Genomic DNA, 72,089 nt, shown 5'->3' with positions numbered 1-72,089 from the left:
CAGAATATTCTCAAAAGGGAGGGTTACAGACCGTCATTACAGAAAAGCTATTACAAATCAGACTCGTAACACGCTTCTCCGTACGGGACCTGTTACAGTGGACCGAATCCCACGTAGGTCTCCAGGTCGGGTGAGGACGTGAGATAGAGAGACTTCGTCGTAGGCCTTCGTCTCGCAGTGAGGAGGACGAAGGGTGGGCCTACACACAGTTCAATCAAAATGATTTATCGAATTTTGCAAAGTACGTAGAAAGGCAGCATGCGTTTGAAACAACAATTACCTCTTTCCTGAAACAACCCCCCCCCCCCCCCCCCCCAAACAGTCAGGAACATCTTGATGGGTAGTGTTTGGAGTCCTTGTTTTCATGCTTGAATAGAATAGTCGTTCTACCTTGTTTGCTTGAATAGAACAGGCGTACAGAAGGGTCTAGTTTCCCTTTTTATCTTGTTAGCAACTGCATTTCTTTCAGCTCGGAGCTGTTCAACATCGATCCTGCCATCTGCCACAATTAGGAATATCTGAAAACAGTTAAGAGCCAACCAAAACCAACAATAAATTAGAAGAACATATACACTTGCACTCAGAGATGGCCAAATGGGCGGCACGGCACGGTTAGGGCACGGCCCGTTTAGCCCGTTTAATAGCCGTGCTGTGCCGACACGGCACTAGTGCCTGAGGCCAGGCCCAAGCACGGCACTAAGCCTGCTTAGCCGTGCCGTGCCGGCCCGTTTAGCCCATATAGCCCGTTTAGCCCATATAGCCCGTTTAGCACTACACCACAGAATTTTAGTCAAATATTCACAAACACAGTTAAAACATACTAAAATAGTTAATATTGAATTGTTTAGTGCAATGGCTGACTCATTAAAAACATATTTAGGTAAAAACTCACCCTTATGAGAAAACCCTAGATAAGAAAAAAGATTACAGCACACAGCTAACTAGTTGTGTTTGAATCTAATCATGCATAATCGTGCCTAACCGTGCCTAGGGGCTAATCGTGCCGTGCCCGTGCCAGCCCAGCGTGCCTGATGCTCGGCCCAGGCACGACACTACCTATCGGGCCGTGCCGGCACGGACCCGACACCAGTCGTACCGTGCCGTGCCCAGGCACTACGGGCCGTGCCGTGCTCCGGGCCGGCCCGATTAGCCCGGCTCGGCTGGCCATCTATGCTTGCACTACAATTCAATAATTGTCTGATGTAATGCAAAACAAGGTATATCTCAAAAGAGAGATCCATAAAAAGTACTGGCAATTGATTTCTTAAAATGTACTGCAAGACAATTTTTTAGCATTGGATCTGCATGCCACTCAAGTTGTATGATTGAATGAAAATTCGATGGATAAAAGAACTGTGAATTATCCAAAAGACAAAAGTTAAGTCATATGACACATATTCTTCCAATATTTTATCCTGATCTATGTTCAGTCTTTTGAGTTCTGTTTCTAACTTTTTTTTGCCAAGACAAATATAGAAGACAGGGCAGCCACGCCGACTAGTCACTAAAACCACACCAGGTCATTAAACTATATCTTTTGAATGCATTGGTAGGAGTTTTGCCTTTCAACGACTCAGTTTTAAGGACAATCCGATCCGAAACCTATACAGACCGCGCAAACAACCTAGACAACTGCAACCCCACACACAAAACTCATCAAAAGTCATCGTTGTTGAGCTCACCACAAGTGACGAGCCGCTCCGACTCCGCTAGACGGGTCGTACATGAACAAAGGAACTCAACGACGCCTACACCAAAAACACCGGTACAGAAGGAGGAAGACTTCGGTACGCCGTCATTGTCAAGCCTCAACACACCCCCACACGAGACAACTCCGATTTTTCACCAACGAACTAGCTCCTCAATCCCGCCCCCCGTAATTGCCAAAGCTCCGAAACAATCCAGCCCACGAAGAACGGGGTTTTACCTCATGTCATTGTCGTCGAGTCATATCCCCGGACACAGCTGCTTCGACTTCACGCTACAAAACCCAATCTCCACTCGCATACCAGACGCCGAGAAGCGAAAGAAACAACCGAAGGCGACGTCGTGGCCAAGACGAACTTCAATAGCAACGCCTTCAGGAGAGAGTGATGTCTTGAACCCCACTGTCGCTTGTCCGAGATGAACCGGGCTTTCGCCCAAAAAGACGTTGTTGGAGAATACGACGTCCTCAACAGGGCAAGCGACGCCACGGGTGTCACCATTACCGAGGCTTTCTCCCAAGATGTCCCTCAACACATCGTCAGGCTAAGACCCCGAGAAAAAGCATGCATCCTCCGTCGTCGCCACCGCCTAGACATCCCGCACTTACCCTTCTAGAGGGCATCGACACGCCGGCTGCCGCAACAGCCGTAAAGCTGCGTCGGCCGCCACCCCTCTGACTAGGCACACTATACCGGGCAACACCTTGCCGCGTGCATCACTCTGACGCACGCTAGAGCCGATGCCGGCAGTTGATGTTGGCCTTGGCACATGCGGCCACCAAAGCCATATGTCGTCGTCGCCACCACCCTGCGCTAGCTTCGGCCATCACTGGACCTCCTCCCCTACGCAGACCATAACCGACAGCCCAACATCGCATCGACAGCACGCGCGTGGCCACTGCCATGCGCATTTGTCTCTACCCACACCTGACGCCGCCGCCTTCACGTGCCACCATATCGCTTATGATTGCGGCCTCCTTATTACCAGGTGCAGCCCTCATTAACGCGCGGCCTCCACGCCACGACGCTCGCCTCCACCCGTGCTTAGCTCCTATAGTGTTTGGTTGAGGAGCCAAGTACAACGGAGTCGTTCCATCCCTGATTCTAGTAACGAAGCCGCTCTGTTCTGTGTTTGGTAAGCTGGAACGGAGCGGCTCTGTTTTTTTGTTTGGTTGCAGAGTGAACTGGAACAGAGCGGCTCTATTTTTTTTCGTTGCAGAGGGAGGCGCGTGAGCTGCTGCGCATGGATGGGAGGGCGAGCTGTACGAGCGGGCTGAGAACGGAGCGGCTCCGTCCCATTGATTTTTTGGAGTAAGATGATTCCAAATCTGTAGAGAATATTTCCTAATTAAAGTCACTCCGTTTTAGTTACTTTGTAACCAAACAACAACAAAACTGGGACAGAACGGCTCCGTTCTACTTGGCTCTTCAACCAAACACTGCCTCGCTCCCTCCACGAAGCAAGAGAGATAGGGTTCGGAGCACTACCTCGGTGCCGCTAAAAGCATCCTGGCCTCCCAGAAAGAGTGTCATTAAAATATTAATTTTAGTGCATTCAAACACACCCTTGACTTGACATATTGTAGTGCAATTTGTTCAATTGGTCAACCGAAACGGAACCTTTTATTTTCCCGTCCCGCGTTCTCCCCCACCGTCCCGCGTCCGCCGTGCCTCCCCACCGGCGGCCACCGCTACCGGCCCACCTATCTCCGGCACCCGGCGCTCCTCACCCTCCCTTCTCCACGCGATGGCGATTCGCCGCGGCGGTAGCCAGTCCTACGGCTTCCCGATCTACTGCGCCGCCTGGCTCCCGCTCGCCCACATCCTGAAGCCCGACCGTCCCGCCGCCGAGGCGGACGCGGATGCCCCCTCACCCTCCCCTCCCCCGCCTCCGATGGTTTTGCTCGGGGGCGGCGGTGGGAAGGGACGGAACGGCGTGCCGAACAAGCTCGTGATGGCGGCCCTCGCCGCCGGCGAAGAGGCCGCGCCGGCCCTCTCCCCCGATACGGTGAGCGATCCGTCCTCCAAGATCCCGTGCGGCCGCGTGTCCCGTGCTGATTTGGCGTTCCGTGGTGGTGGGCAGGTGATTGAGGTGAGGACCCAAGAGGAGGTGCCGTACAGAATGGCCGTACACCCGCGCGGCGACGGCGTGTTCTGCGCTTTCCCCAACGGCTGCAAGTATGCACCCTCCTCCCCTTGGATCATATCTTTGGCGTTTCTACCTGCGCGGCGTTTGCTCCTGTAGCCTGGCTGATGTATTGGTTAGCTCTCAATTTTGATACGCACAAATGATCAGAATGTGGTATATTTGTCCGCTTCATTCGTTGCCTAGTCTAGGTAATGGGTGGTATTCGATATAGACTACTCCATCTGCGAAGATAACATGTAATGTAGAATCTTGCTAGCAACAAGTGACATACTGACATGGCCTGAAGCAAAGGTATTTGCGAATTGTCTTGTATATAGCCTAACCCAGGCTATTCAAGAAGATCACTTATCTACTGTTGATTCCTTCTAGTAAAAGGTGGTATCTTGGGCATGCTTGATTATTTCTGTTTCCCTAGTAATTAATAAATCCCTTATGTTCTGCCTTTTGTGGTCTGACGTGAAGCAGACTTCGTTTTTTCTTAGTTGTTAGTATAGATGTGTTTGTGGTTCAAAAAGTATCAACTCTAAAATGTACATTATATTCTCTACCGTTATCTTATACTCTACAAAAGACAATATTGTCTTGTTTTGTATTCCTGTGAACAGTAAATACTTATACTTGGTCAAAAAGTTGAATTTTCATAATTTTAACTCTGAAAACACTCATGTAGGTTGTATCGATGGGAATCACAGGAAGGAGAGGGGCTACAGAACTTGTCTTTGGAGCCAGACCAGGAAGCTTTAGCGGAGCTGAAAGAAGATGGTTTGCAGTTGGCCATATCCTTCAGTCAAGAAGGTTCAATACTTGCCATTGGTGGTGAAGTAAGTTCATATTATGTACTTCTTTTATTGTATTTTACTTTTTTGTAACTCTTGTTGGTAGGTTTAGTACTCCCTATGTTCCAAATTATAAGACTATATACATAGCGTTTACTATGTATCTATATATATCTAAGAGCATAGCAAAAGTTGTCTCTAGAAAGGCTAAAATGTCCTACAATTTTGAATGGAGGGAGTATTAGCTCTTTTTATTTCTTTTCATATTTGACTTTCTCTGAAGGGAAAACTATAGGCACCTAGAGCACCTAGTTTGGAATGTATTCTAAGTTTCTAAATTTCAACTTCATTTGCTCTTTTGAGTCTGGCATCAAAAAATTAAACAAAATGGCTCAGGAAGATATGTTAGCTTAGTAGTTTCTAGGTATACTAAAAATGTATACTACAGACTATGATCATCATAAGCAACAATTTTTTAGTACCACCAACTAATGTAGCCAAACCATGGTTTTTAAAGTGGTATGGTGAGACAAGGCATTGGACCGCCGTCTGGACGCCTAGGCAGCGCCTAGGCGAGGTAGGCGAGCAAGGCGCCTAGGCGTTGGACCGGCACCTGGATGCTTAGGCGACGCCTTTAAAACAGTGAGCCAAACAGTTAGCTTGTTTTGGCAACTTAATGATCATTTGCTACTATAGTATGTATGTATGGGCGATTCTGATAGTGAGTTGTGGTATCTGAAGAGGTGGGTGTATATTGTTATGCTAGGCAAAGGGACTTGTCCCATGGTCAACTTGGTACCGAAATCTTTGGCTAGAAAGTACAGCTAGCACAGTTTTGAATGAACTTGCTTTTAGTTTATGTCTTTAACGTATGTAGATACCAAATAACATTAAGTAGTTCTTGAGATATGCTTTTTATGATATGTTCTTGTTTTATAATTATACATGTTTGCACCATCACCTTAATTTACTGTTAAAAGCAAAGATATGCTAATCGGTTCTGATAAGTTTTATCTGTTGACTTTTTAATAGCCCTTACCTATTGGCAGAACGGTCTTTAAGCACTGATATTTAATCTTGCTTTTACATTATAAAAAGGCAAATCTGGTTTGCCTCCATTGGTTTTTGTCATGGTTCATATGTGATTCTCTTCTTTCTCTTGGAGTTTCTGTTATGGCACTGAAATCTTATGGTTATTGACATGTTCGTTTATTTCTATTCTTTTGTAGGATGGGCATTTAAGAGTCTTCAAGTGGCCGGCTATGGCGCCTGTTCTCACAGAAACTGATACTAAAACATCAATTAAGGATCTTACCATCAGGTAAACAAATTACCATTAAACTCTCTCTTCGCACTTGAATATTGGTTGTGAGATACTGATGGATTTTCTCTGCTTTGGTCCATGCTTTCAGTTCCGATGAGAGGTTTATTGCCGTGAATAGGAGCAGTGGCCCATGCAGAGTGTGGGATTTGCAGTCATCTGAAGTTGTAGCCAGTCTGCCAAGAGAAGCAGTGAGTTCTTTTCTCGGGCGAAATGCATTATTAGAATGATTCCATGTCTTTGTTTCAATAGAGTTTGATCTGTACATTTCCAGGGGGAAATGTTTGGATTCTGCAGATTTTGTAATAAGGCAGACAACAGTCATGTCCTATTTATAACAGCAATGGAAGGTGACATTAAGGTTTACGTTGATCTAGTTACAAACTGAATTAGGCAACAAGCTTAAGGTTTGGCAATACCTGAGTAATATTTTTTTTAGGTGATTATGGAAAAATAGTATCTTGGAATACTACCTCATGGACAAGAACAGGATCAAAGAAAATAACTCGTGAGGCAATTTCAGCGTTTGCGGTGTCGCCCAACGGTGCTCTCCTTGCAATGTGAGATTGGAAATATTCCTTTGGTTTTATTTATAATCATCTTGTAGACATAGCGTGGCTGTATTTTCTTAAAAAAAATTATTTGTCTGCCTTTGGTTTCTAGTGGAACAATCGAAGGAAGCGTGGTCATAGTCGACTCAAAAGACATGCGGACACTTGTAACAGTTAAAAAGGCCCATCTTGGTGTTGTGACTACACTGTCCTTCTCTCAGGATTCAAGGTTAGTATCTTTAACTTCGAGTTGACAAATCTAAAGGGAAAAAAAATGCAATTTCTCAATGTAGTTGCTCTACATCATCCCAGAACATTGCTGTCAACTTCCTTTGACTCTACTGCAAGGGTGACGTACGTTGGTTCCCCGAAGAGTAATGGTATGCTGCACCTTTCAATCATAGATTTGCTTTTTTTTTTTCTCCCAGCCATTCCTTGCAAGCCCTATACTAAAAAACGGATGGTTGTTTACTGACAGGAACAAGTATATGGCCCATCCTACTAGTTATCATTCTTGCAGTTTTAGTGTACTACTGTATGCAGCACAAAGAAGACATTCTGGCGATGTTGCCGCGTTGAGATAGATTTCTGTTGAGCCCCACCGCTCCCCTGACTGATCTACTCTACTGGACATATTAGTAGTGTTGCTTCAGAGATTGGACAAGTTTTGGACTTAGGTCAACTTCATTATTTTCTCAAGGATACAACAATACAGCAAAAGGTGTTGAGCCCTTTCATGTTTGTAGTAGAAAGGGTCATGTACTCAGGTTGTCCAAGTTTTGTAAGTTGATGATGGCCGCAAGTGATAGTCATCTGTGTTTATGTTTAATCATGCCGCACTTGTGAGTTGCAAGGAGATCGTCCCAAGAGTCCAATACAGTGAGTTGCAAGGAGAACAATCTGTGTTTGGATGACCTTTTTTTTGCGTTGGAACTTGCAAATGTCTTGTTGCCCTTGCTAGGTTTGCTGAACTCAATGGTGTCATCTTTGGTTACTATCCCCAAGACCAATACTGCGCGTGTACTCAGCAGTGAAGTGCACTACAGTCAGACGAACCTTCTGAGTTCTGAGTGTCAAAAGGGTCAAAGGCGTGAGGTGTGTTGTGTTGTGTGCATGACCTTAATCCTCAATGAACCTAAAAGAATCGTGAGAGGTACACCGCACACCTAACTTTTTACATATTGTGTTGCGTTGGAAGGTGATTGCCTGCCCATCCCAGAAGGAAGAAGCTTCACCCACAGGCCACAGCGAGCCAGCCATCAGCAGCACAGGCACACACTGCCAGCATCCACATCTCATTTGATGACCAACAGCGACGCAGAACAGCCGTCCGGTCCAAGCAATTGATGCACACTGCCTCGACAGGCGACTGGGCAGAACTACCCTGCCTACTTCAACCTCACACCATTAGCGTTGGAATTTTTAAATGAGGTGTTAGTGCCCTGACAGAGACATGGCAATGCAGGTGAGACGGCCTGTCAGATGGAACTTTGTCCATAATCCTAACCTCTAGACATACCAGGTTTAGTGGGTGTTTGGCACTGCTCTAGACTCTAGGTTTCAGCTTCATCGTGAAGCTGTGATGTATAATATAAATTTAAATTGCTTTAAAAATTATTAATCTAAATACAAAATAAAATTGCTTATCTAAGCTTCTTCTAACTGTATATAACTTCAGCTTAACGATCTTCTGAAGCTCTTCATCGACCTCACCAAATTTTGAAGCTCAAGTAATAGTAAACAGGGCCTTAAAAGGCCATGTTTGATACAGAGAAACTAGATAGGAGTGAAACAAATCTGAGCAACATATAACTTCAGATCATTCATGTACCCATAACGAACATGAGTGATCTCTTAGGCTATGTCGATTGGAGAGGATTAAATACCTTCCTATTCAATTTTGAATAGCCCCTCCAATTCCCTTCGTTCCGCTCCAAAACGAACATGCCCTTACACGTATCTTACACATGTATTCGTGCTGTAAATTTCGCATACAAAACTACTTCCGTCAAGGATTCTTTCTTACTTACAATTCCTGACGCTCCGCAGTGCATGCACAGGCTCACGAGTTATTTACTTGTTACTGCTGACGAAGCGATTATACAAGAAACATGGAAAAGATATCATTTTTTACCTTCTCATGTCTCGTGCCCGGCACACACAAAAACTTGGCAAACCAACACCAACCTTCACTCCTCCAAGCTCCCAGCTCCCAAAGCTGCAAGTTTCACCAGACCACCGATGGCCTCGTCGTCGGCCTCAGTCGGTTCGCTATGACGTCTCGTCGGCGCTGACGCCGGGCGCCGACGGCCCCGGCCTTGGCGGCAAGCGCTGGCAGGTAGCGGCGCCGAACGAGGCGGACCGGTGTACCCCGACCCCGGCCATCTCCAGCGCGTCCGAGAGCTTGAGGAGCCGCCTGATCTTGCCGAGCCCCGTCACGTCGTCCTCGCCGTCGCGGAAGCTGCTCGACGCCGGCGCACGCAGCGGGACGTCCGGCCACGCCCGCCGCGGCAGCGCCGCCATGGACGACGCGGCCCGCCTGACGGCCCGGTCAGGAAAGCCGCCGCCGCGCGCGGGGTCCTGTGTTTGAACGCCACCGATGACGGCGCCAGCAGCAGGGTTACCCTCTTCCCGGCGCCCGGACGTTCCCGGTGCGGGGTTGGGGTTAGCGGCGGCGGCGGCGACCTGCACGGGCGCGCGGCAGAGCGGGCAGTTGACGTGGGCGCGGAGCCAGGTGTCGATGCAGGCGCGGTGGAAGGCGTGGGCGCAGCGCGGCAGCAGGCGCAGCGTCTCGCCGTGGCGGAACTCCGCGAGGCACACCGCGCAGCTGCCGCCGCCGTCGGAGCTGGCGCCGGCGCCGCGCTTCTTGGCGTCGTACACGACCGCGGCGATCGCCGAGATGGCGCGCTCGTCGAGGCCCTTGGTGCGTATGTACCACACGTGGTGCACGCCGCCGCCGGCGGCCTCCTCGTCCTCCCCCTCGCCGGCCTGCTGCGCCACCGCGCCAGCCAGAACCTGGCCCCCTCCCGTCTCGGCGTGGTGGGCCAGCGGCGCGCCTTGCGCCCGCCGCCGCCGCGCGACCAGGCAGTGGACGAGCAGCGCGAGCAGGAGGACCGCGGACACGGTGAGGAGCGACGCCGAGAGCGCGACGAGCGGGGTCGGGAGCCGGCTCGAGCGGAGGCGCACGGTGGCCCCAGGGGACGGCGGAGGCGGCGGCTGGCACTGGGGCAAGTAGGCGCACGGGCCGGAGCAGCCGTCGCCGCAGAAGAGGAGCGGAGGGGACGTGGCGACGCCGCCGCCGGGGTCCCCGTCCCGCTGAGGCAGCGGCCCAATCGGCCTGGGCCTCTTGGTGGGCTTGGGCTTAGGCGGCTTCGGCTCTGGCTTTCGCCGCGGCAGCGGCTTCTCCTCCTCCTCCTCCTCCGGCAGCGGCAGCGGCGGCGGCATGGAACGGATCGCCTTGACGCGTGCCCTGCCGTGCCGTGTGAGACTCGACGCGGTGTGTGTGTGTGGTCGCGCTACTCGACTCGGCCTCGCCTTGTGTTGTTGTTGTTCGATGTGAATGCGGTGGTGATGTGGTGGAAGGGTGACCTGTGAGATTTGTCATGGAAGTCTGTCCATGTAAAAAAGATGAAAATGATTTTGACGGAGATTATGACACTACTGGACTACTATACGCATGAGTGGTTTAAAATAAAAGCCAGGAGTTAGAAAGCAGCTTTCATGGAATATCTTGCTCAGTTGACAGTGGGGACTGGGGTCAGGTCAGTGCTTTTTTAAGCACGATTTCTTTTGCATTATTTATCCCGGGACAAGACGAGCAAGGTTAATGATATAGATTATAGTAGGCTTTTTATAATATAATACTGTCATGCCACATGTTACCAACTAAAAAAATCAGTAATATAATAACTAGCTCACGATACAAATGGTACGTTTAATACTTGGTCTCTCTGTTCCTCTTATAAATTATTTAAAGCTAGTTTAGAAATCTCATTACACCAAATTTTCATTTTTCTAAGAAAAAAATAGTTTATTTTTCCTTTGGAAATATAAATCGCTCGGTAAAATGGAGCTCTCAAACTAGTCGTGTAAGAGTAGTTTTGTGAGCGGTCTTTTTTAGCTGGCTACTAGCGAGCAGGCTTATTCTCTCTAATTCTCTCCTTTTTTTTATATATAGTTTACTATGAATTTGATGTGATATGTATAGCAAAAACAGAGTAGCTTGCGGGTTAGCAGAAGCAGGATATTAAGTGATGGGGTGGTGGAACAAATCCCATTTTAAATAGGAACGGGCAACGGCAGCAGCAGCAGTAGATATATTGTTGTGGTTGGGTGTTTGTTGGCCGTTGGCACAAACAAGGTAGATTTATGGCCGATTGACCATGCTCTGCCTGGGACGAGTGGCCCACCCGCACTCGCGCGACGCGTCCCGCTACCGGCCCCACGTGCCCATGCGCTGTGTCTGTGCCGGCGGCCTGACGGGTGGGACTCCTGTACTAGGTGGGGCTGCCTCTGTGGGCCGTTTTAGGGAGAACGATAACAAAAGCTCTTGGGCCGGGTTCTGGTAACGAACGCCCATATGTACAATGGTAATGCCACGAAGCCCAAAACAAAAAAAAAATGGAGATGCGGGGTATCGATCCCCGTACCTCTCGCATGCTAAGCGAGCGTTCTACCATCTGAACTACATCCCCATTTACGTTACGTTGGAAACTGAGTTAGATAATAAAGAGATACATGGAAAGCCGACGGCGGGATACCATTGCGACCTGCGGAGCTGTGGCTGCCGCTCGACGCTTGCGAGTTGCGTTTCCATCGCCAGTCCCCATCCAATACCTGGGAAGAGAGATCGGCGAGTTGCGTCGCCAATTACGTCTTTCCCTGTATCTCTACTATACTTTACTAGTTTCAAGGGTCGTACTACGTCATTTTTTACATAAAGACTCTACATTTCTTTCAAATCAACTCAATATAAAATGTTAAAAAGCGGTGTAAAAGATAGGGTTTGAACCCGCATTCCCACTGGACGAAGCTGTCTAACCAATAGAACATCATGCTTATGTGTTTATAATATCGAATATAAATTATATATATATATATATATCATTTTTTGTAAAATAAAAAAATCGTGTCGGGTTGGGCCAGCACGCCGCTCGTGCCGGGTTGGCCCAAACACTATTAAATGGGTCGTGCCTCGGGCCGGCTCGCGAGACACGACTCATTTGGTCATCTATACCTTCGCACGATAATGATGGTCCTCGTCTCAGTTACCACCACCTTATTCGTCATTCTACTTCTTTTATCTCTCCCCTCATGCATCCACCTCCGCGCCACCCTATTCTCGGCAGAGAGGCGTAGGAGCATGCACCTCTTCCTCGTATTCGTCCAACACCATCCTCGACACCGACTCGCGCAATGGCTATTGAATATCCACGAGGACGTTTCACATCATGCGCGCACCATCGTTTTCGCCATCGTCGGGCGTCCCGTTCGTCTTCCCGGCCTTCGCTCTGTTCTTCCTCCCCAACCTGCTGCTCCTGCCCACGGTCGCAACCGCAAGCCGACCGACGCTCGTCGACGCGAGTACGGCGCGAGTTGGTCACACTCCTGGCCTTTCTCCGTGCGTGTCGTCGAGGAGGACATGGTGGCACCTGCCACACTTAGGTTATCTTAGCGATGAGGAGTCCAGGTCTGAGATATTGGACAACCAAGGCCCATAGCGTGGCAGCAGCCGACATATGCTACAGAGTTGGTGGTGGTGTTGTGTCGCTTCGACGGGTCTAGGGCTGGGAAGACACTCGCATTCTCTCGCCCTTCTCGGATTGGCGCTTGGTGCGGGTGCCTCTTGGTTTGGAGCTGCTCCGGCTGAGCTTCTTTCTACGCTTGCGTGCTCTCTCCCTATATATCTAGCGGTATACTACCTATGTCGCCTCCAGATGCCCAGGTCTCTGATTTGTTACCTATGGTACACGTGCGTTCTTAAAAAATATTATGCGAAGAGCGGAGACAATCAATAAAAAATCTTGAGAACTTTTTGGTGGATAATTTACGTGGGTATTATTGTGAGCCGTCGCAACGCACGGGTAACCGACTAGTTGGAATTTAGTTTACCTTTTGCGGCTCAAAACTACCCAAACAACAAAAAACAATAATAATAACGACAATAACAACAACAACAACAACAACAACAACAACAACAACAACAACAATAATAATAATAATAATAATAATAATAATAATAATAATAATAATAATAATAATAAGTTGTTCATGCACCACTACAGTTTTTATATATGATATAAGTATTCTTTATACAATATAAACCAACATGAGATACAATCATTAGACGCGGGTGCTATTTTCCTCGAATCCCGATAATTGCACATTTAGGGAACACTCCCTACGTGCGGAGGGAACGATGCACGACGAAAATCATTATTTATATTACTGTTTCTTATATATTACATATATGTAGACCTTACTTGAATGAGATATTTATACAAACATAATTATTTTTTATTTTCTAATTATTAGTATACATATATTTTAAATATCTCTCCTCCATATAATGCACGCAGGTGTGTGTCGTAGTGAGAGAAGCGGAGCGCCTTTGAGGCAAGCGACCTTAATTAGTTCGAATCCTGATCAACACACTATTTTTTTCTCTTATTCCGTGAGGGCGTGCGTTCGAGTGGACACGAGTGGACGCGTGACGAAACTCGTGCTTAAACGTAGTAGAGGTATAGATTTTGACATGTGATGATCAAATCACTAACCATTGTGAAATGATTTTAGTGAACTCAGTGAATTATATGAAGGATTTAACTCAAAACTATTGCCTAAAAATTGCGGGTTGAGAGACATTGATATGATTCAACAACAACAAAAGCAACATAGAAGCGTTGCCATAGCCCATAGAACATACAAGGGAACCACCATGAAGAGCAATTGATGCACTGTGGAATAGGGCACAGAATGCCATCCTTCTCGGACCTTATCGATAACTGCAACATCATGTGCACCTAGCTCAAAACAGAAATTGCACTATACCAGCAACGAGGGCAAGCTCCATCCATATGAATTGTAAGTCCGTTACAGCTAGTCAGATAAATAAGTCCTCATTCCACATAAATGAACTACTAGTGATAAAATGGTAAAAAAATATGTATAGCAGATACTACTGGGCTTGCTCCATGATCACAGTAGACATGAAACCCATCACTGGCAGCAATTTCATTACGCAAACCTTTTATACCCTAAAATAGACAGCACCATGAGGAATATATACTTTCGTTGATCTTCCTGGTATCTTGTCTAGAATTTGTCGTGCTCTCTATATAGCGTCTGAGCTGTATGAAAACATAAATAGAAATCGGCATTCTAGGCCCAAAAACAATTTGTGTAGTTAACCACCTACGTAACACCTAAATGATCCGTTTAGTAAATATGAAAGCTATTTAAAATTAAACGCGTAGCAAGGCACTACATTTGACAGAGTTCAAGAAATCAAGAGAAGGCTCGAGTGCACGTGAGCTAACCGAAGCCCAAAACAAAAAGAATATTAATGGAGATGTGGGGTATCGATCCCCATACTGTTGCTTTTGTTGTTGTTGAATCATATCAATGTCATCCTTCTTGGACCTTTATCGATAACTGCAACATCATGTGCACCTAGCTCAAAACAGAAATTGCACTATACCAGCAACGAGGGCAAGCTCCATCCATATGAATTGTGAGTCCGTTACAGCTAGTCAGATAAATAAGTCCTCATTCCACATAAATGAACTACTAGTGATAAAATGGTAAAAAAAATATGTATAGCAGATACTACTGGCTTGCTCCATGATCACAGTAGACATGAAACCCATCACTGGCAGCAATTTCATTACGCAAATCTTTTATACCCTGAAATAGACAGCACCATGAGGAATATATACTTTCGTTGATCTTCCTGGTATCTTGTCTAGAATTTGTCGTGCTCTCTATATAGCGTCTGAGCTGTATGAAAACATAAATAGAAATCGGCATTCTAGGCCCAAAAACAATTTGTGTAGTTAACCACCTACGTAACACCTAAATGATCCGTTTAGTAAATATGAAAGCTATTTAAAATTAAACGCGTAGCAAGGCACTACATTTGACAGAGTTCAAGAAATCAAGAGAAGGCTCGAGTGCACGTGAGCTAACCGAAGCCCAAAACAAAAAGAATATTAATGGAGATGTGGGGTATCGATCCCCATACTGTTGCTTTTGTTGTTGTTGAATCATATCAATGTCATCCTTCTCGGACCTTTATCGATAACTGCAACATCATGTGCACCTAGCTCAAAACAGAAATTGCACTATACCAGCAACGAGGGCAAGCTCCATCCATATGAATAGTGAGTCCATTACAGCTAGTCAGATAAATAAGTCCTCATTCCACATAAATGAACTACTAGTGATAAAATGGTAAAAAAAATATGTATAGCAGATACTACTGGGCTTGCTCCATGATCACAGTAGACATGAAACCCATCACTGGCAGCAATTTCATTACGCAAACCTTTTATACCCTGAAATAGACAGCACCATGAGGAATATATACTTTCGTTGATCTTCCTGGTATCTTGTCTAGAATTTGTCGTGCTCTCTATATAGCGTCTGAGCTGTATGAAAACATGAATAGAAATCGGCATTCTAGGCCCAAAAACAATTTGTGTAGTTAACCACCTACGTAACACCTAAATGATCCGTTTAGTAAATATGAAAGCTATTTAAAATTAAACGCGTAGCAAGGCACTACATTTGATAGAGTTCAAGAAATCAAGAGAAGGCTCGAGTGCACGTGAGCTAACCGAAGCCCAAAACAAAAAGAATATTAATGGAGATGTGGGGTATCGATCCCCATACTGTTGCTTTTGTTGTTGTTGAATCATATCAATGTCATCCTTCTCGGACCTTATCGATAACTGCAACATCATGTGCACCTAGCTCAAAACAGAAATTGCACTATACCAGCAACGAGGGCAAGCTCCATCCATATGAATAGTGAGTCTGTTACAGCTAGTCAGATAAATAAGTCCTCATTCCACATAAATGAACTACTAGTGATAAAATGGTAAAAAAAATATGTATAGCAGATACTACTGGGCTTGCTCCATGATCACAGTAGACATGAAACTCATCACTGGCAGCAATTTCATTACGCAAACCTTTTATACCCTGAAATAGACAGCACCATGAGGAATATATACTTTCGTTGATCTTCCTGGTATCTTGTCTAGAATTTGTCGTGCTCTCTATATAGCGTCTGAGCTGTATGAAAACATAAATAGAAATCGGCATTCTAGGCCCAAAAACAATTTGTGTAGTTAACCACCTACGTAACACCTAAATGATCCGTTTAGTAAATATGAAAGCTATTTAAAATTAAACGCGTAGCAAGGCACTACATTTGACAGAGTTCAAGAAATCAAGAGAAGGCTCGAGTGCACGTGAGCTAACCGAAGCCCAAAACAAAAAGAATATTAATGGAGATGTGGGGTATCGATCCCCATACTGTTGCTTTTGTTGTTGTTGAATCATATCAATGTCATCCTTCTCGGACCTTATCGATAACTGCAACATCATGTGCACCTAGCTCAAAACAGAAATTGCACTATACCAGCAACGAGGGCAAGCTCCATCCATATGAATAGTGAGTCCGTTACAGCTAGTCAGATAAATAAGTCCTCATTCCACATAAATGAACTACTAGTGATAAAATGGTAAAAAAAAATGTATAGCAGATACTACTGGGCTTGCTCCATGATCACAGTAGACATGAAACCCATCACAGACAGCAATTTCATTACGCAAACCTTTTATACCCTGAAATAGACAGCACCATGAGGAATATATACTTTCGTTGATCTTCCTGGTATCTTGTCTAGAATTTGTCGTGCTCTCTATATAGCGTCTGAGCTGTATGAAAACATAAATAGAAATCGGCATTCTAGGCCCAAAAACAATTTGTGTAGTTAACCACCGACGTAACACCTAAATGATCCGTTTAGTAAATATGAAAGCTATTTAAAATTAAACGCGTAGCAAGGCACTACATTTGACAGAGTTCAAGAAATCAAGAGAAGGCTCGAGTGCAGGTGAGCTAACCGAAGCCCAAACAAAAAGAAAATTATTATTTAATGGAGATGTGGGGTATCGATCCCCATACCTCTCGCATGCTAAGCGAGCGTTCTACCATCTGAACTACATCCCCGGCTACGCTATTGAACGGACCGGGCGCATCCTTAATTGTGATATGAGTATCCGGATTGTTTTAAAAGGCCAGGATTGACGGAGGCGGTGGAAACTGCATTTGATTTGACGGTTTGGTACACGGCGAGATGTGAGCGGAAACTAGTTAGAATGGTGGAAAGCGCCGGCCGGAGACAGGTATGCCATTGCCGGGCTGTGACTGGCGCTCGTCGATAACCCTGCGAGTTTGTACCCGTAGGGGAAACGGGCCTGTCAGATTTCTAGTGCTGATCCATATAGATTAGAGTGAATTGGGTGGGTTTAAAATTCCAAACAAATCAAAGTCTTTCTTAATTTGAACAAGAAATATGTTTACATGTTTTTTAAAAAAACGCAACTTAATAAAATCCTAAAATATGGTTTCATGTTCGAAACTGTTGATGATATATTTTGGTATATTTTGATGACGAGGAAACTGCCGATGATAGAGACGTGTCGCTCACTGCAAGGTGCATGCATGCATGCATGCATGCATAGCATTGTTATTTTTTCATCCTCTACTCTGAAAAAAATCTCTGCGCTTACGCTCACAAATCGATGCGACGTACTTACCACACTATATTTATTGTGAGCATATCAAAGTACACATGGATATTGGATGTACGTAGTACATATACATTATAATAGTTATGTGTTTGGTTTGAGGTTAAAGTAAGATAAGGTGTAGATAATAATGTTCCGATTTTTTAAGATCACGATGTCACTAAAGATTGTTCTGGTGTTCATCTCGTCCCACGTGACTCTTATGATCTTATCCAAACACTATAGAAAATATGACCGTCCCTTTCATTCTTTCTTGTACGTCTAACCAAACACACCCGTATCGGTTGGTAATAGAATTGGGTGTAATAGATCCGTTTAGTATCTGTTGGTGTTAAAAATTGACACTAGAGAGTTCACTATAGCATGGATTGAAAATACGATACTATACCTGATGGTTCGTATCGGGCCCTAGAGTCACTTTTTTTTGTAGGAGTGAAAACATCCCTTGTGTAAAACCATACAGTTTTAAAAGTTGAGCGGAGTGAATAATTAACCGGTCGGCACCACGCCAGGCCTTCAGCCTCCACGCTACTTGAATAGTTGAATTTTGATATATTTTGATGACGAGGAAAATGCCGATAGAGACGTCACCCACTGCAAGGTGCATGCACACGAATGGCTTGTTATTTCATGCTCTACTTTGGGAAAAAAAATCTGTGCGCTTCCGCTCACAAATCGATGCGACGTACATATCACACTATATATATTTATATTGTGAGCATATCAAGTGCAGATATTGGTTGTACATAGTAGTACGTATACATAAATAAATCGTGAGCGTCCATGTGATGTCAGATCTAACGTCTTTTTTATTCTCTCTTTTTACGTGCGTATTAGACTATAGCTTAGGATAACGCTACGATTTTAGGGAGAGAAATAGTCGACGCGACGATGACAATGAAACAAGTGAGGGAAAGGGTGAGGTGGCACTGTGGTAGGGACGTGAGTAACAGATGGTGAGGCTGAGGTGACAGGGTCACATGAGAGAGGAGAGATGATCCGAATAATATTATCCATTTGATTCCAGTAAAAGAGAGAGTATCCAGCGATCTGAACTGTTGGTTTTGATAGTGTGTTATGGTCCCGTTTGGTTTGAGAGAATAAAGGTTAGTCCCTCTAATTTAGTCTCATTTAGTTTCTAAATTGTCAAACTATGGGACTAAACTGTTTTAGTTTCTAGTCCCTCAAGGGCTGACTAAAAGAGACTAAATCATATTAATTACATTTTTGTCCCTTCTTTATTTCAGCAGCACTAATAACGAGAGAATACTAAAGGGTATTTTGGTCCTCTGATAATTTATTTAATGTTTTTTTTGAATATTTTTAGTCCGTAAAACTAAACATGGTAGGGACTAAAGTTTAGGCTCCTAACTAAACTTTAGTTCCGAGACTAAAGAAACCAAACAAGCCCTAAGTGTGTGGGTGCAATTTGTTTGATGAATTTTGTGGAAGTTATAGGTGTCATTTAGTTGAGTGACTTTTGCAAATTATAAACTCATGGATTAAGTGCAGATGGCACGATGTATTACATTTTGGATCCAATATATAATCGTGCATTTGATATATATACTATTAGGTATTTGGATGGCTTCAGTTCCAACTTCAGTATGGACTTATAGTTTATAATATCAATTTAATTAGTTTAAAAATATTTTTCATATAAATAATAAATAAAATAACTTAAATAATAAATAAAATAACTTAAATAAATATCTTCTAAACATTTATTGGAGCTGGAGGAGATGTCTCAAACAGGACCTACCACCTATATGTGTCAAAGGCTTATGTGCACTTGAAATGCTTCCTTCATTTATTGGCCTCGATCGTATGTGGATTATAAGTTTTAATGAATGGAGTAGTAGGTATTAAGGGCATGTACAGTGGAGAGACACCAAAACGGTTCTCCAAGCACAAGAGACAACTAAGAGATTTTATTGTACAATGGAGTGTCTCTAAACGTAGTCTATTAATAAATACAGAATTAAATGTATTTGTATAGCATCAGATAGATAGAACAGACGACAAATTCGTACAGTGGAAAGTGAGGCGTCTGTTGTTACTTGGTTTACGAGCCAGATGCGTCTCTTCACGGAGAGACGGCTCTAAGATTTTTTTGCAAATAACCCCCTAAAACACCTTAAGAGCCCCCACATTAAACACCACTGTACATGACCTTAGAGAAAACCTCTATTATTGATGATCCACGTGGTGTGCAAATTATTGTAATTACTCAAATCAGAGTAGCATGCTTGCTAATTAGTGACTGTTGCAGCCCACGGGACCAGCGTGGGCATCATTTAATTAATGTATATATTAGTACAGATCACAGAAAACCTCCATTATTTATGATCCGCATCAACAGCTTGCGATATCACGCTGTACGCTACTAGCCTACTACGCTATATATGTCGTCGAAGCCACGCACATCAATGACCAATCGTTCCTATGAAGATCACCGTGCAGTCGTCGAAGCTGGTCACGGGCAGCTCCAGCGGCGGTCGTCCTTCTTCCGCCGATGCCGCCGAGGCGGTCCCGCTCACGGTGTTCGACAAGCTCCACTACGATCTGTACGTGCATGCCTTATACTTCTTCCACCCGCCAGCGCCGCCCAGCTCCGTCCTCGAGGCCGGGCTCGCCGCCGCGCTGGCCGAGTACCCGGAGTGGGCCGGGCGGCTCGGCGTGGACGCGCGCGGCAACCGCGCCATCCTGCTCAACGGCGCGGGCGCGCGGCTCGTCGAAGCCACGGCCGCCGCCGCCGACGTCTGCTCGCTCGACAGCGTCGTGCCGCCGGAGCCAGCGACTCCCGCGACCATGAGCCTGCACCCCAGCGCCGAGGACGCCGTCGACGGCGAGGTCCTGCTGCTCCAGGTCACGCGGTTCGCCTGCGGCTCCTTCGTCGTGGGCACGGCGGTGCAGCATGTCGTCGGCGACGGCGCCGCCTTCCACTGCTTCGTGAGCGCCTGGGGCCAGGCCTCGCGCGGCGCCGCCGTGGACCCCGCGCCCGTGCACGACCGCGTGTCCTTCTTCGTGCCCCGGCACCCGCCCTTGGTCGAGTTCGAGCACCGCGGCGCGGAGTACAAGCGGCCGCCTCGCCCTCGCGAGGGCGAGGAGAAGGCCGGGGGCAGCGAGTCAGGGGCCAAGGCCAAGGCCAACGCCGACGTCGGCGAAAAGCAGCTGGTGACGCGTAGGGTGAACTTTAGCCGAGAGTTCGTCGCCGAGCTCAAGACGAGGGCGTCAGCGGGGGCGCCCTTGCCGCGGCGGTACAGCACGCTGCAGTGCGTGGCGGCGCACCTGTGGCGGTGCGTGACGAGGGCGCGGAGGCTCGACGCGCGCGCCCGCACCACCCTCCGCATCGCCGTGAACGGGCGGTCGCGGATGAGGAACCCGCGGGTGCCCGAGGCGTACGCCGGCAACGTCGTGCTCTGGGCGCGGGCGACCGCGGCCGCAGGCGGCCTGGTACGGAGCCCGCTCCCGGAGGCCGTGCGGCTCGTGTCCGAGGCGGTGGCGGCCGTGGACGACGCCTACTTCAGGTCCGTCATCGACTTCGCCAGCTCCGGGGCCCTGGAGGAGGAAGGCCTGGTGCCGGCGGCCGACCCGTTGGAGACGGTGTTCAGCCCGGACGTCGAGGTGTACAGCCTGCTGGGGGCCTCGTTCCAGGACTTCGACTTCGGCGGTGGCCCGCCCTTCTTCTTCATGCCGAGCTACTCGCCCGTGGAGGGCGCCGTATTCGTCGTGTCGTCTTTCTCCGGCGACGGCAGTATCGACGCCTACGTCCCTCTCTTCAGCCACGCGATGGACATCTTCGACAAATGCTGCCACTCCCTGCCTGCTGCGGACGCACGACTTTAGGCGCGTTGACTTTGCTTCGTCCGAGATGATACATTTCGTGAAATAATCATTTGCAAAAAAAAGAAGTAAGATGGATTCGGTTATCATGTCAGGAGATGAATATTAAGGTAGATAATTAAGATATTTCCATAATATAGTTTACAAGGTAAAACGTTTGCACAATTTTTAGGCCTTGTTCGTTTGTCCAATAATGGACTAGAAATCATTCTAACTGATCAAAACTTATATAAATTAGAAAAATAAACCGGCTAGAAATTGTTCTATGGCTCCATTCCGGAAAAACGAACGGTCCCTTAAGCTTTCGGGCCGGCAGTATTCGGATCCTTCTTGGGAACTACAGTCATAACAGTTTGCTAGCCAAGATGACAGAGTTTCATAACCAGTCAAGACAGTAGTTCGATGAACATATCCTTGCTTGCCAAAGATTAAATAATGTCAATATTTGAAGTAGTTAATTACGAAATACGAGGGTTGTGGTACACCAAGATTCCTACCACACGTGAGTTTTCAAGCAATGCTTTCTCTTGTTAGTAATCTTCCTTGCCCAAGATGAAAAGGACAATGGTAACAGAAGATCGTGTAGAGAATGATTGGTCTATTGCTCGATGACAAGTTGACAACTAGTCTGAGATCTGTATCCATTTTCCTATTAGACCTTGTTTAGTTATTTTAATATTGACATCTGTTAGGATTTATGAGCTAGGCCCAATTGAGAAATTCAAATAAATACCAGAAAAATCACAAAAGCCCATATAAGTGGATGACTAGGGAATAGGTGGAACCAATAGCACCATATTGCTAGTTCTAGTGCAGTAGAGCTAGCTTAAATATGGAAGCCACACTCACTCACCAAGTCATGGATGAGAGGAGAGAGTGTGGAGAGCCACACGTGCTTGCTCGTCGGGGCGGGGCGACGGGCGCGGGTGCACGATATGCGCGTGAATGGTCCGTCGAAATCCGGCCCCTGGAAAAGTCATATGCCTCGGAGAGCAAGGGTGGTACACCAGGAACTCGGATTGCGATGCTCCGGAGAAAGTCATATCGGTTTAGTTTCGATCATATATGATATTTAAAAGAAAGAAGGATCTGCCAATGGTACATTGGTGCATTGGGGATTTCCAGGAAGCAGGTCGAATCGGAGCGGAGCTGAGGCCCCGGATGCTGATTAGCGAAAACAAGAACTAGCCCCGCAGGGCAGGACCATATTTTGTAGTAGTAGCTTTTCTCACTGGTAAAGCTGGATAGGTTAGAGGATGTGAGCTAGCAGCAGCAAGTTAAGTAAGGGATAAGATTGGTCCCTCTGTGTCCGGAAAGATACCTTTCTGATCGCGACTTCGGTTACGCACAAGAAGATGGGAGCTATTGGCAAAGGTAACCACCATCACTAGGCAACCAACATATGCTTTTCCAAAGCCAGAACTAGGATAGCGAGCTGGAAAGGAGAAGTGAACTGGTTGAGAGGAAGAATCAAGTAGAACCGATAGAAGCTCTTGTTGCCTTATTTGAATATGGACCAATCGACAACCTTTTCTTTGAAAAAAAAGAGGAATCATGTTTCCGACCTTGCCACCGGACTGTTTGATGGAGCGGGGAGCCTGTAACAACTAGAACAGACAAGAAGGCTTGCCAAGAATAGACGAAGGCCCTTAGCCGAGGAGCAAGAAAACGGATGTGCGAACAGAGAACCTCTTAAGGTCTCTTACAGAGAAGATTCTTGCCTGGGTCTTCGGTTCCGATGTTAGTCCAGTGGCAGTTGCCTGTCATATAGTGGGTTCTTCCAGCGAGAGAATTGAAAAGCAAAGTGAAGTTTATCCAGAAGTTGACCCAAGTTTTGTCTGCTCGTGAGAAGACGGAAGAGGAACTTTCTGAACTGCTCGGGCAGGGTCACCAGTTGGCAAATAGCATTCGCGCCTCCCATCCGCACGTGAGAACTTGGAAAGCTCAACTGGGCTCGAAGCACACTTTCGCAGACTGATCTGCTTAGACTTCGGGCGTTGGGGCTTAAAGGGAAACCACGCAAAGCTCCGGTGATCCACTCTATTCTATGGCAACCTCCACCTCCTGGATGGATTCAAGTTAATACAGATGGATGCTCGAGAGGTCAGCCAGGACCGGAGGAATCTTTCGAAACTGCAGAGTGTACATGGATGCTTTGCGCTTTCGTTGGGCAGCGGATTCGCATATCAGGCAGAGTGGGTTGGGGACGGCTATCGCTATAGCACACTCCAAGGGCTGGAAATACCTCTGGATCGAGTCAGATTCAACATATGTTGTTTTTTTATTAATATTAATAAGTCAATGGCATCTAGGTAAATTGCTTACTCTTGCTGTGACTAATAGTTGGCCTATTCGCCAACTCGATGTAAATAACGCGTTCTTGCAGGGTTCTTTAACTGATGAAGTATTCATGGAACAACCACCTGGGTTTTCAGACTTTTTGACTCCTGATTATGTTTGCAAGTTGCATAAGCCTATTTATGGCCTTCGGCACTCGTGCTTGGTATAACGAGCTTCGTACCTTTTTAGTATATGAAGGATTCCTCACATTCCTCATTGTTTATACTTAACTCCCCATTTTAGGTTAGGTTATTTATATACTAGTTTATGTTGATGATATAATCATCACTGGATCCGCAGCAGCTGAAGTGAATGCTTTTATCTCTACTCTTGCCAAACGATTCTCTATAAAGCCAGCTTTCTTATTTCCTTGGAGTTGAAGCTCACTACACTGCTAATGGCTTGTTCTTATCTCAAAGGAAGTATATCAGTGACCTCTTGCATCGACTTAACATGGCTGATGCCAAGGCTGTCTCAACGCCTATTGCTACTACTGAAGTGCTTAAATTATCAGATGGCTCGCCACCGGCTGATCCAAAATTATACCGTCAAGCTCTTGGGTCCTTACAATATCTCTCTTTGACTCGTCCTGACGTCTCCTTTGCCATCAACAAGCTCTCTCAGTTCATGCATTGCCCATCCACACTTCATTGGTGTGCTGTAAAACGCCTCCTCCGATATCTAGTTGGCACTCTTGACTAAGGTCTCTTGCTCCGTAAGAATTCTCCTCGCACTCTTCACGCATTTGCAGATGCCGATTGGGCCGGTGATCCTAATGATCGAACTTCCACTTCAGCTTATGTTGTTTTCCTTGGAGCCAATCCTATCTCTTGGAGTTATAAAAAGCAAAAGACAGTTGCTCGATCCTCCACCGAAGCCGAATATCGGGCCATTGCCTCCACTGCCGCTGAAGTCAATTGGATCATGAATCTTCTTCAAGAGCTGAAAGTTCCAATCTCACCCACTCCAGTCATCTATTGTGACAATGTAAGTGCCACTTATGTTTGCGCCAACCCCGTGTTCCATTCTCGTATGAAGCGCATTGCCATTGACTTCCATTTCGTTCGAGATCAAGTTGCTACTGGTAAATTGCGTATTTCTCATGTTCATACTTCTGACCAACTTGCCGATTCACTTACTAAGCCCGTGCCTCGCCGGCACTTTTAAACTCATCGGAACAAGTCCTCAATGGCCAGCCAATCTTGCGGGGGCATGATTCAATTCTAAGCTAAACCCATTCAACTGCTGTAAAAAGGTCTGAGCCCTGCGTTGATAGAAAGAGCGCTCTTTTCATGAAACTAGAAATCTCGTAAGAGAAGAAGTGAGAAATCGGATCGACAAAGCACCATTTCCTCCGCTCAAGGAAAATCAATGCCGAAGACTGACAACCAACATCGATAGGTATTACAGTGCCTCTGAGTTATCTCGTACTCGCGGTTTGACCTACCCAACCAGCAACTGAAGTGGAAGACTGACTGACTCAGGTGTTGGCTTTTAGCTCACCTGCCAGTCAATATTCTTATTAGACCCGTGTGACAATGGTGTTTCCAACACAAAAAGTATGGTATACTCAAGTAAAGTACTAGCTTCACCGGAAAAACAACTGTAACTCATGTGTGATCGCGGATTCCACGGTAACTGTTTGTTGTAGTTCCAGCTCTACATTAGGAGCATAGGGGCTCTATCTACATACAGAGTTTGACCCACGGTACGGCTGAAAAAGGTAAGCCGGTTAAGTGCTTTAACCATTTAGTCAAAGAGACTGAGCGAGTGAATTGGTTTTCTGTTTTGTCAGCGGATCTTACGAGCTTTCATAGAAAGCATACTATACTATATATTTTACCGCGTACAAGGACAAGTGGTGGCACGACACGGAAAGTAGCATCCCCATAAGGATGAATTGTTGGTTCAAATCGGATAATCAATCAATAGGGAAAAAGGAAGGGATTACTGTAAGATGGAATGCTCGCGTCGGAATTCATTCTTCTCGTTACGGTAGCCTAAGAGCATTCAAGAGCTCAGTTAGAGCCTCTCAATTGATAGAGGCATGTTCATATGAAGCGCTACGCATATCTTATTTTACCAAAATAGGGTGGGGCTGGTAATTGAAGATCTGGGATCTATCAGTCAAAGTGGACTACTAAAAAAAACTTCTGTTGCAAGGTAATTTTTTTTAAGTCTATTTAGCTTCTTCGTAGAAAGAAGGGATTTGCTGCTTTCTTAGTAACAATATTCTTATGCTATCTGGCTATCGAGAAGAAGAATGGTTAAAAAAAAGGGAAGATAAACAAACAATTTCTCTCCCTTCCCCTAATCTAATGGAAAACTTTCCCGAATCTAAAGGAACTAGCCGTAAGATAAGATAAAGAGGTGGTCGAATACGGCCACTCATCCGCTTCCTAGCCGTAACAGATGGAATTGGAATCTCACTTAATGAAAGATGCACTATGCTTCATTCAATTGGACAGCTTTGCCCGTCTCTGGACTGTACTCTTTCAGATTCGGCAATGGATCTTTTTTTTACCCTTCTGGGGACTAGTCTAATTCTTAATTAGCAATCTAATCTTGAATAATATCAAGCAGTGTTCCACAATAGCCTGTGCCGTGACCCATCCTCCTGTGACACTGACAGTAGCAGGAATTGTTTTCAGCACCTGGAAAAGGTTTTTAATCGGAGTCAGGCAACTCAAGAGCTCCAAAGGACATAAGAACTTCAAACAACTTTTCAGTGTGAACGAGATAGAAATTGTACTTCTTTTGCTCTTTATGTTCTTTGCCCTTATTCTTCATCTACTGTGGTTGTGGTACAAACTTTTTTGAAACGTCTGTCACGACTTAGTTTGAGCGGAATGAGATAGCTTTCACCTCTTTCTCCAATATCCATAAATTCTGAAGCTCGTTCTATTAACTGCGCAAATGTCGTTATCCCGACAGGAGCAAGAGGAATTCGAAATTCATAATGCAATCAAATAGAGACTTGTTTTTTGGGAATAGGCTCCGAACATTGCATCGCCAAGAGTCTGAATCGAGCAATGAACTCCTGGGCTTTCTCTGTCGGTTCCTGGATGCATTTCCTCAAGTCGTCAGTAGTGACTGACTTCTTTCTTTGGAAGGTCGGAATCCGCCTGAATAAATCGCACATATGCTCCCAGGACTTCACGGAATTAGGAGGCACAGAGGTAGGTATACCAAGAGAAAGCTATGTGGGTAAGCGACGAGGGTTAAACCTAAATAACAAGTTTTAGTTTCCAGAAGTATCTCCACGCTGAGCGATGAACCTCGCCAAATGCTCTTTTGGTCCATCTTTTAGGTTCAATTTGGGCAATATGTATCCCGTGGCTCGTAGTCAATCTCTGGAGGATATGGAGGATCATAGGCTAGGTAACCTTTTCACTATTCATTTATAAAGGTACCTTCAAGTAACCAGGTCTCTTCATCCTTATTGGGCACTCCCACAAGAGACAATTCTTTTTAGCCTCTAAGAGACAACAAGAAGAGCCTAACCAGGACCTTGAGATAACAGCCCATAGGGTAGCCCCTACAGAGCAAAAATCTAAGGCCGGAATACCGGAGTTCTTTCTTTGCTTCCAAGAACATAGATTCCTTCTTCAACCCAGGTCATGACCGAGGGCGGGTATCTCACTCGCATATCTAGAGCCCAGCATCTCTCCTGAACGACACCTTCCGCAGACTCTACTGGTGGTATTTCCCGAGGCGAGGGGTGCATCCATATCGGTCAGGAAACGACAATGACTCTTCTTCTTCCGGGTCCGGGAAGCTATGGGCACCTCACAATTCTTAGACGACATTAGTGGAAGCGAACATTCGTAGCATTCATTGTCACCGATCATTGAAAAAAGAAGCCGTACGAGGTTTAGATTTGGCGGCTATAGACTCAAAGGGCACAGACAGGCTGCTGGTACAGTTTTTTTAGCTAACTAAAGTCCAACTTCCTTTGCCGAAAGAGGATGAAACGGATCAGCCGATTCAACTTAGCATTACCCGACTCGTAACTTCAAGCACAACCATCCATCTCAATCCAAAATCTCCGATCGTCTGTGATCCCTCCTCCGGTTTTGGATATATAGACAGTGCCTGCTCTCAAACCAACCAAGACAGCAGCAAGTTCCTATCGAGAACAAGACGACAGATCAATATGACCAATTTATCTAAGGTGAATACGTGAAAAAGTGTTGCTTAGCTCAGTGAAATGGAATAAGGAAGAGAAAGTGTAGTGTGATAAGGGAAGAATTTTTAGGTTTTCAAGCAGATAGATATACAAACAAGAAGAATTCACATCAGAACCCTTTCCTGCTTCCCTTTTTTACCCATCGGACTCACATTTTGATCTCCTACGCTTGCTTTCACAGTCCCCCTACGAGCAGCCCGGAATCAATGAAGGAGTTCATTCAGCACCGAGCCGAGCGAGCGTAGATTCAATATGTTGATTGTACCGAACGAAGGATTTGCCTTATCACGAAAGCCACATTCGTTTCGTTTGAGGAAGTCACACGTCCTGTTCCCTATAAATAAGGAGATTCATTCTTTTTTTCAGAAATCCCCTCTTCTTCCTCCTCAAGCCCCTATCACAAGACCAAGCGGATCTCATCCTGCAGAAGACTCAGAGCGGATCTATCTAATGGCATGGCTGGCTGTCGGATGTGATCTATTCTCGTGTCACATCGCTTTCTTTCTTCTCCCTCCATTTTCTTCACTACTACCGCTCCTACACATAAATCAAAGAAGCATTGTGGAATAGTGGCATTTCGTTAATGGCGAAAATTTTCTTAGTGAAAGGGTTGCCTGCGGCAAACTCAGAGCGGTCTCTGAAAGTGAATAGGAGCATAGCGGTATCATCCAAGCCAAACACGTCTCCTCAGTCAAGGGTCTTCTCGCGCAAAGAAGATAAAAAACATAACAACTGATTTCGCTTAATGCATGTCACCCACCCGCTCTCAATACAGCAAGTGACTCTCTCTCACAAGACAGAGAAAGATTACCGATTCACCCAATTTGATCAGAAGTGAGTTCATTGTTGTTGTATAGCGAAACCTTTCCTTGACAAAACCATTCTCAGCTAATAGAAGCCGAGCTATCTATCGGTTGAACGAAGCGAATGGAAAAGCCAAAGAAAACAGAAATCCATTGCGATTAGAAACCTGTGACTCTACAGCCAGGGCTCGATGGCGATGTAAGATAGAAAGAATGGGGAGTTAGGGCTTCGGTTTCCTCTGTGGCCAGTTCCAATTCCAAATCATTTGCCGACATGCGGACTCACTTCTCTTTTATGGGATGAAAGCCCTTGTCTATTTACGTGGGTGAATCAAGTACAACAAGTCAGGTCAGAGCTTGTGGTAGAAGATTGGGCTCTGCTACGCAGATCCACTCAACTAGGAAAGAAGTACGCATTGCTGACTGACTGTTTGAACGATCCTAGTTACTAGTAAGTAGCTAATCAAGTCAGAGTAGGGTGGCCGAGAAGCTTCTTGCCGGTGCCCCCCAAAGCAAAGCACAGACTCTACTCACCCACGCGTTTTCCACCTACGGAGGGAGAAATCATCGAAATATCCTCATCCCCTGAAAGGGAACCCGAAAACAGGACGAGAGTGGATAGGGTGACTAAGGAGGTAGTCAAAATTAGTAGTGAATTTTGGAAAGAGAAGATTACAAAAAGGCGAGAGCAGCATAATCGTTAGTTAGGGGTAAGAGGGGACGGGCCCGTATAGAAAGTAAATCCTTCTTTTTCCGATATGCCGCTCCGCAAGCAAGGAGTGCCACGCACGAGCGGAGCGAAAACTAAGCAAGGGGAATTCCGGCATTCCATGGAAAGCATGCGAAATCCTTTGATTGTTTATAGAATCAAAATCACTATATAGTCTTTCTTGTTCCACTTGCAAGGCAAGGAAAAATAAAATGTCAGTTTCGTTATTACAACCTTATTTTTTTATGTCAAAGACAAAAAGCTACGCGCAAATTCTCATTGGATCTCGGTTGTTCTTAACAGCGATGGCTATTCATTTAAGTCTTCGGGTAGCACCACCAGATCTTCAACAAGGTGGAAATTCTCGTATTTCGTATGTACATGTTCCTGCGGCTCGGATGAGTATAGTTATTTATATCGCGACAGCTATAAACAGTTCCTTGTTCCCATTAACAAAACATCCCCTTTTTCTTCGCTCTTCCGGAACCGGTACAGAAATTGGTGCTTTTTCTACTTTGTTTACGTTAGTGACTGGGGGGTTTCGGGGAAGGCCTATGTGGGGTACCTTTCGGGTGTGGGATGCTCGTTTAACTTCTGTATTCATCTTGTTCCTTATTTACCTGGGTGCACTGCGTTTTCAAAAGCTTCCTGTCGAACCGGCTCCTATTTCAATCCGTGCTGGACCGATCGATATACCAATAATAAAGTCTCCAGTCAACTGGTGGAATACATCGCATCAACCTGGGAGCATTAGCCGATCTGGTACATCAATACATGTTCCTATGCCCATTCCAATCTTGTCTAACTTTGCTAACTTCCCCTTCTCTACCCGTATCTTGTTCGTTCTGGAAACACGTCTTCCTATTCCATCTTTTCCCGAATCTCCCTTAACGGAAGAAATAGAAGCTCGAGAAGTAATACCACTAAAAACCTAGTTCGCTCTCAAATAAAAACCTAGTTCACTCGCTAAAGCATCCATGGCTGAATGGTGAAAGCGCCCACCAACCTAGAAAGGCTAAATGGGTAAAAAAGTAGGTTCGATTCCTGCCGGATGCACTGCCTCTTAAAGACAGAAACAGAGGAGGGAAAGAAGGTAGTATAGGGAACTTGCTTTTGGATTCTTATCGAAAGTGAATCCCTCTAACACTTCAGTTAGTGTTTTATGATAAAATCTTTGACACAACAAGTGTTAAAATCTTAGTCACTAGGCAAGAATGGAAAGAGCTTCTTTACCTGCTTGAGAGGGGAGTCAAACAGAGTCTGAGGAAGCATAGCTATAGCAACGTAGTGTTTGAGAAAAGTGTGCCTGGAGTAATAGGCCTGAGAGCTACCCGCGCAACTTTAAGAGTTAACTTCTAGAATAACCGGGAAATTTATTTTAGTATAACTCTAATTCTAATTGTGGGTGGTTCGTTACTTTTTAAGTGGTAAGCAAGTGATCCTCACAATTCGTTTTACCTGACTCTACTCTAATTGTAAGATAACTAGAAATAGGAGATGAGAAAGTCGAGTAGCAGCACTGATGGGAACATTTTTTGAAACTAGAATGGTTGATAATAGGAGACTCGCGTTGTAGGTAAGGCTTTTCAAAAGCCTCGACTTGGCTAACGCCCTTTGGTTTTTAGGATCAATTTGCCCGTGCTTGCTGGTGTCAGGGTTGCAGATAAGTTGTTTCGGTGCCATTTCCTTTGTTATGAATGAAATTTTGGAGCTCAGTTGATACCGAATTTGAAGATAAGCCCTTCCCTCTCGTGAACACCTTCGTTTAGTAGATCGGTACGGTTCCATTCAGAAGAAACTATTATACGTGGTCCCGTGGAGTACGAATAAGGCTTTAAAGTCTTCCTTCATATTGTTTGCTAGCTTCCTTCTCCTTGTTTCCTGCCTTTCATTCTTTATGAAATTCTAATTATTTATTTCTCTTTTGGTATGTTGGTTATCTAAAAGCATCTGTGACTTGTTTTAGTACTTTCGTCACAACTATGGCATTGGCATGGGCCTTTGCTAAACTAGACTATCAGACTCGATCATGGCAAACGAAGGAACTCAGACCCGATCTAGACAACTTGAGGAGCAAGTTAGAGCTATGAGAGAATCCATGGATAAGATCCAAGCTCTTCTAGCCGAACGGAATGCAACAACAGAGTGAGTTCAAGCTCAAAAACAATTACAACAACAACAGTTTGAGAAGCAAGTAGTTGAGTCTATTTTTTAAATACAGAGAGAGGTTAGTGGCTTCAACCTCTCACAAAGAGGGATAGAGGCAACACCTTTTGACGCCCTCCAATTTAGACTCACACTGCAGGGGCAATAGAACAATTTAGAATATGCGGTAGTGTTAGTAGTTTTTTACATCTATTAGGCATTTTTGCAAATACATGGATTTTGTGTGTGTAACCAAGACAATACACCTCAACGTCATCTTATCGAACACATAAAGGGGACTGGCCTCTTTCACTAAGACAACAATTATGGCCGTGTAGATGCAGTATTCGATGTTTCACAAAACAAAGACAGAGGAGGTTGTAAGAGAGACCTTGTCAGTGCGAAGGAGAGGAAAGGCATGTCGAGAAGAAGACACCTGTCCGGAGAGGTGCAAAGGAGAGCCGCGAGAGGAAATGCAATTCTCGGGTGAGGGAATGGGAGGCTAGCAACCTCGTTTGAAGCGGATTTAAAAGCAGGGAATTATCATTCGAGAAATACTCCCCCTCTTGCAGCGAGAGCCCACTCCTACCTAAGGAAGGGGCTTGTAGATCTATATTTGGATTAAGGGGCGGTATGGATGGAAGAGCGCTTCTATTCTATTGGTAGGCAGTCGCTGGCCGAGGAGGCTGCTCTCTCTATCTAGAATGAAAAGAGGAGAGAAGTAGCACGCACTGGAGTGGGAGTGGTTCCAGTGCCGAAATCGCCCTTTCTCTTATTCGTACTAAACTAAGGGGGAGGAGGGCTTATCTTAATATTCCATCTTGTTTGTTAGCTGACAACTCCATCCATCTTGCTTGTGCTCATTCTATCACTATCACTATGGGGCTGGGGCACCACATATATAAGCATTGGGAGATCGATCTAATTCTACCAAAGGCAAAAGAAATGGGAAGCAAAGTGTTGGTTATCTAGCTAGTATAGAGATGATGCAGTATCTTCTCTTCATTGGCGAGACAAGCAAAGAAGTAGATTCAAAAAAGCAAAGTCAAGCAAGCAGCAACATTGGTGACTTTATTGAGTCTTGTCCTAGTTGATCTGGAAATGCCCGAAGAAGCCTTTGACTCATCCAATGCTTAATTGGTTGTCCTAATTTCTTTCTTGAAAACATGTACGAAATGAAAGACTTATGTGAATAAGATCCAATTCTATGAGAACATTCACAATTGATCGATAGCTCACAAGCTACCTGCTTATAGGCGGGGCATCAGTTGTAACAAACAGGGGAGTCAGGTAAGAAGAATCAGCCTCGGAAAAGAAGAATTCAGCGCTCATATCCTCGTTTCCAACATGCATTCGTAGGCAAGTTTATAAGGTGGAGGAAGCAACTGTTTTGAATCCTGCAAACAGAACGTTTGAATCTGATCAGTCTATTGATAAGTAAGCACTTGAGCCAGAGAGACAAGCAACTATAGGTATAAATAATTCAGCAGAAACTCTTGGTTTCAGTTCAGCAGTGTTTACGACGCATTGAGCAGAAACGTTGAAATAGAAGCAGAGTTTCTTTTCTGTTGGACTTTGTGCTTGCCTTTGAAGGAGGAAGAGTGTGGTGCCTGCAGAGATAAGCTGTTGAGATGCAGAATGAAACCAGAAATGCCTTTGTTGAGAAGCTTGTTCATTATCCTTTTCAGTTGTTCAGTGTACGCGTCCTGAGATGTGCAATCCTTTAATGAGAGGAGAGTATCATCTTCTAAGGTAATGAGAAATTCTCTGGTCTTCAAATTGAGGGCAAATGGGCTATGTTTATAGAGCCAATCATGACATCGTATTCTTTCAAGTCCAGGACTCTAAGGTTGTTGTTGAAGGCATGTTTCTGAATAGAGAATGCAGTGTCTGCTATGATTGCCCCAGATGTAAGTTGGCCTCCCCCAGCCACAGCTATTTTAGCCGAATTTTTGGATATGGCAAGTGGTTTTAACTGCGAAAGACAAATCAATGAATGTACTTGAACTGCCGGTATCAATAAGGGCAATGCCTGTTTGTCCACCAACAGTGACCTTGACTTAAAATGTGCCAGCAGTGACCAGCCCTGAAACTGCATGAGCCGAAATATGCATGAGATACTCATTTGGAGGGGAGTCCTGATCCTGTGGGATTTCATTTCTTCTTCTTCTTGTACTGCAATCTCTTCTGTGGCATCATTTGGTGTGTAAGTTTCCTGCATGACATTGCATTGATAGTAGGGATTAACTTGCATTTGTGACCGGGGACCCATTTCTCACCACATCTCCAGCATTCACCAGCTTTTTCTAGCTCTCTGTTGTTGCACTTGGGGAGCCGCACCGCAGGTTGTTCTTTAGTTTTGTCTGGTGTGGTGGTAGCAGGTTCTGCACAAAAGGAGAGTTCTGTATGGAGTAGCAGTGATTTGTCTCTGATATGAAGAAAACTGTTTCTTAGGTGGGGCACTGCGTTCCATGTCTTTGGCCTGCCAGTACGCATCAGTCAGGGACTCTGGATGGAGAGGCCTGAGTTGGTGTTTGATGTCATGACGAAGGCCGTTGACAAAGCATTTTACAAACCACTCTTCGGTTAGCTCTGGTGTATCTTGTTTCAACATAGTCATGAAATCTTCAAACTTATCAATATAAGCATTGACTGTCATGTTGTCTTGTTTCAGTGCATTGAAAGTTTCAGCAACTTCATAGGGACTGTATGCAGAGAAACGATGAGTAATCATGCGACAGAAATCTGACCAAGAGGAATCTTGCCCAGTGGTCTAATATGAATAAGAAATGGCAGCTATAACAGAGATTTTTCTCAATCGCTTAGCTTGAAGGTAGGTCCTTGTCACTAGAACGAAATGCAAGGGTTGGTGGATCGGTGATTTCTGATAATACAAGCAAGGACACACCTCTGGCTGTATCTTGTGAGCCAGCCCTTACCGAAGGCATGATGGAGTGAAAGATCGGGACTCTTGGCTATCAAAAGAGCGAGCCGAAGTAAATTCGACAAGAAAGCTATCCGATGTATATTCGTTGGATATGATAATGAGCGAAAATGGTGGAAGGTTTCACTCCAGCAGGGGCCGCCGTTCCGGACCCAACCCAACAGAGGCAGGGGTAATTCTTTGCAGTCTAATGAGGCTGGGACAAGCTTTGCTTTTGTACTGGTTTGGTTGAAACTGAGGATTTGGTATAGCAAAGACCGTCACCATCCCAATAGAGGGCTCCAGAGAACACTCTAAAAGGGGAGCATGTGGTCAACCACCAAGAATCTAGCAGTGGGCCTAGCTTCGTACCATGATCAATTCACTCTCTCTCGAATCTTCAGCATCCATTGCGCTTCTTTCTTGTGTTGACCGAAAAAAGCTCGGTATGATTCAATACATTCTAGGAACCTGGGGCAGTGAATCGATGAATTGGAGGACAGACCGCTTTTACTAGTTATTCTTGCAGGGGTCTTGGGCAATCAAGACCAGCCAGTGACTCAATGAGGAAGGGAGAGTGGGATAGCTACAAGCGATCCAGGGAGTCTTCCGTAAGACAAGATCGACTTCCTTTTGCACCTGTTCCATTTGTTGAATGAAATACCCCCTTCCTACGGTGAGTGTTGGGTGAGGGAAGGGATATTTTGATTGAAGAGCTCGCTTTGTCGAAATCCCTATAATGAATAGCATTTGCTGCTGCCGAATAAACCAACTTTAAGATGGGATAAGATGCTCAATAAGGCATGAGGGTCAGTATCATAACGGTTTCCTCCTAGTAAGGCCACTCATCAAGAACTCTTTTTTTCTATCCAACCAGTCAAGACAGACTCACATTGAGCGTAGGTCTCAACCCCTTACCTTTCGCCATGCGCTGAATTCCAATTCCAATCAGTTGACACTTTGCACAAGAACTAGCAAGAAATGAAATGATAAGAAAAACCATATCACCTTGCGACGTCTACTTTCATTTGAATAGGAACATAGGCATCCCGCGTGGGGGAAAACCCTATCCCCCATCTTTCACTTCCCCTTTAGATGAGAAGCCGAAGGTGGCTATCAATATGGCACCTCGAAGAGCATAAAAGCAATGAGCCCGAAGCCTGAAACCTGAAACCATAGATTGAACACTCAAAGAGGATCAACCTAGTCAATAGATTGAGACACAACCTGCTTACTCACCTAGGGTCGGTCCGGCTCCGCCTACTACTCCTATCCTACTTATCCTTTTTTTTAAGCTAGAAACAGAGCAATAGCCATACAATGGAGAGCATAACCTAAAGGAAAGGGGTGGGTCGAAGGATAACTAAAGGTGACAAGTCGATCTATTTTTGAGAGAAGAGCTAGAGCAGTTGACAGCTCACTAAGGAGTCTGTCTCGTCTAGTAGAGCTATTATCCAATGGGTCACCAGAGTAGAGATGACCTTTTAACCATAGCATCTGACTGTATAAAATGGCAAGGTGTTTGTTAGTGCTTCCCTTTCTTTATCTAGCAAGATATCAATAAGGCTGATGGCTAACCAGAGAATCATTGCCATAGGGTTCTCGAGAGTCAACCCTGTCTGGCCTACAAGCTTTTGGAGTTAGAGAATGTACACTCTATGAGGTGTAAACTGATGTAGAGGATCCAGACAAACAATACCCTTGAAGAGTTTTATGAGCATAGTCATCGAACTTCACTATACTATTAGGTTTGTCATGACATCTTCCCTCTTCAAAAGACTATTTTTAAGAATGAATCAGGGTTTTTGCGCTCCTTGGAATCAGGCCTATACGTAGTGTATGTAAGCCGCCTGCTGCTGCTAAAGCAAGGTATGAGGGTTAAAGTAAGCGATGCACATCTTGATATACTCAATTAAGTAAGACTATCTTATCTAGTTCTGTTTATGCGTCTAGTGAGCATTGAACTCCTTTGACAAGCGCAATGCTTCTTTATCGATCAGTTAGACGCTTTATACCAGGTTAAAGCTGAAGTGACGATACCAGTGCCTGCCGAACTTCCAAGCCCTCAAATATCGAGGATATGGTGTGCCCCGTTACCTTATTTCTAGGTGTAATAAAGGCTCTCCCCCGACTAGAAGGATCCAGGGACAACGGCTATTTCCTCCTAAAATATTGGCAGTAGCCGAAACGACTGGAAACCCAGGTAGCGGTCCGGAAAGGGCAAAAGGGCAAGGTGAGTAGTGAAAGCAAGAACGTTCTTTCGCATATAGAGCGACTGCCCAAGCCCTGATTCAGGGTTACTGGTCCACACCAACTGATCAGGTATCGGATAATAGGGAATATTTGTTTCAGCCGTGGTCCAGTCCAGCAGCCTCTTTTCGATCCAAGAGTCGCATGAGAAGAAAGCTTCCGGTTAGCTTCAGTTAGTGTTAGTTAAATAGAACGGGAACCTCGTAACTATGCCAAGCCAAGCCCGATCTTGGTTCCAATGCTGCAGAGAAAGGTTATGGGTAAAAAGAAGGTCTTTATCCTGGTGCTGCGGAGACCGGTGTTGCTGATCGAACTCATTTTCTTTCGAGGAGATCGAAAATCTCTGAATTTCTGCGAAACGAATTGACATATTTATTGCGAGTTGAAAAGCGAAAGGATGAAGACAGATTTAGATCCTCTGAAAGCGCAGGAAGTATGCCTTTTGAGCTTTTTCTCCACCCACCTCTGAGCATCCTGTTGGAATGGTCCTAGGAAAGACTACGTACGAGAAATCATTCTCACAGCCAACTTTCCTTCTTCTGAGCAAATAAATGTAGTATTTAGTCCAACCAATCATTGGTGAATCTCTTGTATGTCTTTCGTGAAAAGTGGAGTATTTGTGCCCAAGATCTTTCTATCCCCTTTAGTAGGTGCACACATCTCGTATGGTAAATATACCATTGTGCCCTATAAGGTAAGATTGATTGACGGAGTCAAGAGATGGGGATCTTGGTTTAGCAGCGGCTGCCTGTCCTTTTCTTTCGTGAAAGGTATGATCTAGAGTGTGATTCTGATCCCGTGATTGGGTGCTTGGCGTAGAATGAGTGGAGCATACTAGGAATGCCGAATGCTCGCTCAGTGAGGGAGCTCTGTTGGAGAAGAGTGGGACTAGAAAGATGGAATACCCATGTAAGGCCAATAGTTGAGGTACCTGGATCCAGACAAAACTCCCTTTCATTGAAACGAGTACTCCACATCTTAGGGTCCCAGCCAGCCTATGAGCAAAGCTAGGAAAGCATTCTTCTTCTTTCCTCAGGATGAAATAATTCGGTGAAACTATTATTCTAATAAGGCCAGCCCTATCTAGATCCCGTAGCTTTCTTTTCTAGAGAACTTCATCTTTAAGCTTGGCTCCCTGGAGTGTTCGACGTCAAACTAGCTACTCTGCTGTTCGGAACTCACTATTCGTTTGGGCTATGGCTCTCAGCTTGAAAAGAAGAATGAAATTAGGGCAGGCGGGGCTCTCTATTAATTGGGAACACTTCATTCTGCTGGCTACCTTGCATCAAAGAAAACTTCCTTGCTGGCTGCACTCCGCGCACTTCAAGGAGTAAGTATACGCTTCCTTCGGTCGAAGCAATAAGGTCTGTTTCACTGTTGGACTCGAAGTATCATGGGCTCTTTCCCATCTAACATATGTGTGCTCTGGACAAACACTTGTTTTCATCGTTGATCTCCTAATCCTACTGGGAACTCTTAGTAGGTGGTAGCTCATCTAATCCTTTAGCTTCGCAGGCTTTCGTTTCTCTCTTTCGGTAAAACCTATTCCAATTCTCGTAAATAGTATGTATTCGCTGATATCGAAATCAGGGTTTTCCGCTTTGGATCGCTGCGCTGGGTGGAGAAGAGGAATCAACGATAAATCCAGGAAAGAGCTGCGAAAGAAAAGCGTGACGAGCAAAGTCAAGTCTGCCTTTCTATTTCTTCTTTATCCGCTTTGAGATATAGTTGCCTTCCTTGGCAAGGGATTTTTCACCCAGTCACTGTAGTTAGGAAAAAGAAGCTAGTGAACGTGGAACTCCATCCTCTTTTCCAGGCGGGACAGAGAGAGTGGATTGGCTTTTTCCTCCCATCCCAAATAAAGAAGACTTTGAGGAAGGTTCACCTTGTATCAAAAGCAAGTCAGAATAGTTTCTATTCCTAGTCAAGATTCACTCTTTCTTTGCATGAAGGCTTTGAATATAAACAGCACTCTGTCACGATTCGTGGGATTTGAACTATTAGAAAAGTCCGTCCGTGTGCCAAACCCAGATCAAGTACTGTACATCAGGATCCCCCCAGCATAAACACTAGAGAACGACTGTGGTTATCCTCACAAGGGGAACAAGCAACGGGTCGATTGCACATCTAATGAAAATCTATGATATTCCTATCTTTTGTCATTTGAAATGAAATTCAATGATTTCGATCAACTTATCTGGGAATCTGTCATTCCATTTGTTCCACTTTCGTTTTACTGAAATAACTCACTTGAGTTGAAGTAAGTCAACACCTTTCAGTTGAGCAACTGTCTTTAGAGAGGGAATAACCAGCGTTTTAGCGATAATCTAACAAAATCATCAGTGAAAAGAGAATCAAGCCGACTTCGAACAGCTAAAATCCAATTCCCCACGGATCGTAATCGCTTTCCCATGCTTTTTTACTTGTTGCCCAAGCTAGCTTAGCTTACTACAGCTACTGATACGGCAACTCAAGCTACTAATCTAATATATGTCTTTGATTCTTGTCTTTCATGCTTCGCCGCTGGGATTCATACCACGGAAGCGACTACTACTTATAGCTAGAAAAGGGAATTCAAGGTGGTAATTAATACTCCTAAAAAAGGCTACTCACTACTACTGGGCCACTAGCTTTTATTCCTATACCTGACTGGCTAATCTGAGGGATACGGCATGGCAAGCAAGCAAACTTATAGGCAAGCCGGTAAACTACTAGGAAATCGGAAAATCTTTCTTTTACTACTTTTTCTGATAACACTCTCGAAGCGAGCAAGCACTACTTGCAACCTGATATCTATCTTTCAATCTTATTACCTGCCTGAAAGTCTTATAGCAAGCAACTTATCTTATTACTGTCTTTCCTAATACTCTAGGTAATAGCAACTCAGATTCGCTTCCTCTATTTCTTCTATCTCTTAATCTGTATAAGAGAGAACCCCTTGGTAAAAGTATAGAAACTGCATATCAGCTTACGACTAGAATTCTTATTTGTTACCGCGCTCCAAGCTACTGAACATAAAAGCTATAAGCATGAAATCAATCTGCTAAGCAAGCTTACTACTTATTAACTTGAAACCGGATAGCTGACCTTTATTCCTATAATCGAGTGGAGTTCTTCTATCTGACTCCAAACCGGGTACGCCAAGCTCCATACAGTAGATACGAGCCGGTAAACTACAATCTGGTATTCTTAACTCCGACTTTGAAACTGCTAGCTGGTAAAAAGAATGAAGGACCATAATTAATGCTATCGAGGCCCCAAGTCAAGCAACAAAGCTTCTAGCCGATAGAAAGAATGGGTACGAGCCTATCTTGCTAAGACAAGGGAAACTCTAGCTGCACTTACTCCTTGGTCAGTATAAACTACATGGCTTACGAGAAGCTGCTCTTCAAACTCACAGCCAACTTGGAGTCAGATTTCCAGCCGCTTATAAACGGCATAGAGAAGTAGGAGCCTCGCATACAACCTGAACTCTGGTATCAAGCCTGCCAACTCAATTCTATCTGGGTAAAAGGGCAATATACGAAAGGAAGGATCGATAACTGATTTATGGCTTTCAACCTGCTAACTTAGCATCTTATTTCTTTCTCCCAATCTGGTATCGACTAATAAAGCGCGCCTTCTAACTCATATCTGTCTTGCTATCTTCCATCTAATACCAGTGAAACGACAACTCCTGATAGACCTTCTGATACGACAACTGCGACTTGCAGTTTGATATCCGGCTTGAACTGTTCTATCTGGCTTTCTATCTCATATCCGCAATTAAGAATTCAAAGCAGTAATTAAAGTATGGATACGATGGCTTTGCCTTGCGTTCTTCAATCATGGCTTTCAAGTCTGATAACCGCAATTAGGAATTCAAAGCACTCTCGAGGCGAGCACAAGCAATCTGATAGAGGAGCTACTAATACTATAGATAGGAAACGCCTAAGCAAGTATGATACGAGAAAGCAATTCTATCTTTGACTGGTTTTTCAAACTGATAACTGCAATTCAACTCCCGGCAACTACAAACCACTAATCTTATTCCTTACTTCAATTCTTGTACCAAGCCTACTTAATTTCCAATCTCACTACTTCCTTTTCAACTTCTAACTTATATGATTGATACGAAAAGCGGACTTGAAAACTTAAATTAACAAGGCACGACAACTACAGCTACAAACTCGAATGCAAAAGCCGATACTACTACTCAATTCACTCAGCTTACGACTCTTATTCATGGCTTTAAATCGTATAAGCACTAAGTCAAACTAGGGAAAACTTGCAAGCTTAACTTGAACTGCTAAAACTGAATAGGCCGATACGAGAACTCAATACACTATCGAAACTAACACTGCTGGGTAAAACAATAGAAACTACTGCTCGGCTACTCCCTAATACCAGAGAAATGGCATCACGGCTTGCAGCTCTTCTTGCTAAAACAGATGAAACTACTACTCCGGAAACGAATACTCAATCTTCAACCAAAGCTTCAAATCTGATAACTGCAATTCAACTATCTGACTCGCATTCTTACTCTCACTGATAAAAGTATGTAGACGACAAGAAGGAACTAGCCTTATTTGCCACTTTCAACCAGCCTCGCGTTCTTCAATTAATACCACGTAACCGAGCAATCAAGCCTACAATTCAAACTAGAAAACAACAGCTCGAATACGAAGATTTATAAGCGAAAGCGAGAGTTAACATCTTCCTTGAGCTATGGAAACAACTGCCTAACGAAAAACCTTATTCACTGACTTTATATCTGCTAACAGCGATTACTACTACCGCTCTCGAAGCGAATACTCAACTGCCAATCTCATTTATGCCTCTTAATAAACTAGCTGGTATTCTGATAATCGACTTTCAGTCTTCCTTGCAGGCAGGCTTTGTAAAGCACTACGGATACGCCCTTATTAATACAATTGATAGGACTTATTTACTTGTTTTGTATGGTTATTTGTCCCTTCTTTCTATTGCTAAAGGTTAGTTTTGATTCCTCTCTCTATCGTACTCTTATTCCTCTAATCCACTTACAATCTGATAGTTGCTATGGAGCCTGAGCTCAGACGTAGATAGGGCATCACGGCTAGAATTCTTCTTTATGAGTCCAATTCTTACTTCTTCCTTTCGAGTCTTATATCGTACTGCAATTATGATAGCTGCTCTACTAATACGAGAGGTAGGCATTTATAATAGTATTTATACGAAAAAGAGGCTTTGCAGAAAGAACTATAACTAGAGAAGGTCAAACTGCAAACTAAAAATAAAACTGTAGAAACGACAGAGCGGCTGTCAAACCTTATTTGCTTACTCGTCTGCTTACTACAAGCAAACTGATTTATGAGTTGCAACCTTACTTATGACTTGTATTCTTCTTGCTGAGAAAGAGAGTTCAAAGCTGCAATTGCTCATGCCTCTAAGCCCATCCTTTTTTAGGCTTCTTTGGGAATCCCCTTTCCAATCAGATAGATTTCGAGATAGATTCACTCCAGTGTGGTGTCCCGGCTCTGATACGCTTCCTTTATACGATCTCAGAGTAGCTTTAACCTTTAATAGAGGAGTGAACCCACATGGGAGAAGAGAGGAGTAGTATGGGAGAGAGTCGTAGTTCAGAATAATCCCTGTATCATAACAATATTTCTGTATCGAGTGATTAGCTTGGATTGAATTCCTCTTAGAGTTTCCATTCCTATAGGTGGGCCTAAGGTTGGGTAGTTTGTATTCCTCTCCCGCATTGAGAGAGATTCCAACTCCTATAGAGAAATACTCAATAAAGTACTTGGCAAATAGTAAAGTCTTCGGAGGATGCGTGTCAATAGAATTCGGAAATGCAGCAATAATAGGACCAACTGGACCAGAAAGTCAGATATACTGTTGCAAACTACTGATCTAGTCAGGATTTAGAAAGGTCGATGAATGGAACCTTGTAGAACTATACTCCCCAGAAAAAAGGAAACTATTTACGGGTTTCAACCCTCATGACAAAAACAAAAAATTGAAACATCAACACCACCAACCCCATCTAACGCTTGATCGAAGTAGGCATTGGCTGACTGACCTGACTTCGATTCTGTAATGAACTTACTCAAACAGGAATCGCTGCTTACGATCTTCATTCGGCACTTCCTTTCTATGTTGCTAATACTACTTAAACTACAAGCAGATTCGCTGACTTGCATTCTGATGTCCGACTGGAAAGCTTATACCTGATAAATAGAATGATACGTATTCAGCGGCAACTCCACTTTCAATCTGGTATCCGGCTTGAATTCTGGTATTCTCCTTGGATTCCTCTAAAGGGCATACAAACTTCTAAGTAGAACGGAAACCTGATAGCTGACCTACATTCTTCACTTCGTACTTGAAAGCTTGCCACAGCTATTAATACTATCGAGACGCCAAGTCAAGCTTAAATACTACTTTCAGTTCTGATAACTTAGTGGCTAAAACAAGGGAAACTACTGCTTAATACAAGAGTTAATACCCCTACTACTAATGCTTGTCTTGAAACCTTATTTGCTTACTCGTCTGCTTACTAAAAGACAGAGAGCCGAGAAGCTTAATCACAGCTTTTATTCTTCTTACTGGACTTGAGTTCTTCTATTCTATCTTGATAAAACTATGTAAACGATAAGTAAGCTTACGGCATAACTTCTTGTATTCCGATAGCTGGCTTACTTACTTATATGGGAGCAGCTAATACAATATAAACAACAAAGAAATATCACGGCTACAAATCGAAATTCCTACTTTCAATCTGCTTGCAAGAATTGTAGCTGCTTCGGATACGACTAATGCTTGCTAATACTCTTGAAAACTAGAATCACGACTAGAATTCCTATTTGTTACTCTAAATCTGTAATTCACTGCTAAGACTGCTGATACGACAGCTCCATACCAGGGACACGCCTAATCTAATACTGATAAGTGAGTTTCAATCTTATATCCGGTAAGCGAGTAGCAAGCTTGAACTCTTCCTGCTAAAACTACTGCAACTACTTAGCAATGATGGAATTCAGAGAACTAGCTGTAATTCTGCTTTCTTCCTGTCAGTCTTATAGCAAGAAAGCAATCTGCTAACTTCAATTAACACTGTTTAAACGACAAGTCAGCTCTATCTTGTAAGCCTCTGTATACGAGAAGCAAGCAACTAATTCTGCTAACAACTGCGGAAACTCATTTTCGAAAGGGGATTTCCTTATTTACTTTATTTCATTTTATTTCATTTAATAGAAGAGCTGCTTCTTGAAGTGAATGATCGGAATTCAGAGACCATAGAGAATAATCAAATAGCGAAGGCCAAATAGAGAGTAAAGGAAAACAATGTGCTAACAGAAGCACAGGGAAAAGCATTCACAGATAGCCCAGAACATAGGCATTGAGTCTAGTAAATAAAGTAGTGGAAACGGGCTAGCCAAAAGAAGGTACTAGTAAAGATCAGTCACACGGGATTCGTTTTTCATAGACGAATAGGCTTTCGAGAGCAAAGGCCTTCCTTGGGCAAACTAGTTTCTCAATCAATGCTTATTCGCTTATTTGTCACAATAACATACAACACGTTAACCGAGTACTAATAACGTAATTCCGTATCCTTGTTGTTCAAGGAATAAAAGGAAGAAGATCTTAAACAAAATCCACAACTAAAGATAGTACTACTAGGCAGACAGGGACCCGCCTGACTATTTCGTTTTCTTCACAGAAAAGATGGGATAAGCTTTTGAATTCAAGCGCAGGGAGAACTACCAACAAGCACTTCAGAAACTCCAACTTACTCGGCATCTACTGAACATCACTTCTATATCTACTGAACATCACTTCTATGCTGATCTTTCCTCTCTACCTATACAACTGAAGTTTCCAGCTTTCCAGCAAGGTATTGGGATAGTTCACTCAGATTTTGAGATGGTTTTTGGGCAAGTGTTTAAAGACGGAACCTGGCCCAGTGTGACTTCAGGTAAAGTATGGCTGCCTTGTAGGACAGGAGTTTACTTAGCTGCATGCATTCATTGCAGACCTGGCTGCAAGCATCCATAGATAGCTGCCGAAGGTACTTGTCTTATCACTCTTTGGCAATCGAATTGACAGTGCATGTGTGGAAAAGAGAGCTAGTGGATTCCTTCTCGTTGTTTAGTCTGGAAATACACCAATAGCAACACAGAATGCTATTACGATACCTAAACTAACCCCTACTCTCCATTTTCTGTCTATATTATCCATAGGTATTTGTATTGCTGGTTCCTCTGGTGGTATGACCTCTTTCAACATAGCCATATTGTTAAAACTATTCTCATCAAAGGTAAAAGGAGTATCTCCCCGGATTGACATCACTATATCTGATATATCTTGAGTTTCCTGCAGTGTTATCTTAGTATACCCTTGTACAATAGCACTCTCATTGAGAAAGTAATCCCACGACATATAAAGCAGTTGATCTGGTTGAATATCTATATTACAAGGTATAAACTTGTACCAAACTGTAGTGTAAAAACCAACTCTGACAAGTGCGAAAATACTACCATATACAGTATTGATTCCTCCATCCATAGATGATTGATATAGTTGTCATTTTTATCAAACAATTGGTTAAATTATTGGATATGAAAAAATATTTCTTTGATAATGCACTTTTATAGGCTGGCCATAACACTGTTTCTAACCACTTATTACCATCATCTATCCCGGGTGTAAATTGTTTTAAAGATAGCAAATCTTTCCAAGAATCAAACTTCCATTTATTTAATGTTGCGTTAAAACTGACAATAGGAGATGTCCAAAGATAATTTGCACCCAGGATCATAAACTTCATATGATATTTGATGAATGAAATCTTTATTAGTTAATGAATCCATATATAACTTACTATGATATGCTAGTTGATCATTTAACGATTTGAATATATACGGGCCATTAGAGAAAATCTCATTAGAGATAATATCATTTGATCTATTAGAAATACTATTATTAGATAATAACTTCTTATATAAACCCACTACTTTCCACAATAATGTTCTATTTACAGATTCCACTGATGTACTACATTCAATATCCGGTACTTGGAATATATTAGATACACCTCTCTTGTCAAATACAAACTTTTCGAACTTACAATACAAATCCCTCATACGGTTGAAATCGGTTGTCATGATTGCTATACTTTATTAAATTAATATTTGAAGGTTGGTGGGGATTTCCATTTTTTAGAGTTGAAACTCCTACCCTAGTGCTCAATACTGTAGTGGTAGAGAGCTATTTTATCCCTAGTATACTTTGTACGTACGGCTAGAGATTGAAGGGAATCAACTTAGTAAGCATATGCCTACTTTCTATGTGAGTTAATCACGTGAACAGATAGTATCAACAGAGAAGTCACATAAGCACCTTCCAATCGAACTTCTTTTGCTAATTAACAAGAGACCAGACAATACAATAGCTCTTTTCATTTCCTATAATATAATACTGTACTTTATACGCTCCTATAATACTTATATGCAGAGAAACCCTATACGCAGAGAAACCCTTTCTTACTTATGCAGAGAAACCCTATACGCAGAGAAACCTTCTCTTACTCGAAACCCTCTCTTCCCCGAAGACAGTCTTCCTCGCCAACCCATAGATAGGCGCTTTCCTATATTATATATATGGATTCGTTCCCGGAGCCAGAGCGGATTCCATGAATTGACGTATATGCTATGAGCGTAGTTATCAATCAGGTACGCCGGTAGCAAGATTCCATCCCATCCCTGAGGATAGTGATTTCTGGTATAGAGTATTTATAGAAAACTCGTATCAAAAATATCATACCAAAAAGAAAGAAGAGATAAATGAGCCTTGTTTCCCGAGAGAGACCGCCATCTCTCAGGACTGCAGTCTTATAGTCGACAGCTCTATGTGGAGTTTTACAAGCCACCACTCTGGACCGTGGTCTTAGCTCTCACACCGAGAAAGCCTGCCTTCCCCCCAGAAGAAAGTCTTTCTCTCCCTCGTTTCGTTGTTAAAGAGAAAACAATTGGATGCTAGTTTGAGGTGAGACTAGTATCTCAAGTAACTCAAAATATCTCTGCTCAGTAACGTAACGATCTTCCTCATCTAATAAACATCCTTAAGGTGTGCTCTACCAGCTGATTGGCTAAGGCAAATCTTCCCCTCGAATATATTACCATCAACGTATAAATGGGATGAAAGGATTATCCCGATATTTATCAATATCATTCCGGAAATATAGATCACCTTCTAAAAATTTAGCGCACACATGATGCATATATGTGACGCTAAGTGCAAATAGTACTTTCTTTCCCAAGTCAGCATTATCCATCACTGACTGATTTTTATATGGTGACGAAACCGTCAAAGATGGGAAATTCAAAACGTATTGAAGCCTGACGTCCTTGCTAATTATATTATACATTACATCTACTATATTGGTATGAAATAGGTTGGCATGAAAGAACTCCAGAATAAAAGGCCAATCAGAATTATTTTTATTTCTCGCTCGAACGAACTCTCTGAATTCTTGTGTATAAACACAAGGATCATTCATTTCACAAAATGTTTTATAGTTCTCTATAACTGTCCAAATACTATCATTCTCTTTGCTCCCATTAAGCCACCATAGTTCACACATTTTTCCATCAATGATTTTGAAGATAGCTCTTACTTTTCTATTATCTTCATGAAAATCGACACCATCAGCGATAATATCAATATAGGTTCGATTGGTTGGGTGAGAATCAATCAAAGGGGTTTTCATTCCATCACCGTATAAACCTGCCCAAACTAAATTCTCCCACATGAGAGAACAATCATCTTCGTCTCCGAAGTAGGGATCAGCACTGATTGTGTTACCGCAGCCTATTAAAACATGAGGGATTTCGCTGTATTGTTCGATATCTTCTATACCCCCGACGGAGTTTACATGATAAACGTTTACCGCATAATGGAAGGCTACTTGTTTATTTATCATTTCCCTCCGTCGATCTATATTTTCAGTTACTATTTTCATTTGTTTGGCTAGCTCAACAAAATCAACATTAGGTGATACCGTGCTAAACCTTCTATCCCCTGGATCCATCCCTCCAGGGGGTCAGCGCATCTGTTTTGGGTACAGAGGGCCATAGGTTCGAATCCTGTCACCTTGATGTGGTATTCACAGGGGCCGAAGTGCAAAGCCCCGTAGCCTATCCGTGGTCGGGAAGGCAGGCGAAAAGCACGCACCAAAAAAAAGAAAGCTATAATTTTCTTTTTTTCTTTTCTTCTTTGTAGTACACGAGTGAAATTGGTTACGGTGGTACACCTGTGAAATATATAAATGTTATGGTTGTACACGAGTTCCTTATATTATAGGTGTTTAAGACCGATTACGTCGGTTACACGAGCGGTAGTACAGCGAAAATGTTTTTCAATTTCACTTAGCTTGGTTACAAGCCTGGTAGGTACTACAGCGGAAATACAGTTGGTTTCACGTTAATTAGGTTATCTTGGTGGCAAACAAGTGCCTGGTAGGTTAGGTACTACGACTGAAATGGTTTATGATGGCACATACAGTACATTTAAGCTGTAGTACGTGGGCCTACTGTGGTATTGGATGTATTGGTTGTTGCCGAGTCTATGCTCGACCGCGCTCCCTCTCAGAATAGAGATCACGTTTCCCTTTACCCACCCAGAATCTGAAGTGAGTGTGGAATCTATTCTGCCTATTGGCAGATGGCTCTCTATTATCTTTCTCTGGGTCCCCATTATATTAATAAATATGAGTGTCAGGCTTGCTGTACTGAATCTCTTTATAGTCTACCTGTCAAGCCCAAGATAAGGGCAAGGGCAAAGCTCCAATAGAGCACTCGGGTCTGCCCCCTGAAATAGTTCTTGACGGCTCAGACTATTTTCTAGATCCGCCACTTAGCCCTGAGGAGGGTGCCTACTCGACCCAGTCAGGTACTACTCCACCGCCGGCCCCGAGTCACTCCGCAGGGGGCGGGGCTGCACCTTCTTCAATTTCTCCTGCAGATGAGGGGGAACCAGGGAGTCCACCACGTCCTTTCGGGTCTCTGACTCTGAGTAGCAGGGATCTCATATTTCATAATTTGAGTTTGCAGTATCTGGAAAGGACCAGGAGCCCAGAGGAACTTCTCAAATTAACTAATAAAATCTATGAAGGGAAGCAATCCGTACTTTCAGAGCTTAGGCGTTTAGCTGGCCCTTTCCATGGCCAAATCAATCCTGTTCCAGGATATGGATAGTGCGGGCAATGCAATACGAAACCCCCAAACCAATTGTGAGTATAATCCTAAAATGTTTCAAAGGATCCTTCTTGACTTGCAGCTGGAAGGGATCCAGAGTAAATATTATAGCCAATTCGTAAATCAAAGGGTGGATAGCATCCCAAAAGAATCCTGGAATAATTTAAGGATTGATGAATTACCTTTAAACCAATTCAATCAAGAAAAGTTCCTGCTTTTGGGCTGCTTTGTGAGTTGGTTCCACTGGCGTAACTACCCCCGGAGGGCGATGCGGGGCGAGGCTGGGGGCAGCCGACTCAATCCTTCCAAATCACTAGAAGGCAAGTTCATTCCTCTTGTGTGCGCATGCATTATCTAATGCTAAGGACTCTACAAGAATCGGTTAAGCTTTTCGTTTTAGTTTGATCGGAGTTCGGTACCGGTAGCTAAGGCAATCCCCTCTCCTGTCCTGTCCTGTGCAAGAATGAGGAATATCTTAGCTTAGTATAGACACGTGAGTAGCTAACAGAACTGAGTAACCGACTGACAGACAGAGTAGGATGAGGGATTGATGTCTGTCTTTGATTAGCAAAAGCAGAACTCTTATAGGAAGTTGACTGAGCACTCTCATAAAACTGGTAGGGAGATTTTTTGTGGTGTTCTAGGAAAATGAGCCATGATCATGAAGTGAAAAGCACGTGGTAACAAAATCGAATGAAAAGTACAGCCTATCTCGATTAACTGATCGAAACCTAGCGCATCATGTTTTCGAGTCGCCAGGTGTTTATTCTCTTGGAAGCAAGCCAACTCTGCCCACCCAATTCTATATATCTATCTTTCTTCTTACTAGTTAGATCGGAGCCGACACAAGGAATTGAATTGGTCGACGAAGCCAACAAGCAAGGTCCACAGCGCATTAGAAACAGGGCAAGCTAATAAGTAGGTAGGGTGGGACTTGAAAACGGAGCTAACTATGCATTCCACGGATGCAATAGCCAGAATGAACTGGGGCTGGCTTTTCTGTAACTAGTCTTTCCTGCTGCCCAACATTCTACTATTCGTTCCAACTCTTCGTTCCACGGAGCTAGGAAGAAGTCCTGCAAAAAGAAGAGATGCACTTCCGGCTGCCTGATAGAGTGAACGATTTGGTACGTGGTAACGCTGTAAAGTCGATATCTCACCCATGAATAGAGGGCTGGCTAGCATCTCACCTCAAAAAAGAGAAAGTTGTCTCACCATATCATATGCTCGTTTTCTAAATCCAGTGTTATGCTCTCTTCTTTGCTTACACCTGTTACGCACCTCTTGTGCAGTGACAACACTACCCGGGAGTTTATCTTAGCTGTCTGGGACTTACTCTCCTATCCACCACTGGTACTAGTCTGTTGGCCAACACTTTAGTAATGATCTTGGACAATAAGGAAGGCTGATTGGTCTATACTTTTATTCTGTTAATGGAGTACTGTAGAAGAGTTCTCCCAACCCAAGTATCTTCGGTTTCAGTTCTCTCTCTCTTTTTGACCTGCTACTCTGCTGTTGTTTTGGCCCTTCAAGGGAGGGTTGTTGAATTTCTGAATTAAGAATTAAGTAAGTAGAGCAGTTAGGTTATGAGCCTTGCGAGCTGTATGGGGGAGAACATAGCCTTTTGGCTTGGAATAATAAGTACAAAAAAGGAAAAAATCTCAATATGACAATCTGAATTACTTGATGCAGTAACATCAGGTTGTTCTGTCGTTCGACTTATCGTTCATCTCGCTGTACTTCTCTATCGAAAGATAAGGGTTCATCGAAGAAAGGGAAGGGAACTATCCGCTCTTGTCCTTCAATGAAAGCAAGCCGGATCCGATGAAATCTTCACTCGGTAATAGTATAGAGTAGAGTGCTCCATTGATAGTGGTGGATTGGACTTCTTGAAATAGATATATATATGTGAAAGAAAGAGATGGTTTCTTGCTCGGTGAAAGGAATATCACTATCCCTCGTCCTAGGGTTTTCCTGCTTGATTCTCTTTTCAGTGAGGGATGCCCACTTAATCTTAATAAAGTAAGTAAAGAATGATCGATTCGATAGGAAGCACTGGTTCAAGGAATAACCCTTGGATGCTGATCTCTGGTTAAAGGATTAACCGTCGGATAGCGAGCTGGAATCGAACCAGCAATTGAATCTTGTCGCTACTTTGGCGGAGTAGACCGAGGGGGAATGTAGAGTATAGTTTACGACAAAAGGTGTTCTAGGACCAAAGGATCGAAGAGTGCGGCCTACTGTACTTGAGGATTAGGAATATGGAAGATAGGGTTCTCCTAAGACCTAAGAATAGTAGAGAAGCAAGGGTTAATAGAAGCACCGCTGATGTTGGTCCAATCTAGCTGGGCTGGATAAGAATCGGGAAGACTCGGGCAAACTGGCAAACATCGGATGAGATTGCACCTTACAACATAGAAGGAAGAACTAACATAACAATCATCTCAAAAATCCAGATGAAGGAGAGAAGGCAGCATACAAATAATAAATAGAATATCTAGGGTGGTAACACCTGCAACTCGGCAAGGAGAAGGAATCCCTGTAGTAGCGAGCAGTGTGATTAGATAAACCGTACCCCCTGAGGGGCCTGGCGATACGAACCGGTTGAATAGAAGAGCTTCCTTGGTTGGAACAGAAGATAGAAGCTGATTAGAAAACAGATGAGAGGCGGGCAGCATTGAGAAAAGTACTATACTTAACTTAGTTTTAGTTAGGGTCGGTTTGACTAAAATAAGTGAGTGGGACTCGCGAACTGGACAGTAAAGTGACAATAGGGTGGTCACTCGGAATACTTTTGTTAGGGAAAGCCTAGTAAAGTGGTCAACTAATAAATATTGTCAATAAAGAAAGGACTGGATCAGAGAAGTATGATGTAGTCCCCTTCCCTGGGTATCACGAACGGGGCATCACAACCATCATATCATTCGAGGAATGTTTCCATTCCGATACTGGCATCCGGAGTCCTCCCTACTGATCCTTCGGAGCCGGGGTGCAAAGGAAGCAAGAGCACTGGGAGTACGAATATCCTTAGTCCGAGGAAGGGTGCTATATCGGTGGTGCAGTTCTTACACATCATTATATCCATATTGGAAATCAAATAATCACCTGGCCCACCCCGATTCTCGAGAATCGAAGAGCTGACTTGCATTCGAGGGTAGTGTTAAGCAACTTCCGGATATGATCGATAGGTTTCACCGTCAAGCAAAGCAAATAGGAGAAAGAAGAGAAGTAGCACCCGCTGGGCAGGATAAGTATCTATCAGTTGGCCATCTCCGCCTAGGCCGGCGGAGACTATCCATAGGTTAAGTTGGTTCTGGTTGGAGGATTAACCCTCTGATTGTGATGCTTGGCTTTTGGGCCTCGGAAAGGAATAAAACTAGGCAAGCAAGGAGGGGATAAAGGACCACGGAACGAGGTAAAGGGCAACCCCTTGACCGAGTGAAGGCGAGCCCGGATTCAAAGTAAGATGGATTGAAAAAAGACTCCTAAAACTGCCCCCGCTGGGGTAGATAAAAAACCTTTGTCCATGGCCTTACCTTGTAGGAAAGGATCGCTCGCTACTGGTAACCGTTAATTCGTAAAACGTATGTTTCGTAGGAAGCGGAATCCCGTGGAAGAATCAGTTTTCTCGCTGCGCTGGCTTATGTGATGTGGTTGGTCAAGCCTGCCTTTAAACGCAAGAAATCAAGCTAGGATTCTGGAAACCGGAAGGGTATTCCCAAGCTCACATTCCACTTCTGCAGCAGAGCTAATAGAGATTTGCAGAAAGGGATATGCAGACTAGATGCACGCTAAAAGTGCCAGGTTCCAGTCAAGAAGCAAGGCAAGAGATCCGCGGAAGAGATCCTGATTGTAGGTCCCGTTCCCTCAGATAGACTGGCCTATTTTGCCCCAGCTTCCGAGACCGGACTCGAGGAAGCTGCCCCTCCTGACAGGGATTGGACGCGAAGGATGGAGCATCCGAACATTGAATTCGAGCTAAGATTCTAACGAACAGCTGGAATAAAGAACCTATCCTTTCAGGAATAAGGAATGAGAAATGGAACAGAGAGTGGTTGGATGGAGTATAAAATCTAAAGGTTATATTATATATAGTAGTGGGAAGAAAAAAAGACAAGAAAACGATTGAATGTCAGGCAAAACAGTTCTGTAAGTCGCGGATCAAAGCCTGAAGTGAAGTGCCTGGTTGTCTTAGTATTATAAGTAAAGCATTTCATTCTCCGGTTTTGATTTCATTCTCTTTTGTGACGGTCTACTTGCTTGTGCTAAGGCTGCTGGAATGAGCCTTCTAAGAGTAGGTTTTGAGACAAGATCTTGATTGATCACTTAGTCTACCTTTTACTCATTTCTTCGAACCTCTATAAGTGTAAGAAAAGAGTGCATGTACTTTTAGTGGACTTTACTTTTTTCTATAGTGTGAGAGTACTTTCTGTTCAATCCAGTCGCTCCAGATCTGCCTGAGACAAAGCCTATAAGATCGTTATTAAGTAATGAATTTGCAAATAGAGAACTAAACTATAGGAATCAATCCAATTCTCGTTCTACAACAAGAAGAAGATCCATGAACTGGAACGGATGGAAGATAGCACTAGAAGTAAAAGAAATATTGAAAGGTGCGAAGCAATCACATCGCAACAAATAGGTATGTATTACTTTGAGTTTCTCGCTGAACTCCACTGGACACCGACCTCCTAAAACTGACCTCTCTGCTAATTCGAATCGAGGCTTACTGCCGCTTGGTACTATACTTCTTCCTGCCAGACTCTTTCAATACCCAGCCCTCTTAAGTGTTTTCAAACTTGGCTAGTTTCTTCGAGAATGGAAGCTTTGTCCTACGGCCTGCAAATTCTTCTGCTCCTAAAGGAAGTTTCTGACCCAGCTTTAGATGATAGAGGATTTGACAAAGAGACCTCTTCCTGCCATACTGATCGACTATTCTCTTGAAATGCCATCTCATCCTTCGGCCTAGCTTTTTCATTTCTTCCTTATTGGATTCAAACTGTTTCAAAAGTTTGGTACTTGGTACAAAGTATATACCAACTTTCCTGGCTTCCCTAGAGGTTGTATTAAAGCCGGCTTGCCTAACAGCCTGCTCTTCTTTCCCAGACGAGCGAGACGGATTGTGGATTGAGTTTGAGTTCTTTTGCCGCTTGCGATTGATTAAGTTACATTACCTGCTGCACCGAGCATTGATTTGAACGAATTAATTACCAGACTTATTGGGGAGTGTGTACGACTTAGTGGAGTGTTTCCTTTTTAATAGAATCAGAGCAGAGGATTGAATCGCATGAATGGGTTGAGCATTTTAATAGATATACCCTTTTTCTTAGGCATCGATTCTAGGATTGAAGAAAGGGGAGATTTCCCACACTTTGAAAGATTCACCTATTGGGTGGGGCGTGTTTGAATTACCTACCCGGGATTTTTCATATTAACTGTAGCTAGGGAATTGACTGACTCTGATTAATATCTTTGTCTAGCATTTCCAAATTGCCTCAAGACTGATACAGATTTTACGGAGTTAATTACCACAGGGCGGCTTGCCCTAAGAGTATAGTTAAGTGGGTCAATTCCCAGAACAGACAGGGTTTAGTCAGTTCATTGACTAGTAAATGACTTGATCCACTCATTAGCATTGAGTGTTGTCTGTAATTTACTATATTATATTATATTATATATAGTAGTAATGATGAGCACTTTTACCAGAAAGAGTTGACTGAGTTAATGGAATGGATTCGCTTGTTGGCTAATCTGAATCGACTTACTTAAGTGTGGTGTTACCAGGCTTGGAAAGAAAACTTCTTTATGTGTTTGATTTCCCTAATTTACTGGTACTCAAATACCTGCCAAGCATTCCCAATCTCAGTTTTTGTCACACAATAAGATCCAATTTGTTTAGACTCGTTAGGTTTGGTCACCCATTACCTTGAGTGAGGCCAAAGGTGTACACCTATTGTCATGAAGATGTGATCATATCCACCGAAAGGTCTTGTTCTAAGCCCAATCCTCTCGTCTTAGGTCCATAAACCAACAATAACGGGAGCTTCTCCTTTTTGGTTGACAACCTATGTTGGTCTGACTAAGCCCACTATCCTAATGGGAGGGTCCCACCTTGTGTCGGGGTAAGGCTCCACCTCATCTTGGGTTAAGGGCGAAGCTTGAAGCCAATTTCTTCACTTTCCGTCTAGGGCTTTGCTTGGCATTGGGCTTCGATATAGCTGGTGCTTTCCTGGTCTTGGATTAAACCTCAGCTCTCCTAATTCCGTCTATAGGTGGTTCAATCTTATAAGTTTAGCTTAGGTACATCGATTCAATCCTGCCCCAGGCGTACCTGAGACAACCCTTTCCTCACCCGAGAATTGCATTTCCGCTTCAGCTTCCGGCGCATCCAACTTTTTCTGGATCTAGGCAAGGATCCTCAGTCCTATAGAAAGAAAAGAATCTAAGTTCATTAGATTATGCTTCCTGGCCCGTGTGGAACATGTGTGAGCATTATGTTTTTCCAACAAGTGATCCGACTGGAAGAAGTGTTATATGAGGACTTCGAGATCAAATAGAGAATCTGTCTCTCCATTCCTCGTGAGCCACTTATTTCTCCGAAATCTGAGATCAGAGTGATTTTCCTCCTTTTTCCCAAATAGTCGACGGTCCATTGGGATACTTCGGATAAACTGGAGTACATATATGAGAGACCGGTGCTAAAACCTTTTCTCGAGATATCTTCCAAATTATTAGGGTCCTTGCTCCGGATCTTGTTCCCCCGGTGCGAAAGCAGTTGGTTCCGTAGTTTGAGAATTCTGCTAATTCCAAGTATTCCATTATTATTATTATAAAAGAGAATATAAAAAGTAAAGAGGAGAAGGCATAACCAGAAGAATTGTGAGAAATAAGTCAATTTATCAAGTTGAGGCATTTCGATTTCCAATCAAACCAACCCTCAAGACAGAAAAAGACTCCCTCCCAAAATAACCAAAAATACTAGTTGCCTTCTAACGCATAGACTAGAGCGTTTGTCCCATCCTTATCTAGTGGGCCAATGACATTACTATTCTACGCGTTTTCTGAGGAGCAACATGAGAGATAGACTTGACACCGACCCACGAAAACGAAACTTTTTAGTCTAGAAAGATTCCCAACCCGATATTGAGATCTGATGACTGAACACTCGTTTGAATAGCTCGAGGTGTCGACGGAGCTAACTTGTGAGACGGAGCTCACTTCTGAGATAGAGCTGTCTTCTTTCTCTTGGTTTCCATCCTTCCGTTACGAGATATCGTTTCGTACAATACTACTCTATGCAATATGCAATTTCGAGAAGAGAGCAGAGCTAGCCCACCGCATCCATCCAGCCTGAAAGGATTCACTCAACTGGACTCGCGGCTCTAGGTGATCCCAATGGATCCGTACAGGGTGATTTGAACTGCTCCTCTCGAGAAGATCGACGGATCGGGCGAGCAAGCAGGGAGAGTGCAGTATTGTGCTTGCGCCCTTAAATCAGAGAAATCGACAGGACAGATTTCGAGCCCGAAAAGAGAAAGTATCTCCTCTCCAATGAGAAAGTATCTCTCCAGCGAAAGAATCTCCATCTCCTTCCTTCGGGAAACAAACCTTCCTTCCAGGTAGATAGCATTTCCACAGGAAAGAGAATCCGTATTGATTGACGTATTGAAACAATCAAGTCCGTCAAGATTGACAGGCAAGTGCAAGTCCGTTGACATGACAGGATCAAGTCCGTAGACAGGATCTAGTCCCGATAGGGTTGGTTCAGATCATATAGCTTAGGCTCAAGTAGCAAAGCAAGTCCAGTAGGTTGTTTAGGTTCCGGTCATATACATATAGGTTGAGGTTCCGTTCCGGTCATATAGATGTTTAGGTGGTTCCGGTCATATAGGTCATTCCAGCTATAAGCTATAGAAGCTATAGATAGGAGATGGGGGGGAAAGCCACATTCATTATAGGCTATGCTATGGGAACGAGATCCTTCCTTCTGGGAGCACATGGATCAGTGAGTTCTGGCATGATTGCTAGAACGAACGGAATCTACTCTACTGGCGTGGCGCTGCTGTAATTGTAATCACTGAGATTCCTTCTACCTATGATTTATTTGCTAGTAATAGTTCGAGATGAGATTGGCACTGTCTCAAATCCCAGCACGAATGCTTGGCACTGTAATCCCAAATGCATGGCACTACAGTAATCACTTACTTTCATTCTACCTACGATTTATTTGGTGGGGTGGCATCTATATCAGCTGCTTTCTACTCTCAAGACTCTATGGAATTCCCTATCTTCTTCTCTGGCCAAGGGTGAATCAATCGATTCAATCAAAGCAACCCAAGCATTCAAAAGTATCCGTTTTTAGTTCTTACTTTTGCCTGATCCGGAACCCTAACCCGCCCCAAAGATCACCCATACCCATCAAGAAAAAAGGCGCAACGAAGTGGGTTGTTATCGCGAGAGAGCCCAGCACTGGTTATTATGGTAAGTAGTCGACTTGGGTTGTACCATCGAAAGCAGAAAGCCCCCTAAGCAACGCACCAATCACCATTTCTTTTGCAATTGCATTTCTTTGAGTGCCAGCGAGTAAACGAGTTGGTATGACAAGAGATTCTTCATCATAGATGAGATGGCAGCCCGGCACCGGCACAAATAGACCTGATGGAGCTTGGAAAGATATATCTATGGATTGAGGGCCGGACTAAATCGGAAGGGCTCTCTGTTCTATTTATATTAGTAGTGGTAGACAGACAAATAGGCCCATTTTTGACCTCTTAAACATCCTTACATTGCTGCTTCAGTTGCTACCACTTTCCTCCTTTTGCTGTTTGATTTTTTGGTTACTTGGCTGTTACGCTTATCCTAACCGATCGCTATAAAATCTCAACTGAACGCGAGATTTTCGTGGGCGGATAAGATCAGAGGTCGCGGACTCGGCCCTATAAAAGGAGCCCGTCAGCCAGCCTCCAAATCGTCCCAGTTTCGCTTTCGCCTCTCTTCATAGCTGAGCCGCCTTTTAATTCCCTTCGTCCCGAGTCCCGACCGCAGACGTGCATCTGCGATCAGGAGAGCAGGTCTCCGGAACCCTTCGTCTTCTAGATCCTGCACCGGGAGAGGGCGAATAAGGTTTTTGGGAAGCGTCTTCACACGACTGCTCGTGATCTTCTGACCTCGTCGACTCTGCTGACTTCGCTGCTTCGACATCATCGACCCTGCTGATTCCGGCGCGCGCCATCTATCAGTATGTCTAATCAGTACGCATTATCTGATTTGGTTTTTTACTTCAGTTCTTCTGATTTGGTCATGATTTATATTCGGAATTTAATCTGGAATTTGTCTAATTATTCAACAACATCAATCCATATGTATTTAGATAGATTGAGATATAATTAAACTAATTTACACCTCAATCCACCTCATATATATAGATTGGTGTCAATACTAGAGTACCTAAACAAAGGTTTATGAGGTATGCAACCACTTCCCCATGCATGAGAGTCCACCTTGATGCTGGCTTCTATGGAAGCGTAGGAACAACCATGTATTTGAGGGAGACTCTGCCTTGTCTCTTGTTGATTCTCTGGCACCGCCGACTAGCTCATGTTGGGATGAAGAATCTTCATAAGCTTCTAAAGAGAGAACACATTTTAGGATTAACAAATGTTCATTTTGAGAAAGACAGGATTTGTAGCGCATGCCAAGCAGGGAAGCAAGTTGGTGCTCATCATCCACACAAGAACGTCATGACTAGTGACAGGCCACTGGAGCTCCTACACATGGACCTATTCGGCCCGATCGCTTACACAAGCATCGGCGGGAGTAAGTACTGTCTAGTTATTGTGGATGATTATTCTCGCTTCACTTGGGTGTTCTTTTTGCAGGAAAAATCTCATACCCAAGAGACCTTAAAGGGATTCTTGAGACGGGCTCAAAATGAGTTCGGCTTAAGGATCAAGAAAATTAGAAGCGACAACGGGACGGAGTTCAAGAACTCTCAAATTGAAGGCTTCCTTGAGGAGGAGGGCATCAAGCATGAGTTCTCTTCTCCCTACACCCCACAACAAAATGGTGTAGTGGAGAGGAAGAATCGAACTCTATTGGACATGGCAAGAACCATGCTTGATGAATACAAGACTTCGGATCGGTTTTGGGCCGAGGCGGTCAACACCGCTTGCTATGCCATCAACCGGTTATATCTACACCGAATCCTCAAGAAGACATCCTATGAACTCCTAACCGGTAAAAAGCCCAACATTTCATATTTTAGAGTTTTTGGTAGCAAATGCTTTATTCTTGTTAAGAGAGGTAGAAAATCTAAATTTGCTCCTAAAACTGTAGAAGGCTTTTTACTAGGATATGACTCAAACACAAGGGCATATAGAGTCTTTAACAAGTCCTCAGGACTTGTTGAAGTTTCTTGTGACGTTGTGTTTGACGAGACTAACGGCTCTCAAGTAGAGCAAGTTGATCTTGATGAGATAGGTGAAGAACAGGCTCCATGCATAGCGCTAAGGAACATGTCCATTGGGGGTGTGTGTCCTAAGGAATCCGAAGAGCCTCCACATGCACAAGATCAACCATCCTCCTCCACGCTAGCATCTCCACCAACTCAAAATGAGGATGAAGCTCAAGTTGATGAAGTAGAAGATCAAGCAAATGAGCCACCTCAAGATGACGACAATGATCAAGGGGGAGATGCAAATGATCAAGACAAGGAGGATGAAGAGCAAAGGCCGCCACACCCAAGAGTCCACCAAGCAATCCAACGAGATCACCCCGTTGACACCATCCTCGGCGACATTCATAAGGGGGTAACTAATAGATCTCGTATTGCACATTTTTGTGAACATTACTCGTTTGTTTCCTCTATTGAGCCACACAGAGTAGAGGAAGCACTACAAGATTTGGATTGGGTGGTGGCAATGCAAGAGGAGCTCAACAACTTCACTAGAAATGAGGTATGTCATTTAGTTCCACGTCCTAACCAAAATGTTGTAGGAACCAAATGGGTCTTCCGCAACAAGCAAGATGAGCATGGTGTGGTGACAAGGAACAAAGCTCGACTTGTGGCCAAGGGATACTCCCAAGTCGAAGGCTTGGATTTCGGTGAAACCTATGCACCCGTAGCTAGGCTTGAGTCAATTCGCATATTATTAGCCTATGCTACTTACCATGGCTTTAAGTTTTATCAAATGGACGTGAAAAGTGCCTTCCTTAATGGACCAATCAAGGAAGAGGTCTATGTTGAGCAACCTCCCGGCTTTGAAGACAGTGAGTATCCTAACCATGTCTATAAGCTCTCTAAGGCGCTTTATGGGCTCAAGCAAGCCCCAAGAGCATGGTATGAATGCCTTAGAGATTTCCTTATTGCTAATGGCTTCAAAGTCGGAAAAGCCGATCCTACACTCTTTACTAAAACTCTTGAAAATGACTTGTTTGTATGCCAAATTTATGTTGATGATATTATATTTGGGTCTACTAACGAGTCTACATGTGAAGAGTTTAGTAGGATTATGACACAGAAATTCGAGATGTCTATGATGGGGGAGTTGAAGTATTTCTTAGGATTCCAAGTAAAGCAACTTCAAGAGGGCACCTTCATTAGCCAAACGAAGTACACTCAAGACATCCTAAGCAAGTTTGGAATGAAGGATGCCAAGCCCATCAAGACACCCATGGGAACCAATGGGCATCTCGACCTCGACACGGGAGGTAAGTCCGTGGATCAAAAGGTATACCGGTCGATGATTGGTTCATTGCTTTATTTATGTGCATCTCGACCGGACATTATGCTTTCCGTTTGCATGTGTGCAAGATTCCAAGCCGACCCTAAGGAATCACACCTTACGGCCGTAAAACGAACCTTGAGATATTTGGCTTATACACCTAAGTTTGGACTTTGGTACCCTCGGGGATCTACATTTGATTTGATTGGTTATTCGGATGCCGATTGGGCAGGGTGTAAGATTAATAGAAAGAGCACATCGGGGACTTGCCAGTTCTTGGGAAGATCCTTGGTGTCTTGGGCTTCAAAGAAGCAAAATTCGGTCGCTCTTTCTACTGCCGAAGCCGAATATATTGCCGCAGGCCATTGTTGCGCGCAATTGCTTTGGATGAGGCAAACCTTGCGGGACTACGGTTACAAATTAACCAAAGTCCCTTTGCTATGTGATAATGAGAGTGCAATTAAAATGGTCGACAATCCCGTCGAGCATAGCCGCACTAAGCACATAGCCATTCGGTATCATTTTCTTAGGGATCACCTGTAACACCCTAAATCTAGCAAATGCAAACAATCCTATGTGAATTATTAAATTTCAGTAGAAAGGAAAAATAATTATGTTTCAAATAGGGAAACCTTGATATATACAATTTGAAGAATTTCTTGAATAGATAAAATTTTAATCAAGTGTTTGAAGCATTCATGCTGGAGCATAAATTTTGGTTGAATTGATTTGCAAATACAATTTTTGATATGAAGTAAATCTCGTTCTATAAAATAATAAAATACTACTATTGTAATATGTATTTTATTATGTTAATAACTTTTCAAATGATAGTGCTTGCAAAAACTCCATTTTTATTTTCTTGTGGTGGAGATCTTTTATTAAAAATAGAATTCTTCCTAAAACAATATTCTTCTACAAAACAGATATTTATTTGTGTTAATATTATTTTGGGAGTTTTTTTCTACAGTGTATATATATATGTATATATATTGTTACCATAAAAATAAATTCGAAAAGAAAAAGAAAAAAAAACAAAACGCAAACACACTCACGCACACACATCTATTTAAAAAAAAGAAAAAAAATGATGAATTCCCTTGCCGAGCTCTTGCTCAGTTTTTTCCCTTGCCGAACCGTGCTCTCTCTCCTATAGTCCTATTCTCTCTGCACAGTGGGGCCCATCGCACAGTCCTTTCTTCCCTCACGCCTAATATTTCTTCTCAGCCGCACACCGCATGGACATCAAACATTTCGCCGAAGGGATTATAGCAGCCGACCGGCTCTCTGGCTCCCCACGACGCCCACTAGTGGAGCAGCCGTTGTTTCTTCCCCTTCTCCATAACAGTCGCCTCCTCCATTAAGCGCCATTAACGGCCAGCGCCGTTTCTTCTCCTCCCTCTCGTTTCTCTCTCCCAGGTGCGCTGCCAGGACACCGGCCGAGCCTGCCCGCGCCCTTGAAGCCGACGCCGCGCCGAACCCCGGCATCCCCTGTGCCTGCGCGCCCGACGCGACCCGAGCGCTGCGAGGACCGAGCCGCGCGCGCTCCTGCGCGACGACCCGTCGCCCAAGCATCCTCGACCGCAGCTGCCGCGACCCCAACGCTAGGAAGTTCGACCGCGCGACGACCGTGCCATGAAGCCGAGCCGTCCGTTCTTCTCCCGCGTAAAGGAACTTCAATGCCGGCGTTACTCCCCTCCATTGATGAACGCCATCAATAGCCTCCACGAAGAACCCGTCGTTTCTCTTCCCTCCCCTGGCGCTCTCTCTATAAAATCTGGCCGAGCCTGGACCTCTCTCTCCCTCCCCAGGGTCGCTCTCTCTCTCCCACTCGCCCAAACCGTCGCTGGAGTTAGTCTACACCGTCGCCGTCCGCCCCGCCGTCCGTGGAACCCCGCCAGAACCCCTGCCCGCGCGCACAACAGCGCCCTGCTCGCTGTCGTGCCTCGCCGGAGACGTGTCCGAACCCGTCAAACCTCGTCGTTCCCTGCCCGTTGAACCCTCCCTGCTCGTCGACATTCATCCCTGCGCAGGAACGAAAACACAAGGTCGAAGGCAACCCTGAAATATTTATTTTCTAAATCATGTTTTAAATTTATTGTGAATTATTGTTGTAATATTATGATGATGCGATTTGGTGATTCGTATATGATTGTAGAGATTTTGTTTTATACGTGTAGTCAAAATCGAACCCGCGACAATACTTTAAAAATGCGTATGATTTTATAATTCCAAAAATGAGCACGGTCACTATTCACTACTTTAGTGATTTTCATACTCGAATTGTTTATAATTGATTTCGCTTTAGTATGTGGAGCGATAACCGGATAGTATTGATATAAGTACAATAGGAATTAAGACACGTATTTTCGGTCGAATGAAAATACATAGATTTTACTCATAAGTATGGCACTTAAGTACTTAGAATTAGTAAGACATTTATTTATGTCATAATAACCATGATTTTGTTATTAAAAGTCTCATTTAGTAATTTACATTAATTCTAGTATATTAATGTTAAAAGAATTAAATAAACAATTTTTAGTATACGTATAAATTCTATTTAAGGAGAAAATCGAAAGAATAGAATTTTATTACCAAAGAAATTGATAGTTATATTGATAGTTATATTGGTAAATATAGGTTTCTTACTAAAGAATTAGAGAATTTGTTTCTAACTACAAAATGACCTTTTTAATAGACATCATGATTTTGATTTAATAAGATTTGTTATAGATGTTTAAGTGTAGTCGTACTAAATAGTAATATGTCTAAATAATAATATAATGGCTTAAATAAGTGCTCACACCGTCATAACTTAAATGATAATTAATACCAATAAATATAGTATTCATTTTAATTATCTGGATCATTTGTTCCTACAATAGAATTAAAGATAATTAATATATTAATTATCCTTTATCATAATTTATTAGTCACACCTATTGTCAACTTATTCATAATTAGTTATATGAGCTTGATTAATTTTATCACATTTAGTCCATGTTATATAAATCATTTAGTTTTTCCTAAAGAGTAAAATAAAGTAATAACTAAAATGTTACTTTATATATTAACTTTGAATATAATAATATAGGCTATGTGTTTTTAAATGAAATTAAAAGATAGTTGTTTGTTCATTGTCTTTTACATAAAAGTTCATTTAAGACATATATCATAACTTTCCATAAATAGGTGTTTAATAATAATGATCTTTTCACATAAAATCTATTTAGACTTATATCTTAATTTGTCATAAGTAATTGGTTAACAATATTTATAAAATGCTTCATAATGCTTCTAAAATTAATAACGCGATTAGTAGCCCATTAACCTTAGATATATATAACTTATATCTATTCTAAAAGGTTAAAAATGTTTAATATCGTTATTACGTGTTTTATCGTGTTATAAACCCTTAATCTAGACATATCACGTATGACGATTTATAAAAGATTAAATTAGTGAACCTAATATTTGTATATTTTAATTAAGACACTTATAAGCTCATGTCTTATTTTATGAAGTATAGATCACATGTTTGAAAAGAATACCTTTTTATTATAACCTTGCGTGTAATGTTTTGAAAAGCGAACACTCTTTTCGTTAGGCTTTCTTTTAGCTTTACGTATGGTGAATGTTGTATGTTATTGAGTGGTGTTTGTTCTTTTTGTTTGTTTGTGTGATATTCAGTGATTGATCTAATAGTTGAGAATCAAGTGCTATTCCGTGGAAGAACCTCAAGTTTTCAATAAGCAAGGCAAGTGGACTTCTCCCTCTGCATACTCTGTTTGATCCCAAACAATACATTTAATAAAGTTTATTCTTTTGGATATATATGCATAACTTGACGGGTTACCTATTTAGATAACCTTTCCAACCTTACTCCTTGATCAAACCTGGGAATTATACTTTACCTTCGTAGCTATGCTATTGCTACAACTTAAATTTATGCAGTCACTCCTGTTTATGATACTAATGTTCCAAATGGTAAGTTTACTTTATTGTTGTTAACCCGATGGTTAAACAAGATTATTATATATTAATTGGAACATGGAGTGACCACCCGGGAAAACAGTGCTACCATGAGAACTATCATGGCTCTGGTCTTGGCTAAATAACTAGGGAAGTCTTATGTTGGGTGTTGGTCGTGGTCGACCGGAACGGGGGCATCTGGCAAGCTCTTATAGTTCTGGCTCAGGCAGATTGGATACGGGCATAGTTCCCAAAGCTTTACCCTGTGGTCCGGACTATAAGTTGGTTACGGTAGGTGTGCCTTATGCAGTTTGACCATTTCCAGCATTTGCGTAATGAGGACTCTAGGGAGAAGCCTCGTAGTGAGACCCTGGCCATTCACCTCGGAAGTGAATACGGGTCTAGCTAACCCGGGCTAGAAGGGAATCACGACTCATGGGTAAAGATGCGCCACCTCTGCAGAGTGTAAAACTGATATATCAGCCGTGCTCACGGTTATGAGCAGCCTGGACTCCTCACATGATAATTGAACTTGAAGATGAAAATAAATCGAGATCCGATGATCTGCCAATGGTTTTGCTTAAGTGGTTTCACTTAAGTGTTTTTGATATACTCTTGTATCTTTGCTTAATGGGAATACTTGGGATTCACACTTATTAGTAAGACAGGTGTTGTTAATAAAATGTTGACCAACTAAAATGCTTACTGCTCAACCTCAGCCTCACCTTGTTAGACTTGCATTAGTTTTTCCCCCACTTGCTGAGCCCCGACCATAAGTGAGCTCACCCTTGCTTAATTTTGATCAGAAGTTGCAGATGAAGATATGATGCTGAACTCCATGGATGCTAGTCTAGTGATACCCCCGGTCATCTTCCTGTGGATGGATGTCCTTGTTTCGCTGTACTTTGATGAATAAAGGTTAAGACATTATGTCTGTTCGAAGTGTAATATGTTAATATAATCGTTATTTACGCTTTTATGCATTGTTCTTTTGATATATTACACTTGTGACGTCAACATATGTGTGGAAATGGATCCTGGCACACATATGCTATGCGCTCGGTTCTACCCCCTGGAACCGGGTGTGACTGAAGTGGTATCAAAGCAATGTGACCGTAGGTCGCTAGATTAGTTAGAAATGGAAAGCCCAGTCAGTCTTTCAAAGCTTGATATATTTTCCTCCATAAAAACTTACTTTATATCAAAACTCGTCTCTTTTATTTTCAACTCTTCTTGTCTGATTCTTCATCTATCAGAAGGTTCTAATGAGAAGCATTGCAAGATGATTAAGCTAGGATTGCGGAACTTGAAGTGAAGTTTACCAGAAGAAACCCTTTCGAGGCTATCGATGATGCCCTATTCTCTGTCTTATCCCCACTCCGCAAGAAGTTTTCGTTATAGATCTGTTGGACCTATTGCCATTCTTCTTGGTTAGGTTGATAGGATTGTTCTTTAGTATTAATATTTTTGACTAGATAGGTAATGGCGATATTATATTATAAGTGGTTTTCTAATCCCTAATATTGCTATATAACCCTTGACTTCTTATACTTTTGTTTTCTTGCCATTGTATTGTCATCCTTGGACAATATCTACCTTGATATATTAAACTTTTGCCTCTCTACTTTTCTCTTTGATAATGCTTTCTCCCTATTGAATTCTTATACTTTTGCTTTCGTGCCATTGTATTGCCACCCTTGCGCAATATCTACCTTGATGTATGAAACCTTTGGCTCTCTACTCCTAGATAATGCTTTCTCCCTAACTCACTTCATATCCTTGGTTGTATCATTTATCCTCACTTTAATAGTTCATGGTTATCTTATTTCACTCTTGGCCACCAACAAATATGTCTTGTCTAACTCCTTGATAATTCTTACCCAACTCCTTGATGTTATAATATCTTTCTTATTCCAAACCTTATCTCACCTTTTGTTTTGGTTGAATGAGTAGAATTGGATTGTGTTGTGCTGGTATGCTTGAGTTCATTGTCCTTTGTGTTCATGTTTGATTTGCTTCTTTGAAATGATTGTTGGTGTATTGTGTGACTTTTGTCCACAATGGCATCAATTAGCTAGGAAAAACCTTAGATAGATGGGTTTTCTCTGCTCTCTATAATCTGTCTTTGCTCAACCCTTTCGTCCCTTCCATTCTTCCATACCCATACAGATGTCAGACCTTGGAATGTCAACTACAAGTGATGTCACTAAATGCAACGAATGCGGTGTGTTGACAAGTCAAAACAACACTATAAATAAAACAATTGATGAACAGACCTTCAAGACACAAAAGGATGAACAACCAAACCAACAAACAAGTGACCTTGGAACATGTTGTTGTTGCGAGTACTATGGAATTCCTTGTCGCCAGATCAGTACAAACGAAAGTGAAACTACAAAACAGAAGAACCGGATTTTGTTTTCTGGCATTAAAAGACAAATGTCTCCCCAAGAACAAGTAATAGCAGAGTCTCTCATACCTAATGCATTGTCAGTTGATGAATTGCAAAGTATTCCAAAAAGGAAACATCACAAGGATGCCCAGCCACAAGAAGAAATACATGAGTGTTACATTGATGGATGGACTATTACTTGCACACAGTTTCAGCCTCGTCGTCGCATCAGGTCCAAGAAACTAAAAGGAAAACATGGAAAAAGTCAAGAAATAACTTCAAGAAAAGCTTGCTATCAATGTGGACGTGAAGGTCATTATTTCCGTAACTGTCCTGAGAAAAGTTCACTACAGATCACCATCGAGATGAAGGTATCTCAGTCTTCAGACATGGAATATGAACAGAAATGCACAGAAACCTCTACCAACAACGTAAAGACAACTCCACCGCGTAACTTATCAAGTCGTGCTTGCTTTGGCTGTGGTGATACCGGCCATCTGGTTAATGGTTGTCCTAAGAAAGATGTGGAGATCAATAAGGTCCAAAAGAAAAGACAACACCCTCAAACCCATGCATCAACAAAGAATAAACAACGGAAAGAGACAACAGGAAAGATAAGTTATGCAGTGACAGGAACCATTCCATATGACGATGCAGTGATTTTTGGAACACTAGTCATTCACACAACCATCGCCACCGTGTTGTATGATCCTCGTACAACACATTCTTTTATCAGTGCCCAGTTTGCAACAAAGTATGGTATCTTTAAGTGCCCCTTAAGATCAAGAAAGACCATCAGTACACCTGAAAGGAAAGTGTTAGCGAACTACATATGTCCGAAAGTAAGTATTAAAATCAACGAGATAGATTTTTCAGCTGATCTCCTAGTGATAGAATCAATGGGAAAGGATGTGATTCTTGGAAAGAATTGGTTACAAAGAACTAAGGCGGTAATCCAACATACTGAGAAAACCATGTGCTTGGAAACTCCATCTGGAGAAACAATAGTAGTTGAAGACAACCGACCTCCAGCTCAGATTGGTACATCTGACAAGGAAGAATAATATATCGTTTAGCTAGAAGAAGGAGTATGTCTCACAAAAAAATGTCAAAGTGTTGCCCTCTCAAGATTTGTAATTGTGTTAAGTGATATATGAATAAATTTGGAGAATCTCTCGCACCTATTGTGTTTTGCCCCTTTATAAAGAAAATAAAGTATGCTGTCATCTACTATATGCAAACAATGTGATGCTCTACTCTAGTTGCCCTAAAGTCCCGCTCAAGTTTTTCTCTCAAATTGTGCTCAAAGAAATACTCTTGGATCAGAAAGATTATTTGGATATCATGCTCTGTAATTTATAAGGTTCAAAAGGATCTATGCTAAGGATTATAACACTTGTAAACTCTCAAAGTATGATGAAGCTAGTAGAGATCTGAAACCATCCTTGTTCCTTAACTAATCTTATATTGGAAATTAAAACGTTGTGTTAGCTCTTTATCTTAATGTCATACAAGCCTCTTATGCAGTCTGTCTCACTAACTCTTTTACCCTCTGACTAGATGATGAACCCCAATGGAAATGAAGTAAACGATGCCAATGACAATACCCCTACCTTAACAACTATGAACGAGAAAAATGAGTCACCGAGATATTCGATGAATGGAATGAAGAACAACAAAAGGAATAGAAAAATGTTTGGATACATGATTAGTCCACCTCAAGCGAAAGCCACGAAACACATGGATACCGAAACAGAAGAATCAAGTCAGGCTCAGCTACATGAGATACAGACACCCAATGAACCCTCACCCCCTGTTGGTCAAGCAAAGTTGACTCGCAAAGAACTCAAAGCAAGAGGTGCTTGCTACTACTGCAAAAACGAAGGACATCTTATTCGCGAATGCCCCAAGAAGCGTCTAGACCGACTAGAGAAGAAAGCTGCCAAGCACGACCTAATCAATAGTTTAGAAGACCCACCATTTTATAAGTATGATGATGAAGGTCGCTTGATTAGTATACATTGCGGAGCAAAGAAGTAAATAAGTTCCTTAAGTATGGAGGAGTTCAATATGAACTAAGAACCTACAAATAACCATGTATCTCCTTTGCTTTCGTGTTAGTCTTCCTTAATCTCGAGGACGAGATTCTTTTAAGAGGGGTAGGTTTTGTAACACCCTAAATCTAGCAAATGCAAACAATCCTATGTGAATTATTAAATTTCAGTAGAAAGGAAAAATAATTATGTTTCAAATAGGGAAACCTTGATATATACAATTTGAAGAATTTCTTGAATAGATAAAATTTTAATAAAGTGTTTGAAGCATTCATGCTGGAGCATAAATTTTGGTTGAATTGATTTGCAAATACAATTTTTGATATGAAGTAAATCTCGTTCTATAAAATAATAAAATACTACTATTGTAATATGTATTTTATTATGTTAATAACTTTTCAAATGATAGTGCTTGCAAAAACTCCATTTTTATTTTCTTGTGGTGGAGATCTTTTATTAAAAATAGAATTCTTCCTAAAACAATATTCTTCTACAAAACAGATATTTATTTGTGTTAATATTATTTTGGGAGTTTTTTTCTACAGTGTATATATATATGTATATATATTGTTACCATAAAAATAAATTCGAAAAGAAAAAGAAAAAAAAACAAAACGCAAACACACTCACGCACACACATCTATTTAAAAAAAAGAAAAAAAATGATGAATTCCCTTGCCGAGCTCTTGCTCAGTTTTTTCCCTTGCCGAACCGTGCTCTCTCTCCTATAGTCCTATTCTCTCTGCACAGTGGGGCCCATCGCACAGTCCTTTCTTCCCTCACGCCTAATATTTCTTCTCAGCCGCACACCGCATGGACATCAAACATTTCGCCGAAGGGATTATAGCAGCCGACCGGCTCTCTGGCTCCCCACGACGCCCACTAGTGGAGCAGCCGTTGTTTCTTCCCCTTCTCCATAACAGTCGCCTCCTCCATTAAGCGCCATTAACGGCCAGCGCCGTTTCTTCTCCTCCCTCTCGTTTCTCTCTCCCAGGTGCGCTGCCAGGACACCGGCCGAGCCTGCCCGCGCCCTTGAAGCCGACGCCGCGCCGAACCCCGGCATCCCCTGTGCCTGCGCGCCCGACGCGACCCGAGCGCTGCGAGGACCGAGCCGCGCGCGCTCCTGCGCGACGACCCGTCGCCCAAGCATCCTCGACCGCAGCTGCCGCGACCCCAACGCTAGGAAGTTCGACCGCGCGACGACCGTGCCATGAAGCCGAGCCGTCCGTTCTTCTCCCGCGTAAAGGAACTTCAATGCCGGCGTTACTCCCCTCCATTGATGAACGCCATCAATAGCCTCCATGAAGAACCCGTCGTTTCTCTTCCCTCCCCTGGCGCTCTCTCTATAAAATCTGGCCGAGCCTGGACCTCTCTCTCCCTCCCCAAGGTCGCTCTCTCTCTCCCACTCGCCCAAACCGTCGCTGGAGTTAGTCTACACCGTCGCCGTCCGCCCCGCCGTCCGTGGAACCCCGCCAGAACCCCTGCCCGCGCGCACAACAGCGCCCTGCTCGCTGTCGTGCCTCGCCGGAGACGTGTCCGAACCCGTCAAACCTCGTCGTTCCCTGCCCGTTGAACCCTCCCTGCTCGTCGACATTCATCCCTGCGCAGGAACGAAAACACAAGGTCGAAGGCAACCCTGAAATATTTATTTTCTAAATCATGTTTTAAATTTATTGTGAATTATTGTTGTAATATTATGATGATGCGATTTGGTGATTCGTATATGATTGTAGAGATTTTGTTTTATACGTGTAGTCAAAATCGAACCCGCGACAATACTTTAAAAATGCGTATGATTTTATAATTCCAAAAATGAGCACGGTCACTATTCACTACTTTAGTGATTTTCATACTCGAATTGTTTATAATTGATTTCGCTTTAGTATGTGGAGCGATAACCGGATAGTATTGATATAAGTACAATAGGAATTAAGACACGTATTTTCGGTCGAATGAAAATACATAGATTTTACTCATAAGTATGGCACTTAAGTACTTAGAATTAGTAAGACATTTATTTATGTCATAATAACCATGATTTTGTTATTAAAAGTCTCATTTAGTAATTTACATTAATTCTAGTATATTAATGTTAAAAGAATTAAATAAACAATTTTTAGTATACGTATAAATTCTATTTAAGGAGAAAATCGAAAGAATAGAATTTTATTACCAAAGAAATTGATAGTTATATTGATAGTTATATTGGTAAATATAGGTTTCTTACTAAAGAATTAGAGAATTTATTTCTAACTACAAAATGACCTTTTTAATAGACATCATGATTTTGATTTAATAAGATTTGTTATAGATGTTTAAGTGTAGTCGTACTAAATAGTAATATGTCTAAATAATAATATAATGGCTTAAATAAGTGCTCACACCGTCATAACTTAAATGATAATTAATACCAATAAATATAGTATTCATTTTAATTATCTGGATCATTTGTTCCTACAATAGAATTAAAGATAATTAATATATTAATTATCCTTTATCATAATTTATTAGTCACACCTATTGTCAACTTATTCATAATTAGTTATATGAGCTTGATTAATTTTATCACATTTAGTCCATGTTATATAAATCATTTAGTTTTTCCTAAAGAGTAAAATAAAGTAATAACTAAAATGTTACTTTATATATTAACTTTGAATATAATAATATAGGCTATGTGTTTTTAAATGAAATTAAAAGATAGTTGTTTGTTCATTGTCTTTTACATAAAAGTTCATTTAAGACATATATCATAACTTTCCATAAATAGGTGTTTAATAATAATGATCTTTTCACATAAAATCTATTTAGACTTATATCTTAATTTATCATAAGTAATTGGTTAACAATATTTATAAAATGCTTCATAATGCTTCTAAAATTAATAACGCGATTAGTAGCCCATTAACCTTAGATATATATAACTTATATCTATTCTAAAAGGTTAAAAATGTTTAATATCGTTATTACGTGTTTTATCGTGTTATAAACCCTTAATCTAGACATATCACGTATGACGATTTATAAAAGATTAAATTAGTGAACCTAATATTTGTATATTTTAATTAAGACACTTATAAGCTCATGTCTTATTTTATGAAGTATAGATCACATGTTTGAAAAGAATACCTTTTTATTATAACCTTGCGTGTAATGTTTTGAAAAGCGAACACTCTTTTCGTTAGGCTTTCT

The 72,089-nt window shown here is 43.0% G+C and overlaps 4 protein-coding genes and 2 non-coding genes across 6 annotated transcripts; 2 read left to right on the top strand and 4 right to left on the bottom strand.

Moving 5' to 3' along the window:
• Positions 1 to 3,304: 3,304 nt before the first annotated feature.
• LOC100284345 (sec12-like protein 2) lies at positions 3,305 to 7,416 on the top strand. The gene is made up of 10 exons (NM_001157240.2): positions 3,305 to 3,714; positions 3,790 to 3,884; positions 4,526 to 4,676; positions 5,861 to 5,952; positions 6,044 to 6,143; positions 6,227 to 6,302; positions 6,392 to 6,512; positions 6,616 to 6,732; positions 6,816 to 6,883; positions 6,982 to 7,416. The coding sequence occupies exons 1-10, from the start codon at positions 3,454 to 3,456 to the stop codon at positions 7,080 to 7,082; spliced, it is 1,182 nt and encodes a 393-aa protein (NP_001150712.2). The 5' UTR covers positions 3,305 to 3,453; the 3' UTR covers positions 7,083 to 7,416.
• Positions 7,417 to 8,455: 1,039 nt separating this feature from the next.
• Positions 8,456 to 10,032, bottom strand: LOC100191865 (putative RING zinc finger domain superfamily protein). The gene has a single exon (NM_001137289.1). It carries the CDS (start codon positions 9,945 to 9,947, stop codon positions 8,775 to 8,777), a length of 1,173 nt encoding a protein of 390 aa, NP_001130761.1. The 5' UTR covers positions 9,948 to 10,032; the 3' UTR covers positions 8,456 to 8,774.
• A 1,092-nt stretch (positions 10,033 to 11,124) lies between these two features.
• On the bottom strand, positions 11,125 to 11,197 carry TRNAA-AGC (transfer RNA alanine (anticodon AGC)). Its single transcript has one exon. It is a non-coding gene; the product is annotated as a tRNA-Ala (tRNA).
• Positions 11,198 to 16,670: 5,473 nt separating this feature from the next.
• TRNAA-AGC (transfer RNA alanine (anticodon AGC)) lies at positions 16,671 to 16,743 on the bottom strand. Its single transcript has one exon. It is a non-coding gene; the product is annotated as a tRNA-Ala (tRNA).
• A 3,012-nt stretch (positions 16,744 to 19,755) lies between these two features.
• On the top strand, positions 19,756 to 21,301 carry LOC103648159 (agmatine coumaroyltransferase-2). Its single transcript, NM_001352145.1, has one exon. The coding sequence runs from the start codon at positions 19,770 to 19,772 to the stop codon at positions 21,171 to 21,173; it is 1,404 nt and encodes a 467-aa protein (NP_001339074.1). The 5' UTR covers positions 19,756 to 19,769; the 3' UTR covers positions 21,174 to 21,301.
• A 22,443-nt stretch (positions 21,302 to 43,744) lies between these two features.
• On the bottom strand, positions 43,745 to 56,214 carry LOC118476441 (putative ATP synthase protein YMF19). Its single transcript, XM_035965582.1, has one exon. It carries the CDS (start codon positions 55,664 to 55,666, stop codon positions 55,205 to 55,207), a length of 462 nt encoding a protein of 153 aa, XP_035821475.1. The 5' UTR covers positions 55,667 to 56,214; the 3' UTR covers positions 43,745 to 55,204.
• Between the last annotated feature and the right edge of the window lie 15,875 nt (positions 56,215 to 72,089).

The sequence above is a fragment of the Zea mays genome, chromosome 2 (assembly GCF_902167145.1).
Source record: "Zea mays cultivar B73 chromosome 2, Zm-B73-REFERENCE-NAM-5.0, whole genome shotgun sequence".
NCBI classification, from domain to species: domain Eukaryota; kingdom Viridiplantae; phylum Streptophyta; class Magnoliopsida; order Poales; family Poaceae; genus Zea; species Zea mays.
This window is presented reverse-complemented; position numbering and strand designations above follow the sequence as displayed.

Bases quoted from the DNA above. Each gene is read 5' to 3' on its own strand.
- LOC100284345 (NM_001157240.2), top strand. From the start codon at position 3,454: ATGGCGATTCGCCGCGGCGGTAGCCAGTCCTACGGCTTCCCGATCTAC. The intron at 3,885-4,525 runs GTATGCACCCTC...ACACTCATGTAG, and splicing joins GCTTTCCCCAACGGCTGCAA to GTTGTATCGATGGGAATCAC. The intron at 6,144-6,226 runs GTGAGTTCTTTT...GTACATTTCCAG, and splicing joins CCAGTCTGCCAAGAGAAGCA to GGGGAAATGTTTGGATTCTG.
- LOC100191865 (NM_001137289.1), bottom strand. From the start codon at position 9,947: ATGCCGCCGCCGCTGCCGCTGCCGGAGGAGGAGGAGGAGGAGAAGCCG.
- LOC103648159 (NM_001352145.1), top strand. From the start codon at position 19,770: ATGAAGATCACCGTGCAGTCGTCGAAGCTGGTCACGGGCAGCTCCAGC.
- LOC118476441 (XM_035965582.1), bottom strand. From the start codon at position 55,666: ATGCCTCAACTTGATAAATTGACTTATTTCTCACAATTCTTCTGGTTA.